The 60,948-nt window shown below is 44.3% G+C and overlaps 1 protein-coding gene across 1 annotated transcript; it reads right to left on the bottom strand.

Moving 5' to 3' along the window:
• Positions 1-31,134: 31,134 nt before the first annotated feature.
• LOC118356709 (storkhead-box protein 1-like) lies at positions 31,135-44,578 on the bottom strand. The gene is made up of 2 exons (XM_035726074.1): positions 43,787-44,578; positions 31,135-31,281 (listed from the first exon to the last, which is right to left on the bottom strand). Exons 1-2 carry the CDS (start codon positions 44,136-44,138, stop codon positions 31,250-31,252), a joined length of 384 nt encoding a protein of 127 aa, XP_035581967.1. The 5' UTR covers positions 44,139-44,578; the 3' UTR covers positions 31,135-31,249.
• Positions 44,579-60,948: the final 16,370 nt, after the last annotated feature.

Genomic DNA, 60,948 nt, shown 5'->3' on the forward strand with positions numbered 1-60,948 from the left:
TAAAACTCCAAATAAAACATTGGGTGATTAATCATCTTCTTTTTAATACTGGTGCTTTTCTATTTAAGGAAAGGACTATAAGTTGAGGTTGCATTTTTTTAATATCCCTCTCTAAGAAGCAACTGCTTTTTATATATACAAGAGAAACATGTGTACTGATGATTTTAACATGTTTATTTGGTTTTCAGGTAGACAATCGTCACTAAATGTCTTTCCCCTCATTTGCTTATGTGTTTCTCCTCCCTCACTATCCTCAAGAAATCATGAAAGTGAGAGTGATTTAGCCCCTGGACCACATTAATGCCCTATAATGTTTCTTTGTGTCACTTAACGTTTAGTGATTTAAGATACATCTTTACTCTAACAGCTAAACATAAAAGAAATGGCTAAAGTTTTCACATACATTTTACAGATACATTTGTGTTTTGTTTTTTTTTACTGTGAAAATCACTCAAGACCTTCCTGGTCAATGGATGACACATTTCCACATCACTGATATTTACATACTTTGTCCATGTATATACTTAGCTATGGCTATTGGCTGTCAAATTCTATTTATTTTCCACATGAAATGAAGTATTTAAAAATATCTGTTAGTAATTTTGAAAGAATTCTGGAATACTAAGACGGAGAAAGAAAGTTCTACAATGCTACTAACTAGTGGACATCAAAAGGGTATTAACATGTTGAATTGGAATTCATCTTTACATCTACTTTTTTCTTAAAATCTTCACCTTCCCCAAATTTTACATACTTGAAAATCCACTGAGACTTCAGCCAAATGAGTTGCTTATGCTTTCTTAAGCAATAATTTCACCTTGTTGATGAGACTGTAGAAAAACATTAGAAATACCACACAATAATACAAGTTCCATGAAAGCAAGAACTTCGGCAATTCTGTTCATTACTATGTCTCACAGTACCACGCCTGGAATACAGTTGACACTCAGTAAATGTCTGTCACGTATTTGTTGAATTTGTAGAACTAAATCACAAAAAAAGACTGAATTTAGTGGTCCAAGAATTGCAAATGGAAATGTAATCAATTTTGCTATCGACAACCACAAAAATTATTTTTCATGACTACTTTCTAAAGTTGAATCTCTTAAATTCTGAGCCTCTTATAGACCCAGATAGGGCATTATTTTAATCAATGTGGGCTAGCTCACCTTTGCTGACATTACAGGGGTTGCTACAAAGCACAACTCAGGTAGCAGGACCCATTTCGTAAACTGTCATTTAACTACACTTAATGACAATCTATTCACCTGTAGGAATGCAGGCCACTCCAACAGGCAAACAATAGCTCACTCCACCTTGGTCGACACAGACTCGGTACATTTGAGCCTTTTAACAGCTTTTCTATGTATAATTAGGAGCACTCACACTGCCTCAGTGTCATTAGATTTTATAAATATAAATGCACCTCCCGTGCCTTTCTTTTTAGTCTCTGCACTCATTATTTGCAACTCCCATTTTAAAGTCCTAAGACTTTTCCTCAGTCCTGAAAGTCTTCAGATGGCTCAAGGAAACGGTATTACCCGGCACTGTAGAGTCCCTGCCCCTGACCCCAGCAGACCACAGACAGAACTCACTCACCTTCCTTCCCCTGAAGTTATTCTCTGGGGTTGATCTGGCTATCTAAAGAAAAATAACGGATGTCTATCTGGAGTAAAATTTAAACAAAATGCACGAGGAAATCTAATGTAATGTTGGGTAGAATAACTCTTCATCACCCTCACCCTTCTGCACCACCTGCAGCTACTGTCACTCCTTGGTCCTCACTAACCCCTGCCCGGCACCCTCCCGAGGGACCCACCTCAAAGGGGCTCCCTCCATGACATGGATTCAGACCGCAGACTCCTTTTCCACACACGTCTCCCAGGCTGGGAGGCCACTTTCCCCTCCTCCAGCTGCCTTGAGCTTCCCACCCCCAGAGTATAAATCTTTCATCTCCAGTACCAGGGTCTCCCCTATCTGCTCCAGCCGCAGGAATCCTCGGCTTTGAACTCCCACAGCACTTACTCCTGGGCGAGGAGGGGCTCCTTACTCCAGCTTCAACCTAAACATCCCTCTGCTTGTTTGTTTTCTCTGTTGGGCTCCAGGTAGGTGTTAATTTGAAGAAGGGATTCTGTCATTAAAAAAATAAATACAAGCATAAAATCCAGAAACCATTGGTCTACAGTGCTAAGTTTGGTAAACATCAAGTTACTGGATTATTTCATGTTTAGTCCTGTCTTTCAAACCAAATAAGGAGGCTTCTGAAGGGCAGAATGTACCTTATTTTTGGTAGGTATCCCTTGGAATGTAGCATAATGCTATGTACGTGGTAAGTGTTCTAGAAAATAAAGCTGAGTAAATGAATTTTACTGTTAGAATATATAACACAGACACCTCCCTCTAAAAATGAACCTTAGGGAATGCCAGGAATTTCTACATCTTCTCAATTTGATTGGCTGTTCCATGGTATGTGTGTGCGTGTATATATGCATATATATATATATATATATATATATATAGTGAGTGTGTGTATATATAAAATCATTGAGCTGTATACTTAAGGTTAATGCACCTTATGTGTTTCACCATATTATGTTAGCCCTCAATTTTTAAGTAAAGAAACACAACTTCAAAGTAAGAAAAAAACATTTACTCTACAGGCGTTAATCGAATCCATACTGTATTCTGTTCAAGGCACAATGTTCCACACTCATCCCCCAGTCAGTCACTCTTACGACTACATACAAGGCACTGAACATGCATGACTGAGATGAACGCAGTCGTTACCCTCACCAGGTTTATAGTCACATAAGGAGGATAAACTATTAAATACGAAATTGTAGTCAGGAATGATGAACATGCACTAAACCGACAATGCCCAGACAGAAGCAACAGAAACATCTGATTTTATAACTGGGAGATATCTGGGGCACCTGGGTGGCTCAGTCAGTTAAGCGTCTGCCTTTGGCTCAGGTCATGATCCCGGGGTCCTGCGTCGGGCTCCCTACTCAGCAGGCAGCCTGCTTCTCCCTCTGCCTGCGGCTCCCCCGGCTTGTGCTCTCACTCACTCTCTCTCTCTCTCTCTCTGACAAATAAAGAAATAAAATCTTAAAAAAAAAAAAATAACCGGGAGTCATTGAAAAGCCAGTTTCTGCAAGGTCAATGGAGAAGCCCAGATCCGGATCCAGCCAGTCACGTAGTTCTGTGGCAGGTTTCCTGCCTGTCTGGTGACATCACAGGTCCCTCCATTCAGAAAGTTTAAGCAACTCTTGGGGACCCATGTCAACACTTTTTTTAGGAGCCTAGAAGACTGAGGAGGCTGCTCCCAGACTAGTCTCTCAGCTCATGAAAATCAAGGAGACCAGCATTTCCCTGTGTCTTTTCCCATAATAAACTGAGTCGCAGGGGCGCCTGGGTGGCTCAGTCAGTTAAGTGTCTGCCTTTGGTTCAGATCATGATCCCAGCTGGGGTCCTGGGATCAAGCCCCATGTTGGACTCCCTGCTCAGTGGGGAGTCTGCCTCTCTCTCCGCCCCTTCCCCTCTCCCTGCTTGTGTGCACTCTCTCTTTCTCTCTCTTTCTCTCTCAAATAAATAAATAAAATCTTAAAAAAAAAAAAACTGAGTTGCAAGGCCAAGTGGCCACCCCAGGGTCCAGGCAGCTATATTCCAAGCTTTGATGAGATAAACATACTTGAACTGAAGAATGTAGTTCTACAAAAGCAATTCCCAAACTCTAAACACTGTAAGAAGCTGCAGCCTAGAAAAATAATGTCATTTCATAAATGGGAAGATACTCTCGAGATGCAAGCCTCAAAAGAGAACTGAATACTTATCCTGATATTTGCAAGGATCAGAAAATGACTTCTTTATGTCTTGCTTTTTTAAAAAATTGTTTTCTATCGGCCATTCTTTCTTTACTCTCCTACACAAGTCTCTGCCTCAAACAGCATCTCAAGAAAGCAAAATTTAAATTTTAAAATGCATTGGCCAGTGCACTGAAGAATTAGTTTTAATTTCCTATCCAGTATAAGCTTGTCCCTAACATCCTACGGAATTCAGCATTGAATGACGGGCAAAGAATGGTGACACTTCCCTAGAGGAAGGAAAAAGAGTTTACCCCCTAAAATTTCCCCAGCACTTAAACTGAGACACAAAATGGCTAGATCAAATATGACAGAGCTGGCGGGACATGGGAAGCTGAAACAGGAAACTCTTATCCAGCCTCAAAGATAAGGTTTAGACAAGTGCTTTTCAACTATCCAGGGGGTTGTAGGAAGTAGCAAGATGTGACAATTCCACAGGACTTGAGTATCCGGCCTGGTTCAATCTCAGCTCTGTCACTAACTTGTGATGTGATCTTGAGCAAGTCTGCCCAACTGCCCACACTTCTGGTCCTGATCACTATGGGGGGTGGGGCAGCATCATATCATAACACTAGCCAACACCGAACAGCAAAGAACATAGCAGTTATCTCACACACACACACACACACACACACACACACACACTATTACCACCAAATATCATTACCATCATGGGAATATAGCTGTGCTTGGGCTGGCTGAATAGGACGAATAGATGACAAGCCATAAGATGCAAATTTCTGCGTGGGTATTTACCGACAGAAGTAAATTTTAACCTGCGTATCAACTGGTTGAGCTATTCCCTTTGTCTTCTCCTTTTCAATCCTTCTTCCTGTCTTTAAAACCTGCTGCTCAGCTCAGAGAGAAACTCTGGTTGGGATTTGCCTTTTTGGTGACAACAATGTGGGATCCTAACAAGAGCAAATACAGGAACTCACTAAACCTCTGAGAGTATTAATTTCCATTTTGCTCTTCTATAAAAATGGACACAAAGAAATTAGAGAGTGCTGTGGCCTGAAGGTTTGTGTCTCCCCCCGCCAAAAAAATTCCTGTGTTGAAGATCTAACTCCCAATGTAATGGTATTTGGAGATGATTAGGTGTAGATGGGGTCATGAGGGTGGGGCCCCCATGAGGGGATGAGTGTCCTTATAACAACAGGAAGAGAGACCAGAGCTGGCTCTTTGTCCTCCATATGAAGACACAGCAAGAGGGCAGACATTCGCAAGCCAGCGCGAGAGCCCTCACCCAGAACCAACTCTGCCCACAGCTTGATCTTGGCCTTCCCAGCCTCCAGAACAGCGGGAAATACATTCCTTTTGTTTTTAAGCCACACAGTCAATGGTATTTTGCTATGCAGCCCATGCAGACTAATACACAGATGATGCAAAAAAAAAAAAAAAAAACAGTGATAAAAATGATTTAAGTAGCCATGGTTAACAGGAAAGATTCAAAGGGGAGGGGTCTGGCATTTACAGATGGCCAAGGACAGGCCACGTGCAGCTCCTCCTCTCTACCTGCCACTCGGGGAGCACTTACAAAGGGCATTGCCAATATCCTCTCATTTAATCCTCCCAGCTGTTCTATGCAACGCTGTTCCTGCCCCCACACGACCGGTGAAGGACCCGAGGAGCTGGGTCCCAACAGAGAGCTCAGGGTCTTGCCAGAGCTGAGCTGCAGGGATCTGGGCCCACCTCTGCCTGGGGGAGGAAAGGGGGCAATGTCTAGCCTATGCCACCATCTTTGCAAACCTCACAAAGCTTAGGAGACGGGTACCCGCCCTGCTACCGCTTTATGGGTAAGGCATGGAGACACAAAGAGGAGACTCACACGGAAGTTGAGCCTGCCTGTCTGGTGACAGTCTTCCTCTCCACCCCACACCCACCTTCTGGCTCCTTCTTTCTCTGCACCTCCACAGCCACCAGCTCACTTAGAATGGCCACCAACTCTTGGCGGACATCGTAACTGCTGCCTCGCTGGTCTCTCCATCTGCTCTCGAGCCCGTCGCTTTCTCAGACAATACAACCAGAGCCATCTTTATAAAATGCACACAAATGGAGGTGTTGGCCCTGACGTAGAAGTTCTTAACCGTTCCCCAGAGCCATGAAGAGAAGATTCAGATGCGTTGCAACGCAAGACACAAGGCCATGTTCACCAACCTGGCATCCTCCTGATCCTTTATGAGTCATCACATCGATTTCATTGGTTGGCATGGGTGATGAGAAAAAAAAGAAGGAGGAAGGAAATGGAATATCAAATATCAGGGTAGCCTGCAAGTACTAAGAGCATTATTCTTGTTTTCATCTGTAAAGGTCCTGGCGCATGTGTGCACGGGGTCACAGAGCCTGTGTGTGTGTGTGTGTGTGTGTGTGTGTGTGTATCCACGGTGCATGGTGTTTTTCCTTCTCTTCTTGCACTTTTCCAACTCTTCCACACTCAGGTTGTGATTGGAACAGGTGCAGCCCAGGTGAGAAACTTAGGAGACCAACCATACATTTCTCTAGCCTGAGTTTGAAATCTATTCCCGAGAAAATGTCTATTAAGAAGGAAAGAGAAGACACTGGGAAGAAAGCAAATACTAAATCGAAAATAAGAGCTTTTTAATTTTAACACCTAGCAGCTTAGCTATTTCGTAACCCAAGTTGATGGCCTACCACCCCGGCCTAAATTTAACTGCCTCTTAGCCACGTATGCAAGAGAACATTTGTATCAGGAATTAGTAGCCTCTGAGACACAAAGCAGACATCTACAGTAGTCTCAGAACAGAGGAAGGAGGCTGTCAGAAAAGCTGAAATAAACTACAAACGCCTTTATCTGAACTTCAGCTAAACACATATAACTTCCTCTTTTTTTTTTCTCCCAAAAATATCTATAGAATGACTAAAGCAAGAACCAGTGAACTATGACCCACACACCAAATCCAGCTCCGTGGCCCATGATCCAAGACTTGTTTGTCCATCTCCAAATGGTTGGAAAAAATCGAAACCATAATATTTCATCACATGTAAAAATCACCTGGAATTCAAATTTTGGTGTCCATAAGTAGAGCCTTCCCGGACAGCCACGCTCACCGATCATGTAGGTCTGTGGCGGCTGTGGAATTACAGTGGCAGGACTGAGAAGCTGTGACACAGACCATATGGCCCCCAAAGCTGAAAATATTTACTCTCTGGCCCTTTATAGAACAAGTTTGCCAATCCCTGAACTAACATTCATGCCCACGAAGGCCCAGAAATGCTTCTGTACACATACGTGACTGAGCAATACTCAGCACTTAGAGGCAAAAACAACTTAATCTTCTATCTCAGTGTTTTTCATGCTGGGTTCTGAGGACTCCTCTAGGTCAGGGTGCATTGCCTCTTTGGGAGACATGTGGACAAGCTTCTGAAGCTTCTGAGACTTTTATTGCTCTTCCCTAAAAGAGTGCTTTTGCTCTCATCCTTATATATTGGGATACCACGTGTCATTCTATTTGAAAAGGGGTTTTCTTGGGGGGAAAAGAAAAGGAGTTTGGAACTCACTCTGACCTATTTTGTCTCTGAGAAATGACTGCAAACTGAGGCTAGTTGCAAAGGCCATGAATGAAAAAAACCATCATGCATCGAAAACCCCACAAACCAGGACAGCAAGCCAATTAGCCTTCTCTGCTGCGCACAGGTCATGTGCCACAGTGTGGGCAGCCAACACGGTGTGTTACAGGAAGCCGTGATTTGTGTCCTAAAGCACTTTCTTCCACCTCAGCTTAACCCCATGGGTTTATACTACGGCCCTGTAGTATACTTTATTAAATATATAAAATTACAAAGCAATTTGGTTCACATGTCCGTATTTTTGCCACTCGCCCATTTTCCAAAACTTTAAAGAAACTACAAACAGGGCTGCAGAGTACCTATAATTTGTTTTTATAAGTAATGAATCATTAACAGGTACTTCAGGAGGTAATTAAAGGTAAATTGATCGTAGTTAACTGTAAGGCTTGGAGTTTTCGTGTTTGCTTTTGTAGGAAACGAACAGTCTTCCACACGCCATTCAAAGCATCTGAAAAATTAGTTTAGTCATGTAGTAGGGAACCAGTAAACTGATATGGGCTAGGTTCCATCTAAAAAAGCAGTTCTAGTATATTCTTACAAAGACAGAGTCTCGAAAAAGGCCGAGGGGCCGTCAAATCCAAGGTAGGCTTCTTAAACACTCCAATCACTGAAGGCAGTAAGAACTACTAGGGAAACGGGGAATTACCTGTGTGTTATATTTTAATGACTATATGTTGTAATGAGTATGAAAAGATCAGGTGACTTCGTTACCCATCTAGTTGTTGTTATTGTTTTGTGTTTGTTTTTTACAGGGATTATAGGAGGAAATTAATTACAGAAGCCACACACTGGCAAGAACGGAGCATTGGTGGAAAGCGATGCCAGTATTCATAGTTCCACGGTTACATTTTTTTCCATATGAAGGACTCTCTGAAATTGTTATGCCTTCGTGGGAAACTAGATGGCCCGACAGACATGTTTATCTTGCCCACGATTTTTCAAAATCTTGATTAATGCAAGATCAACTCAAGTATTTGTTTTCACTGCTCATCCAGTAATAACTTCTTAAAACAGAGTTGTTCTCCACCAGCCTCTGGTATATAGTTCGGAACGCCTTAATGAGTTGTTTATTTTTCTTGCTCCTGTTTTCGAAACCTCTTACCTGTTCTAAAAAGCTGTGGTACGCTTCGCACCATGTGTATCGTCAAATCGTTATGCTGCACTCCAACTTGCGCGGGGCTGTATGTCAACGGTATCTCCCTAAAACTGGAGCTAAATAAATACATGAATAAAACGTTGTTCCAACTGTTCCAAAATAGTGAGGGAAGCAACTTCCAAGTGAACCTTAACTTTGAAATAAGAAACAGGGAGCGCCTGGGTGGCTCAGTTGGTTGAGCGTCTGCCTTCGGCTCAGGTCATGATCTCAGGGTCCTGGGATCGAGTCCCGCATCGGGCTCCCTGCTCAGCGGGGAGTCTGCTTCTCCCTCTGCCCCTCCCCTCCCCGCTCTTGCTTGCGCTCCCTCTCTCTCTCACACACACTAAATAAATAAAATCTTTTTTAAAAAAATAAAATAAAATAAACTGAGAAACACGTTGGGCAGTTAGAGAGGCTGGGGAGGGACCAGTGAGCAATAGGGCGTTCTGATGATTCGTGACGTTGCATTAAAAACTCTCTCCCAGGGCGCGCCTGGGTGGCTCAGTTGGTTAAGCGACTGCCTTCGGTTCAGGTCATGATCCTGGAGTCCCGGGATCGAGTCCCGCATCGGGCTCCCTGCTCAGCAGGGAGTCTGCTTCTCCCTCTGACCCTCTTCCCTCTCGTGCTTTCTATCTCTTATTCTCTCTCTCTCTCAAATAAATAAATAAAATCTTTAAAAAAAAAACTCTCTCCCACAGATCTACCGTATGCAATGCCTCTAAGAACATACTGCAGTCACATTCCTAAGCATTTCTTGTAGCCAGATGAATAGATTAAGACCAAATCTCAGGGCACGGAAGCAGGGTTCTGGCAAGGTTGAAATATGCAGATTAGACAAGCCCCACAGTTCTAGAATTTCCACCGAAACTGCTATCTGTATTATAATCATTTTTTAAAAATTTGTTTAAGTTTTATTTAAGTAATCTCTACACCCAGCATGGGGCTCAAACTCACAGCACTGAGATCAAGAGTCGCACACACTCTTCCGACTGAGCCAGCCAGACATCCCTACATTACAATCATTTTTAAAGGACTTCTAAGAAGCAAAAAACTGAGGCAATTTTATACAGTCAAAATACAGTAAATAACGCCCCCCCCCCACCTGCCACCCCCACATTCACACATAAAACTTCACACCTGGGCTAGGAAAGCATCTCTGCAGGGCCTGCGCAGGGTCAGACTGACTGCTTTTCTTCGCTTGCCCCCTGGTGGGGAAACCAAACATGAGCCTGCCCGCTGAAGGGGAAACAAAAATAGCCAAGAAAATCCATCCTTCAGATAACAAGAGTTGGCTCCTACAAGGACAAGGACAGAGCAAAGATATTTGAGACAAACACAGAGTTTTCCCAATAGGGTAGGAATCACTATTTTCTCAAAATAATAATAATCCGTTCTCAAAAACTTCCACCTTTCATATTCAATGAAATGCCTACCTCTAACAAGAAAGATATTAGAACATTCCAATCTAGGTACCAAGGATTTGATTCCGAAAAGTAAAATTATTTTTTGGCATCCTCCCTCCCCTAAACTCCCCCACCCCTAAGACAGACAGACAGACAGACACACACACACACACACACACACACACACACACACACCCCAGGAAAAAAAAGGAATCTTTGTGTGTTGAGTCTTCCTGTACCACAAACCCCCTCTGTTCCTTGGAAAGTATTATTTTTTAAAAAAGAAAAATAAGCAAAACCCTTAGAGTATTCACCCAAACTAGCTATGGACTCAATACCAACACAATCGGGGTATCCGGAAAGCTTATCATTTCATAATTCATACCAAAAAGTTATATGGATTCAATACTCATATAATCTGCATAATATATATGTGCCATTTCATCATATGTAACATATTTATATTTCAAATTATTTCCACTTAATTATCATTAATTATCCATTTATATTCATTATTAGGCAATTAATAGAAATTTTTAGAATGGCATGAGATGTAAAGTCAAAAAGCGACAGTTCTATCTCTAGCCGCCATCACTAATTGACTCCGTAACCTAGCAGTGAAACTTTCAGGCAGTGAAAGTAACTTTCTCAGCTGTAAAGGTAGGGAAAAGTAGAGAAGAAAAGTAAGGAAAAAGTAGAGAAATCCCCTAGGGCTTCCTGCAGTGCCCAAGTTGGTTGTTGTAAGAGAAAACAGCAGATGAGCCACATCTTCCGTTTCCCTAGTTCACAGTGCCCTCCAGTGGCTCCAGGGGAAAAATCAAGTAATGTTTTAAATATATTTTTTGCATCTTCGTCGAAGACCATTGAATTCAGTGGTACCCAAACGTTTCAGATCAGCGTGATGGTGCCCACTTGGCCAGGGGATGGCCAAACACCAGTCTGGATGTCCCTGTGATGGCACTTTTGAGATGAGATTGCTGGCACTCACTAACCTCGGGTCTCAGGGAAGGCTACACTCCGTAGATCCCACCCCACTGGACGCAGCCAGGAGTCGGGGCTCACCAATGGCTTGTGAACAGAGCAGACGTCTATTGCTTCTGGGCTGAGGCCATGAACAGTGCTTGAACAACTTCCTAGTCGTTCTCCTTCATGGAAAGCTGAGTAGAGCCCTAAGATTGGGTCGTGGACTTTGTATGAGAATGACGTAAGGCTTAAGACTTTAAAGCCCCTGAGACGTCGGGATTGTTTGTCACATCATCTAAAATAGCCAACTGACCGACACAGACACTCTGCCTATGCTGATTTCTGCCTCCGCTGACCTCAGGTACCACTGCTGCTGGGGGCCCCTATATCACCACCATATTCACCACCTTAAAGAACAGAACCTGCCACGCAGCCTCAGAGGATAAAAGCCAGTCCCAACAACAAATATTAAAAGTCACTGGATCTCAAAACAGACAAAAGATCTGAACCGACATTTGTCCAAAGATGGCATATAACTGACCAGTAAGCCCACGGAAAGATGCTCAGCATCATTAGCTGCCAGGGAAACACAAATCAAAATCACCATGAGATGCCGTTTCACACCCTCTAGGATGGTTAAAACAAGAAGGATGCACGATAACAAGTGTCGGTGAGAATGCAGAGAGAGGAGAACACATAAGCCCCGCTGGGGGGACTGTGAGATGGAAAACAATCTGGCAGCCCCTCAAAATGTTCAACATGGAGCCACCGTACGAGCCAGCGCTTCCTCTCCTCAGCATCTACCCATGAGCCACGAAGACCTACGTCCACACAAACACCCGTCCCTAAATGTTCATGGCAGCACTACTCATTCCAGCCGGAGAGTGGAAAGAGCCCGCATCCGCTCTTCTCCCCCGGCTCCCGTACAGGGTCTGCGGGCGGGCGCGACCAGATCACACCCCAGGAGTTGCACCGTGGCAAAGGGATGGCAGCTTGCTGGGCAAAGCCAGGACCTCCGATCCACCGACTGCAGTGCTCTTCCTACCACAGTAATGTTCCCCCACTAACAACATGAAGGGCAGTAAGAGGAAAGAAGTGGGAACAAAGGGACACTAACCAATTAATTTTCTTTCTTTTTTTTTTAAGATTTTATTTATTTATTTGACAGAGAGAGAGAGAGCACGAGCAGAGGGAACAGCAGAGGGAGAGGGAGAAGCAGGCTCCCTGCCGAGCAGGGAGCCCGATGAGGAACTCGATCCCGTCATGGCCTGAGCCAAAGGCAGATGCTTAACTGACTGAGCCACCCAGGCGCCCCTGACCAATTATTTTTCAATTAATACATTAAAAACCTATTGGCGGCCCAACACCATGCTATGGTCTTTAGACATTATCATCTTTTTTGCCTATTTTCAGATGAAAAGGCTGAGGTTCAAGGAAGGAAAGGAAAAAGGGAGGGAGGGAGGGAGACTTGCCTGAGAGGCACACAGTTGTTACAAGGAGCTGAATTTCAAAGTCAGCCATGCTCTGCTTTAAGACACATCTCCTCTCCACGCCACAGTGTTGCAGCCAACTCTAAAGATCATTTGCTCTGTACCTGCTTCCCATCCACCCCCAGCCCTTGTCACGAGAAGATTCGTGGTTCATCCACTGCTTCTTCCACCAGAAACTTAAAGCTCCTTGGGGCGGAGCGCTCAGGCCCTCGCACAGTGCCCGACACAGGCAAGTGCTTACATGGATTTGTTGAATGACCAAACGAACGTCTCCCACTGAAATTCAAAGCAAGCAGCTAATGCTCAAGAGCTTGTGTGTTCTCCTTGCCTTAGAGTAGCATAATCGGGAGACAAAAACAAATGAGAGATAGAGGCAGGATCTTCCTGACTATTCTGAGACACAGTGGAAGACTGTAAGGGATTCTAGAGCCCCCCGGCCTTCATTCCCGAGTGCACGGCAGAGACCCCAGCTCCAATACCTCCCTCGGCTCTGCGCTGCCTCGTGCCCCTGCAGACGGCAGGAAGTGTGCCAGACCCTCAGCTCAGGGATTCCCCGCTGACCAGCTGTACCGGGTCCAGAGGGAATAAACTGCCAACCAACACAGGCCCGGGATGGCCAACAGCTCAACAGCTTTCACCGTGTCAAACCTCAGAGATCCAAACTGGTTCAGATGTAACAGGTGAAGCCTTCAGAAACCCACGGAATTCGATACTACAGTAGTTCGGGATCCTTCGAGGCTGTGACAAGGAACTAACACGAAGGCTGGTGAACGCTTTCCTGCTTAGGAGGTGCTCCTCTCCCGGGGAGCAAATAACACTCTTGTACCCATTCTATAGACAGGAAAGTTGAGACTGGACCAGATCAAATGGCTTGTGTGAGGAGGCTCCGCTGGTCCTAAAGTGGAGGATCTTGTGATGACACATTCTCCCATCCTTCCGACCTGCTAGGGTGAAACTGTTGTATGCCTGGGGTGGGGGAAAAAAAAATCCAGCAGAAAATACAAAGGTCCTCTTCTGCCTACGGCACTTTGCCGTGTTCTGTCTCCACCCCTGAGCTCCTGCTCCTCTGGTGGGGTGACCTAGGACAACTGTTCCGGGGCTAGCATGGTCTGTGCTTGGATGTCTTCAGGATATTCTCTCCGTGACCTGATGGCGTTAAAGGACGGACCGCTTGACAAACAATCTTCTTCTGCTGCACTTACCTGGGGAAACCACTTTGTGAGAGTGATTCAACAACTCCCCACCAGCGGCATCATCATGAAATACAGTCGGAGAGTGTTGGATGATTCTGGACCTGAGTGTTCTGCTGAGGAACCCTGAACAGAGTCCTGACACGTCACACAAACATGGATCCGGCTGCAAAGCACAAAAGCTCCCATAAAATCGGAAAGACATTTTGAACCTTTAGTCCGGACCTGATGTTTTGTAGGCGGTTATTAGGTGCAGCAAAATGAACTTTGGCTAAATTTTAAAAGATTTATTAAGAACTAAACACATCAATGCTAAAGCCTACTGAACCATATCCACCACAGGGGAGAAATTTTAGGGACACAGTCACCCTGGATAATCTAAATCTGGCAACAAATTAGCAAAATAGTCTTAATGATGGACTGATCTTCCAAAGCCATTTCAGATGAAAAAGAGACAGTATGGCATAGCAGAAAGTTTTAAAGTAACAAAAACTATAGTGTCTGCTCTTGCAGAGTGTCAAGTAAAAGGAGATATTATTATCCCTTAAGTGTAAGTACTGGTATTAGGCATAAAGTTGACCTTGTCTTCATTTTCATTAAGGGAAGATTCAGGGGGGGGAAATGTAATGACAATAAAGGTAAGAATCAAATAATGGCCTGGTAAAGACCTGCAGAATCTAGTTTTCTGGAGTTTTAAAAAATTGCCTGAATTCTTACACCCCTTAGATTGTTTCAATAGGGTATTCTCCGGCAGGTGATGAAAGAGGATTAAATGTCAGAATGGATGATAGGAATAGGTAAAGCCATTGTTCTCGAAAGCAAACAGAAATCAACAAGCTCCAGAAGTGCTAGAGTTGGCTCTGAGAGAGGACTGGGGGGCCGGGGTATATGTGGGCAGAGTAATAAGGAAACGGGCAGAGCACAGACTCAGAGGTGGGGACAGAGTGCTCTACATCAAAAACTAATGATGTAATGTATGGTGATTAACATAACATAATAAAAGAAAAAAAAAGTGACAAAGAGCTGGGTTAACAAAATCCATTCAACGTTCCTCTGTTTTGCCACACAGTACAGTTTTCACAGGATAGTAGATTCATTCTTCACTGTACCACCAGATTCCAACAATATGACAATATACCTAACAATATATTTCTAGACCACCCTTTTCCCCGTGATTTAAGTCTGATATTCACAAAACATTCACCCATTTCTAAATTTTCCATCAGGGCCCTCAAACGCTAACACTCATGATCCACACAATTATTGGCATTTTCAGGAACCACATGTGACCACCTGTTTCCTGACAGGGGCTGGAATTTGGCAACGCAAGCAAAGTGAGGTTCCAAGTTCAAGGCAGGACGGGGGGTGGCAGAAATGAGTGCCGGCAAAGGAGCCGAGCTTCGGTCCTGTCAAATTTTTCCTTACATTTTACAATTGTGGGTGTGTTTTTCACAGGACAACCTTCTTAACCTTCTATATCCTGCCTCTCCTGGAGACCTCGGGCAGCAAACAACTCCCACTAAATTCCTCCACTGCCCACCCCTCCCCCCAGAAAGAAGCCAAAACCCTCCAACCCAGCTGCTCAGGCCGAAAGTTCAGCCCAGCGTTTGGGCATCTTCACTCAGAGCTCCTGACCCAGAATCCCACGACCCTCCTAAGGCCGGCCTAAGTGTGATGGAAACAGGAGAAAGTACAGTTTTTAAACTGAGAATAATGTAATTACATGCAGCTGACAACAACAACAAACTAGTATTTTCTAAAACCACAGACCTGCTTGTGACAAGAACCTTCTAAAACATTCTGCACAGCTTATTCAATAGCCCCCTATTACCACGACTTTCCCAAATGTGTTCATGGTGGATCAGATGACACTGAAACCATGACAAATTTCTTATGCTTGGAAGCAGACCCTTAATGATTGCTTTTCAGGTGTGAGTGAAGCTCATGACTAATTTCTTTTCATTGAGCCACTGGCCTGTGAGGAAAGCTATATGCTCTCCACTCCAGCTAATTTCAACCAACAGGGAAGCCCTACATCACCTGCAAACATCCTCATCTAACCTCTGCAGGAGGAATGACAAAGGGCCAGGACAGACCAGCCCTGCACATATGGAGAGAGCAGGGTTTAAAATGAAGCCAATGCCAAGGTCAGAATACAAGGTCACTGCTTCTGTCAAGCCTATCGCTTAGATCTCCACTAGACAACTTCCTTTCTCCCAAAGGACGAAGTCTACCACTCTAGCCCTGGGGAATTTAGGAAACAATGTCATCACCCATCTAGTCATCCTCTCTTGGTGCATCTAGAATGTACTCCAGCCAACGGAGAATTTAATAAACCACATCTGCTTGGGGGGCGGGGGATGTGTTAGCCTGGTGATGGGTATTAAAGAGGGCACGTTCTACATGGAGCACTGGGTGTTATGCACAAACAATGAATCATGGAACACTACATCAAAAAGTAACGATGTAATGTATGGTGATTAACATAACAATAAAAAAATTTAAAGAAAAAAAAAAACCCACATCTGCTTGCCTTTGGCCAATGGGAGGAAAGCCTTTTTTTTAATTCAAGTCAGAACATGAAGTTTTATTTGGCCCAATTTTCTACCATGTGCAACAAAAACAAGTTGGCCTTAAAGCAAACAAGAAAGCGCCAGGTGACCCAACATGCCTGATATTAGAATAGAAGTGAGATGAGTTCTCACACAGACACTGGGAAGAGTACCGCCTCCTTGAGGCACGGTGCCCAGAATCAGGTAAAAATCCATCACTCCAGCAACAATGGGAAAAGCAGTAAAAAGGACTTTACCAATCCCATCCACATCACTCATAACTGCATGAACAAATGGACATTTAACTGTACAGGTAAACAAGCACAATCATGCCCATCTCTAGGATTAACTAAGAAAATATGAAAACACCTCACACCATGCTGACACACAGCAGGTGCTCAATAATTGTTCACTTGTCTTCTTACTCTTTGGGAGTATGAAATCCTTGGCCCACAGAGGAAAACAGCTCTGTTTCATTTTCAACAGGACACAGAAGATCTGCTTATAAAGTTCATTACAATTAGAATTAGTTAGGTGTTTTTGGCTGCAAGTAACGAAACCCCAAATCAAGATGCCTTAAAATTAACACGCAATTTATTGGCTCAAATTACGCAAACTCCGGGGGTAGGGTTGGAATCAGGGGGAGCACAGCCCGGTTGGCTCAGAGACCAATGTCCATATGAAATTTAAAATGTATACTGCTACTTATCCTTGTGACTCATACTATAACCCAAAAACACAAGAAAATGAGGAACAATAAATAATCTGTTCGCTTGCAGAAACTTTCTCGCTATAAATAATTTCTAGTTATGTGTAGTACTGGTGGGTTCTTGAGGTTGGAAAGGTCTACACAGTGAGGAAGGCAATAAGATGATAATGGACTAAAAGTTTTCACAAGAAGGGAACAGGCTGCTTCCATGTTTCCTTCTCTTTCCTCTCTGCTACTGTCACAAGTCACAATCCCGCGGCAGACCGAAAGCATATCGAATATAAAGATTAGTATTTGTAATATTTCAAAAATAAGAAGCTGTATGCATGAAGTTAAATTCAAAGCAAAGCAGATAAACTACTCACCAAAAAAAAAAAAAAAAATCCAGTAGTTTCATGATGCACTTTGGAAAATAACTTTTAACAAGTATGAAAAATGATTGACACGCATCAAATAGAGTATCTCTAACCATAGAAAAAGATAATAGATTTTAAAAGACTGAATGCCACCTCTTTAGACAGGAAAAAAAGTATAATAAAAGTTTATTTCTAAAATCTCTTATTTCTCAGTGCTAGCTGGCAAAATATCTGGGGAGGAAATTAGTCAACCTTATAAATGCTATTTGAAACAGCCGAAATAAGCAAATTGCTGTTCTAATCTCCTGGTTGGCACCAAAGTCAAACTGCTTTCTCTCGTTTGCCTGTTTCAACTTAAATCTACTTGATGAAACTCGTATGGTTTCAGCAGTAGATTTTTATAGCATGCATATGACTCGGCGTCGAGTTTTTAAAGTGTGCTCTTGGTCAAATAACAGAAAAAAATTCCTGTCAAACTCGAGGTAAATCAAGTTAGCAAGGTCCCCAACACAAAAAGATGAGTAATTTCAAAGCAAACAGAAATATTTCACAGACTTTCATCTTTCCCGTTCTCTGAATGCTTGCTCATTTGACAAGGCACTTTCCAGGATGTTAGAGCCAGAACGAACAATGAAGGCATATATCTAGAAACTTAAATCTGTCACCACTGGGATTATGCCACTGACGTGTATCGATTGACCCCACCACGTCTATTAATTTTATGAAAAGATCCTGTTGTTTAGCACATCCCCCAAATTTCTATCAATTTTTTAAAGGGGAAGGAAAAAAAAGCCAACATAATTACTTCCCAATTGCCAGTAAAAGAAGGATCAAGTGTAAAGGGAGAGATGAAGAGTGGAATGCAGAAACTACCCATGTAGGACAGAATTTGACTTTAGATTCTAAATACTAACCACAAGCCAAACCCATCGTATTTTCCTGGGGCTGTTTCTTCCTTCCACCTTCCCTATCTCTGTCAAGAGTTCTACTCTAGCGTTACTCATCCAAGCTTATAACCTTGGGGGCAAAATGAGCCAGTACCGCCAGCCATTTTCTGAATCCAGTCAGTTACCACGCCAGCTGACAGTTCCTTGGAAATATCTTTCATCATCCTCAGACGGAGCCTTGCAAAATGCAGACACGCGATAAATATGTGCTGAATGAAGTCCAAGAAGGACAAGTTTTCAGGTACTCCACTTTAAAAATCATTACTAAAAACAAGCTCTTTGTGTGGATCCTCATTGAACAAATGAACTGTAAAGAAGGTTTATGTGGGGCGCCTGGGTGGCTCAGTCGGTTAAGCTCTTGGTTTCCGCTCAGGTCATGATCTCAGGGTCGTGAGATGGAGTCCCACATCGGGCTCCTCGTTGGGCGTGGAGCCTGCTTAAGATTCTCTCTCTCCCTCTCCTTCTGCCTCTCCCCCTCTCTCCTTCTAACCCCCACTTTCTCTAAAAAAAAAAAAAAAAGAATGTTAATGCAACCAATTGCAGACATTTAAACACAAGCTGGATAGTTGATATTGAGGAACTGATAATATTTTTAAGTGTGATAATGGCATTGCAATTATACTAAAAAAAGGCATCTTTTAGAGCCATATGTATGTATGTATTTACAATGAAATCAGATGATGTCTGGGATTTGCTTCAAGATAATTTAAAGTGGAGACAGAGGGGTAGGTGGTGGTACAGACGAAACAGGACGGGCCATGTGCTGATTATCACGGAGGCTGCATAAATGGGAATTCAGTATAACGTTCCCTCTATTTCTGTAGTATATGATTAACAGTTTTCCCATTAATAAAATGGGCTTTTTTCTTATTCGAGTGCTGTAAGAATATAGAGGTGGCAGCCAAACGTTCCGAGTTCACACGCTGGCTCTGCTACATAGCAACTGGGTGACCTCGAGCAGGTTACTTACTCACTCCGTGTCGCTGCTTCCTCATCTGGTGTTAATATTAGCACCTACCTCGAAGCTTTGTTGAGAAGATTAAAAAGAGTAACGCTGTATGTAATGCCTGGCAGAGCATAAGTACTCTATAAATTTGCTCTTGCTATGACTACCACTCTCACTACTATTACTACCGTTTGCATTACTATTACCTACTGAGTAGTCAGCTCAACGCTGAGACTAGAGAGGAAGGTAAGGCACAATCTTTTTCTTTTGAGAGTCTTTTGGTCCAGCTGGGGATTCAGGATGCTTCCGGAAAAGCAGGCGAAAGAACACTTACCTAACATACACTAAGTACTAAGCACTGAGCGAAGTCCCTTCCCCGGCAGCATCTCGTTTACACCCGGCCCCCAAAATGGGTGGGGTCGGGTGGTGCAGCCAGGAAATGTGGACTTGAGGGGGGTGAAGTGACCTGCTCGGGGTCACAGGGCGGCCTGATTCAAAGCACTTGCTCTTTGGACAAGCTGGTCGTTTACCCTTCATCATAATTACATAGCGTAAATAACAGAGGCCACAGAAGTGGAAGGGAGGCCCCCATCACTCAGCTGGGGAGCCAGGACAGAAGGTCTCGCAGGAAGAGTGAAGAGCTGTGCCCCCCCAAGGCCGCTGATGGGGACAGGGAGGCGTCAGAGCCTGAGGGATGAGACGGACAGCGAGGCCTGCCCTGGGCTAAGTGAGCAAGCCCTTCCGAGGGCACCAGCTCCCTGAGCAGAACAGTGAGGGGCAAGGCCAGAGGAAGCAGCCGAGGGCCTGAATGCAAAAGCAGAATAAGAACGAAAACTGAGAACCTAATATCGACCAACTGGGTCAGTTTTCTCAAAGGTGGTCTTTGGTTCCACCACACTAGAATCGTCTGGGATGGGGGGAAGAAAAAATGCAGATTCCCAGGCCCGCTCCTGGAGTCCTCAGGGGGTCGGGGAGCCCAGGAATATGCATTTCTAATATGCTCCCTGAGTGAGTCCACTGTGTACTAAAAATGGAGAACTTCCAGGTTAGACAAACAGGGAACAGAAGAGGAGGAAGCCAAAGATTACCCAAAGGGTTCAGTGACTGAGAAATGATGTCCATTTTCAGCTCCCACCCAACCGACCTGTTGCTGCGTCTACCCTCTCCCCAGCATTACCCCCTCCTGTGGCCACACGAATCATCCCCAAACACTGCTCTTCTCACACCCAGAGCAGTTTGCCATCGCTAACGGCGTCAAATCTAAACTCCTCTGCTTGCTTCCCTCTCCACCAAAGGCAGACCCAAAATCCCTCCCAATTTTCCAAACTCCTTAACGGGCCCCTAGGTTCAGACCTCAAGCCCCCCTTGGAGAACAGCAATGGAATCAAGCGCTCTGGGCTCTACAGGCCTGGGACAGGGGGTGGACTCCTCCAACCCACGCACTTGCAAACGAAGGTGGTGACCTGCGCCAACTTCCCTCTAAGGCGTACAGACTCCCCTCCGTTCTAAGGTGGCCTCGATGTCCAGTGCAAGCATATTTCACTGATACACGGATGCCAGGAGATGCTGGGGGCTGACCTCTGCCAGTCCCAGCACAAGCTTCACACGGGTAGAGAGGGATGAATCGGCTTTTGGGTGCCCGCGAAGCCTGCCCTACTCCCTACCAGTCTGGAGGCCTTAGACGAGCTGCTTCTCACACCTTAGATTTTCTTTCTCACCCGCAGCCTCTCCACCTCCTCCATGAATCATTAGCTCAAGATCTTCGAAGCATACTAAGTAGCAAAGAATGTCCCGGCTACCGCGGACTATCCACCACGGACCTGCTGACACCTTGGAGGGATCCCAGACCGTCCCGTTCAACTTGGATGGCAGCCTCCTTAGTCTCTAAGAGCCAAGGATAATGCACCACGTTTCTCCCTCTGTCCACAGGCCCAAGGCCGTATGAGGACTGATGGGACATGGAAGGCATCCTGGACGTACAGGCCAGGGAGAAAGCCAACTTGGGATCCCACACGTAGTAGTCCAAGGTAAGGACCACAATCTAGCTCTGCTGATCCATGGCCCTTCCATGAGCCTATGGAGCTTGCCTGGCAACAAATGCTTGGCTCTTCACCACGGGCCAGTCGACGATTCCACATTCTCCCGGTGAAGCCAGGAGCCCCTACGAGCTGGGGCCAAACGCACGGTGCCTTCTTTTCTCCTACAGTGTCTCGTATCTGCGTATTGCCTAATATGCATGAAATAAATGCTCAGTTGGTTAAAATACTGTTATTTTTAAAATATGTACATTTTGCTCTCTTTGCTTCCCTCCAAAGTTTATCCCACAAGACAAACATATAGAGTTTTTGTTAACTAGTTGGTCAAGAAGAATTTCTTTCCTTTTTTTTTTTTTTTACAATCACACAGGATAATATTTCTGTGGTTGTTTATTTAAGCTGTTGAAGATTAACAGGATGGCTGACGGTTCCATTTAACTCTCTCCCATCCAAGTACTAACCAGGTCCAACCCTGCTTAGCTTCTGAGATCAGATGAGATCAGGCGTGTTCAGGGTGGTATGGCCATAGACTCAGTTAACTCTCCTGGGGGTGGTTTTCATATTAGATGTAACTGAAATGTATCTAAAGAAACTACCCAAGGCCCCCCCGCCTAGGAAAATAAAGTAGTCTAAATGAAAGTAGAACATAGGTGAGAAATAATTTATGTTAAAATATGGGAAATATTGGGAATAATAAAAAAAATATTAGCTTTATGATGCAGAAAAAAAAAACGTAGTTTATTATGACAGTATGCCTGTTTAAATTCTCCTATTCTGGGGGCGCCGAGGTGGCTCAGTCAATTAAGCATCTGCCTTCAGCTCAGGTCATCTCCCAGGGTCTTGGGATTAAGCCAGAACTGGGCTCCCCGCTCAGCGGGGGGCTTGCTTCTCCCTCTCCCTCTCCCCGCTCCCCCTGCTCCCCCGCTCATGCTTGCTCTCTCTCTCTCTCCCCCAAATAAATAAACTCTTAAAAATTAAAAAAAAAGAAATAAATTCTCCTCTTCTGGCAAGTCTAAATTTATCATAAGATTGTTTTAATCTCAAAATTATATTCAAGTAGGTAACAGTTTAGGGGATGAACTAAACAAAACCATTACATAAAACTGTCAAACTACTTTAACACTTCATGACTTCTCAAGTTCGCAAGAACACAGCAAAATGTATCTTGTTAAAAACCACTTCTCATGGAAAGCATGGTAGCCGATTTTACAAGGTACACGGCTATACATGTCTGCCTATCTGGGAAAAAGATCGAGACCAGAGGCTGCGTTTAAAGGACAAGGTTGTATTGTTGTTACATCTCTTTTAATGTAGGGTGTACATCACCCTTTACGATTGTTAAAATGTGCCAAAGACCAAAATCTTTGCCCTGGAGCGTTTACAGTCTAGAGGCACTGATGGGGAAAACCCCAGCAAAGCTATGGAAGTCACTGGAATTGAAAGGCCTGCTCATCAAGCAAGTTTTCATTCCTGCTGAAGCAGGATACACTTGAGGGGCAGTAAATGTTTTAGGCCCTGCTGTCTCTGGTTTGAGAACTATGAGTACATGCTTTGTGCATCTACTTCTGGCTAGCCACAGCCTCCTGATAATAGAATTTTAAAAAAGAAAGAGGGCAGGGGCGCCCAGGTGGCTCAGTCGGTTAAGCGTCTACCTTCGGCTCAGGTCATGATCCTGGGGTCCTGGGATCGAGCCCCTCATCGGGCTCCCTGCTCCGCGGGAAGCCTGCTTCCCCCTCTGCCCCTCACCCCGCTTGTGCACACACACTCTCTCTCTCTCTCTAATAAATAAATAAAACCTTAAAAGAAAAAGAAGACCCTTATTAGATTATTATGGTGAAATTTATATTGGAAGGAAAAATTGATTGAATAAGCTTTGAAGACCATCTGAAGATTCCAGGCGAACCAAAGAGACCAGGTCAGAAGCAGGGGAGTGTGGGGGCAGAGATGCCCCCTGGGAGGTGGAGGCCCCAGGGGGAGATCTGGGCTGTGGAGTCGAGCAGGTCAGAGCCTCAGCCTTGCCACTGTGTCCGTGTGACAGTGGGTTACACACTCACCCTCTCTGAATTTCAGCCTCTTGGCAAGTGGAGGGAAGAAGCAGCTCATTGGGTTCCCATGCAGATTAAACACAACAACATATATAAACGGGCTACTTCTGAGTCTAACATACAGCAGGTATGCAATAAATAACAGCTTTTTTCAACCTCGTTCTGAGCCACGGTGGCATCTGCCATTTCCACAAGGGCACAGGGACGGACCCTCCCGGGGCCACGTTGGAAAAGCCATTTCACTGTCAGCAGGGGGGTGGCAAAAGCACCTTCGTCCAGAGCCTGAAAGCCTGACAGGGAGGGAAGGGAGTCTGAGGAGCATCCTGTCCTGGAGGGCAAAGCTGAGAGCCCCAGGACACCCTGGCTGTGAGACGCTAACACAAATCAGATCTCTCTACACTTCTGTTTCCTGTTGAGCGAAGGGCAGGCCGAGACACAATGAATCCTGAGGTCCCGTCTGGATCCAATATCCTAAGCTCCAACTCTGTGACCCAGACCCCCAGCCTACTCACTAACACAGCCCTGAGACAAGGTGGCATCAAGCCTGACAGGGACAGCAGTGCGGGTGCTTTGGCAGCTGGGGAGGGGAAGGCAGCCTGAGAAAGCAAGAGGCCCCCTTCCCTCTAGTCAGAGCCTGGACAGGGGTCTGCCAGGAGCCCCGGGGGGCTGGGGGGCAGGTACAGTCCAGCAGCTAGGAGTGAGCACTGCCAGACCTCGCCATCTTGACCTCCTTGCCTATCAGCCTCCCTCAGCTGCCCCCACCCCACCCCGGCCCAACACCTGTGACATCACAGCAAGGAACACGGAAAGGGCTGAAGCTGGGACCCCTGGCCCTGAAAGCAAGGTCACGCTCAACTCTCTTCAGAGTCCTGCGTGAGATGTCCAGTAAGAAGAGAAGTACAATTTCTGGACAGATTAAGTCTGCTGTGGTCCGGCATGAACAATACTGCGCAATGCTTTCATTTGTACTTTGTATAAAAGCTCTCCTACCTGCTCGCACAGGCTCCTACCTATTGTAACACAGACGAAAATGAAGCCATTATCCGCATTCCCGTGAAGTACCATATGGTTGCACACGGGCACCCAGCCAAGGGAGGGCTCTAATCAAGCTTCTGTGTACAATTCAAAAGCAAAATAAAGTCGTTACACTATATTGGATTAGCATCAGGAAAGAAGGGCCAGGGAATCAGCAGAACCCGGAGCAAGAAAAAAAAAAAATCCTTAGTTTCATTTTCTTTCTTTCTTTCTTTCTTTCTTTCTTTTTTTTTTTTGTAACTTCTAGTTTTGTAGTTACCTTGAGCTTCTCAAAAACCACAACTGGAATTGGCCAAATTTTACTATACCGATAGCTTGTTATTTAATCCGCATTCTCTGAAACCAAGGATGAAAAATTCAACCCTTTGCAAGATCCAGAACCCAGTGAGACACTGTTAGGTATAAATATGCAGACAGACCAAAAAAGTAAGTAAACCAACAGGAAAGGCCTGGGTGGCTCAGATGGTTGAGCACCTGCCTTCGGCTCGGGTCATGATCCCGGGGTCCTGGGATCGAGCCCTGCGTCGGGCTCCCTGCTCCTTGGGAACCTGCTTCTCCCTCTGCCTCTCTCTCTCTGTCTCTCATGAATAAATAAATAAAATCTTTAAAAAAAAAAAAAAGAGGAAGGGATAAAAGAACAGATGGCTACACTTGTATTTTTTTTACTTCCTTTAATACTCCAATAGAACAGGGACTCGTCCAAGACCCCACAGCTGGCAAATTCAAAGCAGGGATGAGAACCCCCACCTACCTAGGGTTCTTGACGCACACTCCGGTGTATCACCCGACAAAGCCTTGTGTCCACCCAACCCAGACAGCAATGGGGATGGCTCGCTGTACCCCCAAAGCCTCTCCACACAGGGCAGGAAAAGGTGTTAAGGGACCGTAATCTACCTCCTTCCCAGATAGGACCCTAATAATAGGGACTAAGGTAAAAAACAGAAAGTGAGGGACATCATAAGGACAGGCAGGTGTCAGTCTCCTGGACACTGTTTTAGTAACGAAATAAAAATAACCTGGAGTTTTCAGACTTTATTAACTGTGCACCTGGAACACACCTCAAAGACTCCCCGCTGAGCCGGGAGCCCGATGCGGGGCTCGATCCCAGGACCCCGGGATCATGACCTGAGCCGAAGGCAGACGCTTCACCAACTGAGCCGCCCACTCAACTATATTGTAAAGCTGTTTCTAGACTATTTGTACCCTGTTTAAGAGCATAACCCTCACATCTTCTCTTCCAGAGGCAGTTCACACAGGAACGAAACCATAACCCTAAAGCTAGCGAGTGAAATGGAGAAAGAAGCTGACCTTCCCACTTGCGACTGACCATGGCAAGATTTCACAGCCATCCTCCTTCAGGTAAACATAAAAATCTCCCGCTCTCTTTTAATTGTACTGGGTGTTTCAAAATTAAACATATCAATGCAAAATGTCACAGCAATGGTATTTTCAAAGAAAGATATTTATAATAACCTTGAAATAACACATATTTTTCTTCATCACGGGATGTTTTTAAAGACTGTTGAGGATGTTGCTCCCTGCAAGGACAATGACAGTCACGTCGTCATCCAAGTGTCCTGCCTGTTCTCATACTCCAAAGTGAAGGAGAAAACCAGCCCAGCTAATGTATGTAATTGAGAGAAACAAGCTCATGCCTGGGAAAGCCTGTTTTAATACAAATAAGGAGACCACCACAGTAATCTGTAAAGTCCGTCTGACACCTGAATCAGCTCCCTTTTCCAAGGGATCTTCGTCCTCTTAGAGCTCTTCTCAAGAACTTCAGGAAAGGTCTCCCCTCAAAAGCTCACAGGTGTGACTTACCACCAAGAGTACATTACCTGGATTCACCCAGCAGACGGACTAGATGTGATCGAACTTCTTAAAAATCACTTACAGGAAGCCTGGAGGATGTCCTCAAATTTTAAAAAAATTAAAAGGTGAGGGACGCCTGGGTGGCTCAGTCGGTTGAGCGTCTGACTCTTGGTTGCAGGTTGGGTCGTGACCTTGGGGTCCTGGGATCCTGCCCCTCACTGCTCTTCCTCTCCCTCTGCCCCGCCCCCTGCTCGCTCTCCCTCTCTCTCAAATAAATGAATAATTTTTTAAATAAAAAGAAATAAAAAGGTGCCTTTAATTTTTAAAATCAGCTCTAAAGGCATGAACTATAATGTTGGGGCTTTATCCCTCGAAGTATCCATTTCTGTGTATTCAGAGCTTTTCCCCAAATAGAGCTACTATGTCTTTTTACTCACAAATCCGGCGAGCACATTTCCCTCTGACAACCCAGCAGAGGACAGGCCCCGGGTTCAGCATTCAAGGGCTTACAAAGCAAGGTGCACCATCCGGTGTTGAGCACGTGCGTTTGGAGGCGAATAACCCCCCTAATCAGTGGATTGAGGTCTCCTGGATTACTGAGCAGCTTTGGAGGCCGCTGTTTCCTAATTCAGCCCCCAAAATAGGATTTTTCTTCTGGTTCAGTTCACTACCTTTCAAAGCGCTAGTGGTGGTCTCCTCCCTTGAAAATACAGGACAGACTTCATTTTCTTCTCTCATGGCTTCAGGGATCCCTGGCACCCAGAGCAGGTGAACACGATTCCAACGACCACAGCAGACAGCAAAAGCCATGCTGGACCTCTGGCGACACTGGAGATTCAGTAGCTTCCCCTGAGCCATCATCAAGTCAGCCCATCCGGCATTTGCCTTCATATTGGACAAGGACATCATCTGGAATTCCTTCTCCCCTTCCTCTCCAACAAAGTTGGGACCGACGTAAAAATCTGGTTTACATGAGACTATCTTTAACGGGGACTTTTTTTCTTTTCAGTTAAGGGGTGACTTAATATAAAACTTTCGCAGTCTTGGTGGATTTCTGGTTATCTGTCCCAGTTCCATCCCGTCTCTTGTGTAGAAGTCAGTGCTCCAAAGGGGGGAAAAAAAACTGCCATTTTTTTAAATAAGGTTTTCATGATTAAGGCTAAATAACATCATTACTCAGCTTTTAAAAATATATACAATATTTGGGGCGCCAGGGTGGCTCAGGCGGTCAAGTACCTGACTCTTGATTTTGGCTCAGGCCACGATCTCAGGTTGCTGAGATGGAGCCCCACGTTGGGCTCCACACTTAGTGGGGAGTCTGCTTCTCTCTCTCGCTGCTCCCCCCACCCCCACTCCTGTGCTCACGCATGCACTCTCTCTCTAAGATAAAATATTTATAAATATATATATACAATATGCACCTTATTCTTTACAATATACATTTATGAATCCATACATGACTTATAACTCATGCAATTATTTATGATCTTCCGAATGTACCCCAGGAATTCTGAAGACTGGCCAGGCCTGCAAAGTGAAGAAGACCTTGAACTTACACCCTGGAGGCTGAGGCTACTCGGGGGCCCCCTTCATGTAAGCAAACGTTTTGATCATTTCATGTCTTCTAATAAATACGAAAATATCAACATCACTTTTTGAATACTCTTTAGGATATGCACAAAGGACTTGTCTCATTCTGACATCTTCCTCTGTCCTCCTAAACAACAGAAACTTGTCAGCATTGCTTTCCTCTTATTTAAGGTTCCTTGTTGTTATTCCTGCCTCAGGGTGACCCAACGTGGCAGTTCTCAGTGTCACAGGGACCGATGAAAAAGGCCCTGTGTTGACCTCCCCAACGCGACTGTCACGTGTTTGCACATTAACAATAAAGTCCATTATTTCCTGTGAAATTATGATCTCATTTCACACCCCTTCCTCCCAACTATAAAAAAAAGAACTCTTTCCCTTTGCTTGACAACAAAAATACTCCGTGATCACAGTCTTCTCTCTTGCTTGTCAAAATGCTAAACAGACCAGTTTCTCTGGGGCTTTGTCTAATTATCCAATTTACTTATTTTCTTTTCTAGTTAAACCATAATTAACATACCACCTAACTTATTTTTTTAAATCTATAGTCCAGCTCGTATTTTCTAAGGCACTCTTACAATGCAAACAAATTTAATATGTGCTGTTATAACTGTAATCATCATATATTTTGTAGTATCTTGCTAAAATTATGCCTCTTTTGGACAGCATTCCATTTTTCTCACTTATGCACTCTTGGAATGGACTTTTAAAAAGAAGCACCATATAATATCCTCTCTCCAAAAAGGGACTATTTAAATGGAGTATTTTATTCAACACTGTCCTCATTAAGTGTTTATACTCAAAGTAACATCATTTCTCCCTGAAGAAAATCTGAAAAATGGAGGGAAAAAAAACAAAAGCACCCTTAATCCTATTACCTAAATTCAACCACTATTAATATTCACAAATTAATATTCAGTGTGTTTTTTTACACAGCAACCGGAATTTGCAGAGGGTCCTAAATGCTGGCCACGGACTGGCCATGGTACCTGCCTTGTGTGTTAGAAATACAGGCTCCTGGCTGTCTGGCTGGTAATCCTGATCCAGCAGATCTGAGGTTAAGCCATACAGTATTTATTCATTTATTAATTCATTTAGTTATTTAAAGTTCCATGATGCACAGTCAACTTTGTGAGTCACCAGTTTCAAGCACAAATTTTGGGTCCCACAGACCTGGGCCCAGACCTGGTCCCATCACTTAACATGGCTGAGCAAAGTTATCCAATCTCTCAAAGCTCAGTTCCCTCATCCATAAAATGGGTGCATCAAAGACCATGTATAAAAATTCAGGGAGAAAATGTACTTGGCACTGTGCCCAAAACATAGTTATTATTCAGTACCTGGCATTTATTGTTATTTTTCCCATTTTTTCTTATGCACCTGGTTTGAGATTTTTGTTCTGATTTGTATTGCTATGAAATATCACACACACTTTCACATAAACTATGTAGCATAGACATTTTCCATGTGGTTCCATTACCACCACAGCCATGTGAACAGTTATATAGTATTCATCCAGTATGCAGAACTATGACTTGCTTTCTACTCATGATATTTAGGTTACTTACAATCTTTCCTTCTTTTTTTTTTTTTTTAAGATTTTATTGATTTAAAGAGAGGGAGAGCGCGTGCACTCCAAGCAGGGGGAGGGGCGGAGAGGGAGAGAGAGAATCTCAAGCAGACTCCAAATCGAGCTCAGAGCCTCACGGGGTGGGGGGCGGGTTGGCCTTGACCTCAGGACCCTAAGATCACAAGCTGAACTAAAATCAAGAGTAGGATGCTCGACCAACTGAGCCACCCAAGTGCCCCACAATCAATCTTTCTTAAAAATTGTATAATGAGGACAGCTGGGTGGCTCAGTCGGTTAAGTGTCTGCCCTCGGCTCAGGTCATGGTCCCAGGGTCCTGGGATGGAGTCCCCTGCTCAGAGGGGAGTCTGCTTCTCCCTCTCCCTCTGCCCCTCCCCCCTACTCGCGCGCTCTCTCTCAACTAAATAAAATCTTTAAAAAAATTGTATAACGAACAGCTTCCTACATATAGCTCTCTATAGTTTGGATTACTACCTTAGACATAGTCCTCAAGGTAGAATCACCACGTCAAACTATGTGAATATTTAGATGTCTTTTCAATACATACTGACAAGATGCTTTCCAAAAAAAATTCTTTTTCACTACCACTGGCAATATATTAAGATTATCAGATTTATCTTGCCCTTACCAGACCTGAGTCATCTTTTCCCCAATGTTAAAATGTATAAAAAGATAAATCGAGACACATTACATTTTTAAAAATTTATTTGAGCAAACAATTCCAGGTGGGCACTACCAAAACCAAAAAGGGGTTGGGGGTGTCCTGGTAGAGCAGAAGTATTTATAGAGAAGACTTGGAAGCAAAGCAAAGAAATTACTTAATTAGTTATAATTTAAATTTTTGCCTTACTTGGGGAAATTTATTCAGCTGTTACGATAGTTGTTCTTGAGTTCCATTTTCTCAGATTTAAGAAAATCTAGTTGACTCCGGATTTAATCTGTTTACATAGGCTACCAAAGGCCTATTACATAGGCTATTTAATGGCCTCCTTGCTTAACTATTTTATCAAATGGGACTTTAAGAAATTGCCACCAGCAGCCGGTTAGCATTAACTATACCTATAAGTATACTTATGTTGTACTTCTAAATCCACATTACATGGAGAATTAGACTGGGACATAAAAACTGAAGTTTAGCGTCTCCACAAAGAAGTTACAATCTAATGGGAAAGACACATTCACAGTGAAACTGTTAATATAAGCAAGTAGAATACAAATGCCAATTCTTTTAAACTGATTGTATAAACGGTGATCATGTCAACTTTTGTGACTTGAGAAGGCAGTATCTTAACTGAAATGCCTGAATAATCTTTTTGGCATGAGGACAAACTTGGCACAATGACCCACCTACTCAGGAAATTAAATATGTTAGTAATGTTACAGAAGACTTCATTCACTCATTTGAGTGCACATGCTCAAATCCTCAGAACTTTGGAGTACCCAGGGTCAGGGCTTAGAGAAAGGGACTCACAGTCTCTCTGACAATTGCACGTACTCTAAATCCCTCTCCTTGGAAGTAGAAGCATTTTCTGAATAGGTCATACTCTTGACCCTCAGAATGGCCAACACAGATTGACATCCTAACAGAGGAGGCAAACTTCCAGTCACTGAAATTATGTGAACTCACCAATTCACATCAAACTGCTCTTTAGAAATAACTTCAATTCACATTCTGTTAGGATGTCATTTACATGATCCCTCCCTCTTCTACTAATAAATTTCCAGAAATTTTAAAGGAAGTGGGGGGGGAATCATTGACAGCAATGTAATGCTTATTTCAACAAAGCTTCCTTTTTTTTCAGATCTAAAGTCGTTTAAAAAGTGTAGACACATTAAAAGGTATTATGCACGATGTGACTTTATCAACTAATCATCAGTTTCAGTCCATATAAATTTTAAAACAGTTTATTCAAATTACATGTAAATTAGCTGGCTAAATTTGCTTTTCCATTTTCAGTACAAGTGAAGCGACACAGAGCCGGACTTGAAGGAATCCAGGCTTTCTTACTTCGGGCCACTTCGGAAGGAGTGGTCACCTACCTCAGAACAAAAGAAACTGGTATTATTTTAAGAACACAAAGACATTTGGGGTAACGGGGTGGCTCAGTTGGTTAAGCGTCTGCCTTCGGCTCAGGTCATGACCCCGGGGTCCCGGGATCAAGCCCCGCATCGGGCTCCTTGCTCAGTGGGGGAGCCTGCTTCTCCCTCTGCCCTTCCCCCTGCTTGTGCTCTCTCTCTCTCTCTCTCTCTCAAATAAACAAATAAAATCTTAAAAAAAAGAAAAGAAAGACATTTTGGAGTTTTCTGAGCCTCGTTTCTTCCGTTTATATATATAAATGCTCATTTTTTTAAAGAAAGAAGGGGAAAAAAATCATCAGATTAAACCTTTTCTGTACAGGAAACCTTTTATCATTAGTCACACAGACGGAGTTAACGCCACCAGCCAATTCCATCTGATCTTGTCTTTGTGGGCTCCCCCAAGCTGAAGACTTGCTTCCATGACAAGAAGCTTCCAGTCTCTTTCTTGTCTTTATTCCTTGGTTTGGCATAAGTAGTTTCAAACATAAATCAATCTCTTCCACATGAAAAACATGGAAGCTTTACAATAGCAGAGGAGAGTGACAACCACCAAAACTGTGCCCCAGGAGAATAGCAGGACGCTCCACACACGCTGGGCCTGGGCCAGAGAGTGGGTGCTTGCTTGTAACATCTGGAAACCTCTTGGCAGAAAATGCCAGAGAGCAATGCCTGCTGTGTGAGCCAGTTGAACTCAGAACAATGCCAACGTCCCTCACTTTTCTGCCTTTGAATACTGGATACAAGATACTTGCACAGTATAAACAAAAAAACAAAACAAAATATCTAGTTTCCAAATGACACTGACGTAGCCTCTTTAGGATAAATTGGGGCCACTGCCCATGCACCCTCCACCCCCTTCCCTGCTCTGAGGCCTGGTCAAGCGGGAGCATCACCAACTGCCTCTAGTCCCAGTCAGCACTGTCTTACCAACTCGCATCTACACTGGCTCCCTCCCGGGAAATGCAAGGTAGCAGCTGTGGTTTTCTTTCACTCTGTGATGGTGGAGAATTCCGGGCTCACTAATCTATAGAATAATCAGGTTTGCAAACCGTTGTTCTAGTTACAAGGTCAAAAAGAAAACACCAAAGAAGGGACTTAATTGTTCATTTGAAAAACTGGCGAGTGAGGACTTGAGGGTCACATTGTACCACTCCAGCACAAAGCAAATGATTTATAAAAAGCTGATATTGTAGGGCCTTCCAGATAATCGGAAAAGTTCCAAACAAGAACAAACGTTATCAGTGCAATATGGTTAATGGTTCAATATACCTAAAAGACAAATACTCTTCACCTTGAGTTAAGATTCAAACGTTAACTCTATCTTGCTTATAAAACACACGCTAAAGCAGAAGGATACAAAAGATTAAAATGCTGGGCATGGAGCCTACATTAAAAAAAAAAAAAAAAGAATTCACAAGAGGACTTGGCGTGCCTGGGTGGCTCAGTCGGTTAAGTGTCTGACTCTTGGTTTCGACCGAGATCACGGTCTCAGGATCGTGAGATCGAGCCCCGCATCGGGCTCCGCACTCAGCGTGGAGTCGGCTTCAAATTCCTAGACATATATGGATAAATATATAATTATGTGTGTATTTATATGCATATAAAAGGCAAAAGTTGACAATAAAGGTATGTGTTGGCTATCCCCTGACCCTGCATTTTAAATATCAAGACCACACCACTGTCGTTAGGCCTCTGCTTCAACCTATTTGGTGAGGTACTGTTGTATGGTTTAAGGACGTTTCGCAAATCATAATCCAGACGAGACTACTTTGTTTCACATTCAAGTACGAGAGAAGTAAAATTCTCAGTGATAGTGAACGAAGCCAAAACCTGCATCCAGCAGAAATGACCATCAGTTTTGCTGTATGACTCCACTCATACGAAGTTCAAAACAGGAATGAACACATAGCTGGTGAACTTACAAAAGAAAACCAAGGGAAGGAGTAACAGAAATTTCAGGATAATTCTCATCTCTTGCAGAGAGAGAAGAAGACGCCATGGAAGAAAAGCGCAAAGATGCTACAAGCTGTTCTTACAACACGTAATTCTTAAATTGGATCATGGTTGCACATACTTTGTTTTAATCTTATTATATATGTGTGTGCATATGTATGTATCCATTTTGTACGTGGAAATTTTTTATGTATAACAGTTTGTATTTGGAAACGTTTACAAACTACATGTACTTATCAGTTGGGGGTCACTGTGCTGATGGCTGTACGGATATACTACAATAAGACCAGACCCAGATGTGGAGCTGGGGTATTAGTCACTATTTCATTAAGCTTACGATGCTCTGTCATTCTGCGCCTGTCATACTTCAGAGTTAAATGGGGATGAGACAGAAATTTCCATCCTGAATCTTTCAAGTCTCTGAGAGTAATCTAAATCTCTGTGAGTCTCTTCTCCAAGGACACAAAAGATTTTCTGACTGTTGCACCGGAAGTGGAGAGACCCGGGGCTGCCACGAGGCTCTCTCCATCGAAACGGTCCCTACTTACTCGGGAGTCAGGAAGCCAATCTGGAGATTCTCCCAGTTGCTGCGGACATCAATTCCGACTCCACACTCATGAGCTAGGAAATAATTGCAGGGTAATCTGACATTCTGCTAAGGTGGACTTGGTTATGAGCTCCGCTGATCCCCGGACAAAGCCAAGGTTCAATAAATTAAAATGGTCTGATTAAAAAGAAGAAGAAGAAAGAAAGAAATGACAACCAGTTTTAAAAAGGTTGATAGCTCAGACTTCGGGATCAGTTTACTTAGTTGAATTTGAGATTGTTTGTTCACACAAGGTTACTCTCTGAACCTCAGTTTTCTCTTCCACGAAACAGAAATAACGTGAGCACTACCTCTATAAGGATTAAATGAGACAACGTATCAAAGAGCTTGGAACAATTCCCAACTCAGTTACCAACTCTTGAAGTAGAACCAGTAAACATTTAATAAAATGAAGGAGCATATGGCATAAAGATTGTGTTCTAGAATGCTCTTTCTGCAGCGTAAGAGGAAACGGTAAAGATACAGGAAAGAGTAGAAGATGCTAATGTAGCCCTCACTGTCTGGGAGCATTCAGAGACCTGGTTTCTGAAGTACTGATTCCTTTCCTCCACATTAGCACTTCACGGTTACTAACTTAAAGCCTCTTTCTTATTTTTCTAAACAAATAAATAACCAGACTCTGAAGAAAGGAAAGTGATCAGCCCAGACAAATTGTGCTGGTCACAAAGTCTCCCACTGACCACCAATCGTTCATCTCTCCGGAGATTCTGTGTTAACCCCAGAGCTAAGCAGCCTTTCCAAGTTTCCCCACGCTGGGCAAGACCAAAGGAGAAGGACCGATGGGGAAAGGAGAGGCCATCAGAAGCTAGGGGGCCAGAGGGCATTTTGGAGGGAGCAGGTTTGAGGATCCGGGTGAATACGGGGAATATGAGATTGCAACATACATAATCAATGAGCTGAAGAGTTGGGATTCCTTTCCAGAAGGATGGCAGTGCTCATGGAGCCGTATCATCCTTTTCTGCCTCAGGAGGAGTCCAGAAGTGTCTGGCTGGTTGACCAGAAGCAGAGATTTAAGGGAAAGGGCCAAGGTGAATTGTTCAGCCTGGACAGTGCTCTTCCCACAGCACGGGGGGAAAGCCCTCTCCCACAGGCCCGCACATTTCAGCCCATGAGCAACTTCAGGCCTGGGCGAGACTGGCAAAGAGAATGCACAGAGCTCGGGCCCCATCCCGCCCTCTCCGACAGGGACAAGACGACTTCCAAGAGGTGGACCCGCTTCACAGCAACGCCGTCCAATGTGAAACCGTCCTGCACCTCCCCTGCACCAGACGGTCTTCAGTGCCTCCCTGTGATCCCTGTGCCCTGGCTTCCCCTCTTCGTTGGCCTGCCCCCTAGCACTGTGCACGTGTCAGCCGTGGACCCGTGCCTTCCTCCACGCTCCCAGCCTCTCCCTCACACACACGCTCCATCCCACGCTGCTCGGGAGCAGCTCTTCCCGGCTCCATCCTCCCACCATGGGCCACCGCCAAGCAAGCAGGAAGGACTAGGAAACTGAGCTGGGAGCCTGGCGGGTCTGTGACTTGATGAATAAAGCACAGCTGCACCAGTTTGAAGTCAAAGAGGGAAGGAACTGAGAATTGGTGTGGGAGTAGCTGCAAACGCTGACAGCTTGGGGTGGACATGCAGCCCCCTCCGCTGATAGGGGGCTTGGAGCCGCACGCCCCTCCCCTGCATAGAACGCAGCCGAAACCGGCAAGAGCCAAAGGCATAAATTTTGTCTTGAGAATCCTATCAACCCTCCAAGGGGTCAAATATGTAGACAGTTCTCCCCCTCTTTCCCAGCATGAAGGAGTCAGAAAACTCTCTAGGACTCATGAAGGTCACTTTCAAGGGTGGCATGGTGGGGATGGGGCGGTGGGGGCGGGGGGGGGGCAGAGCCTGGAATTTCTGAAGATAAAGTTCCTTAGAAGAGCAGGCCCTGAGCTCTATTGTCCTATAGATGGAGACCTAAGGGGAACTTTAGTTTCCAGAAAAAATCTGGGGGAGAGAAAACTATTTAGAAAGGCAGAGATGGAATCATAATCTTTTGCTGCAAAGGTGTGAAAGGAAAACTTGCCTTACACCCTGGAGGGAAAGTCAGCGGCGGGGGTGGTTCCTGACACAGCTTCGGAGGAAGCCTGGCAGCCACAGAAGAATGCTAAGAGACAGCAACCTCCCCCAGGAAGGAACAAAGCAGAAGCCTGGCAGCTTCCTATCCTTCCAGCCAGCACCTCAGCGCTCCAGGCTGACTGTGAGGACACAGGCTGCAGTCATCTCAGGTGGTAAGAAGATGAAATCCCACCAGACTGCACTGCACCCCTTGAAGACATCAGTAAGCCTTTAGGGACCTCCAGTGACCCCTAGATTCTTGAGAAGATGATTACTTTGGACAGACGACTAGTCAGCCCACATTCAGCAAACTGAGGGTCTTTATATGCTCCCCACGTGTTTGGTACTGGGAAAGGAGCAGGTGACATCCTGGTTTCAGAGACAAGTCACTTTGCATCAACAGAGGGGCCCTCACTTTAGAAAATTATATTTTAGGGCCTTCGCAAGACATTGAAAAAAGAGAGGAATTTTATTGTGTTTACTTGTGTCTTAAGAGTAAAACTGACAGCACAGAGGTATGCTTTCATATTGTTAACATCATAAAAACGTCGTAAGACCCGCTAAGACCCGCTCTGTTCCACGTGGTGTCCACCACCACCCTGGGGACCTTCTCATTAGCTGGCTCTGCCCTCCTACGAGGGTTTACCTTCATCTCTACCCCAAAACGACTCTGAGGGATCCTCTTTACCTAAATCACTTATCAAATTCTTCAGAGATGCTTCTAGTTCTGGTCCTTGACAACGTCCTAATTAACTGTTCTCTATTAAGAGAGATTGACTGTGGGGCGCCTGGGTGGCTCGGTTAGGCATCCGACTCCTGATTTCGGATGATCTCAGGGTTGTGAGATCAAGTCCCGCACTGGGCTCTGCACTGGGCATGGAGCCTGCTTGGGAATCTCTCTCTCCCTCTGCCCCTACCCCCACCCTGCTCACACTTGCTTTCTCTCTCTCCCTCTCTCTCTCTCTCAAAAAAAAAAGACCTATTGATATCAAAATATCAAAAGCTGCTTTAAACACCCTCTGATGCCAATGTGATTAAAGTTTATTAAAAAGTCCTTGGCACAGGATCTTCTTAAAGATCAATTTGTTTCTATGTATGCATATATCTAATACTTATATATTAATAGATTATATTCACAGCTTATACCTTATCAATACATCTATTTAACCTCCTCATTCAGATAAACCAGATCATTCATTTAAAAAGTAAAAAACAGGGATGCCTGCGTGGCTCAGTTGGTTAAGCGTCTGCCTTCCGCTCGGGTCATGATCCCAGGGTCCTGGGATCGAGTCCCGCATCAGGCTCCTTGCTCAGCAGGGAGTCTGCCTCTCTCTCTGCCTGCCACTTCCCCCTGCTTATGCCTTCACTCTCTCTCTCTCTCTCTCTGACAAATGAATAAATAAAATCTAAAAAAAAAAAGTAAAATACAAGTCTGCGATTATATTATGTTTACAACTATAATACAGAATGGAAGGGTTCAAAACTTCACAAATGCATGAACTGAGCAGAATAATGACTCAAGTACATCTCCAAACTTCAAGGGACTATGGTAAAGCCCCCCTCATACACATCACTGTGTGAGATACTTTAAGCAGGATGAAACCTTTAAAATGATTTGTAGCAAGTAGTTTGTATACAACAGACCTCTCTGGATTTTTACCCCAAAGCACCTGAGTGCTTTCACTCCGGAACAAGAGACACAGACACACACCTTTCAGTTTTATGCTCCTTTAAAAAGAACTTGGGGATAACTGGCAAATTTACCTCTTAATGCAGGAGGGAGATAAACATGTGCTCAGGGTAAAATTTACAAATCTCCACCAAGTCCCCCAGTTATCACAGTGAGCCTGTGAGTCTCAGAAGTTCATTCTAAATGCTTTATCACAATGAAACTGACACATCTCTACTGAAAATATCTCTGAGCCAGAGTGAGGTCATTCATAAAAATATTTTTTATGACCAGCCAGAAATTAATAAAACCAGAAATGCATCACCATTCGCCATTTTAGCCTTCATCCTGAGATTTTTAATATGAAAGGTAAGGTTCTCTAAGCGTGAGGCCCGTCTCTGAAACTTCTCTGGATATTCTGCAGACCCCCAACCCAGTGCTCTAGACTTACTGGATGTTCAATGCCTCGTGCGCACAGAATAAAATCCCAGGAGGCCCCACGTGGCCTGGAGGCCACCAGCCCGTCTGACCTCACCTTCCGTCCCGCCTTCTATTTCCACTCTTCTGCTGGTTCAACCAGCCCCAGCCTCGCTGGCTCTTTCCCGTTCCTCTAACACGTCAAGCTGCTTTCCATGGGCTCTTCCATTGTTGGCGGACTGATGGCCAGTCAAGTGCTACACGAAGGAGATGTTATTACAGAGCAGTCCCTCCACACACGGGGGTGGGGGGATGGCACTAGCTTCGAGGCAGAAAGGGAGGCAGCCGCTCTCCTCTGCCTAAGCCCTTCGGAAAGATCATTAACCACACAAAGTAATGAACCGACCCGTTTGGCCCAAAAGAAGCTCAAACATGAGCGTCTTGGGCGACATTGGTTTCTCTTTTCCGTTGTGTTGTTGAAGAGAAAAGGAGGACGTAGCCCCTTCTGGCCAACCCAGTTGTCGCTGGGCCGCCTGGTCCCCTAAATTGTTGGGAGGGTGTGTGTGTGTCTTGGAAGGAAATTTTGGTGAGGACAATGTGACCAAAGGGAAAGGAAGGGAAGGGAAAAAGAGAAAAGGAGAAGACAAGGCAAGACAAAACCCACCGTCTGGATCCAGATTCTAGCTCTTTCTCTTACTGAACTAGGTGTCCTTGGAGAAGTACTTGTTTTCTCTGTGCCTCAGTTTCCTCATTTGTAAAACGGGTAAAATAATGATACCTAAATGGGATAGCTGTCTTAAGGATTAATTAACAAGACAGAGAAAGCAAAATCCTATATGATTTCACTTATACGTGGAATCAAAACAAACAAATTAGCAAACAAGCAAAAAGCAGAAACAGACCCATGAATACCAAGAACAAACTGGTGGTTGCCAAAGAGGAGGGGGTGGGGGGAAGGGCAAAATGGGTGGAGGGGGATGGGAGGTTCAGGCTTCCAGTTAGGGGCGCAATATGGGATGAGAGGCACAGCCCAGGGAATGCAGTCCATGGCCGGGGACTCGTGTTGGATGGGGACAGATTATAGCTACGTTTGTGATGAGCAGGGCAAAGCATACTGACTTGTTGAATCACTCTGTCGCACACCTGAAACTAATGTAACACCGTGTGCCTACTATCTTTCAATTAAAAAAAAAAGATGACTTAATAAAAATAAAGCACTTAGACAATAACAAATGACCGATAAATGGCGATTATTACCCCGCCTCTCCTCATCACTCTTTAGCCCATCACGTGCAGAAATTTTACAGCACTTGGAACTCCGTGAACTTCTTTCTTTGTCAAGTTTTTGAAATGTCTGCTGCCCCACTAGAATGGAACCTCCGAAAGTACAAGGACTTTTGTCCTTGTCTGACCCATGCCCCACCTCCATTCCCAGAACAGACCCTAGAAAGTGGGAGGTGTTCCAGTTGTTGAATGAATCAGCATCTCTCCTTCAAAAAGCTTCATAACACTCACGAATCAATCCCAACCATCCGTCGATGAATACTATTCAATTTTAAGTTGACTTAAATAAACACAATAAACTTCTGGGGGAGTCTATGCAAACTTTTTTGGAGAATATGTTTTTTGTTCGGTTTTGGTTTTGTTGTTGTTTAAAGATTTTATTTATTCATTTATTTGAAAGCGAGCGTGAGAGCAGGGTGAAGCAGAGGGAGAGGGAGGTGCAGACTCCACACTGAGCCTGGAGCTGGATGCAGGGGCTCCATCCCACAACCCAGATCACAACCTGAGCCAAAATCAAGAGGCGGTCACTTAACCGACTGAGCCACCCAGGTGCCCCTGTAGTTTTTTTAAATAAACTCTCCCCTCAACATGGGGCTCAAACTCATGACCCCAAGATTAAGAGTCACATGCTCTACCAACTGAGCCAGCCAGGTGCCCCAGGAGAATATACGAAAAACAAAACAAAAAAATAAAAATAAACTATTCTGGGAGTGCCTGGGTGGCTCAGTCAGTTGAGCGTCTGACTCTTCATTTCGGCTCAGGTGATGATGTCAGGGTGGTAAGATCAAGCCCCCACAACGGGCTCCACACTCAGCATGGAGCCTGCTTAAGATTCTTTCTCTCCCTCTGCCTCTGCCCCTCCCGACCTCCCTCTCTAAAAAAAAAAGAAAAAGAAAAAAGAAAAAACACAATTCTGTCCTAAAATTTTACTACTTGGAGAAACCACCTTAAGAGAGCAACTCCTTTTGAGAGAACCGATAAAGATTTTGAAATATAATAAAATCTTGATGCCCATAAGTTCTAAACAACTTTGTAATATAAAATACAAGTTCTGATTTAAAGTCTAAAAAGCATTATCACATATTTGGAGCTAAGTATTTGACTATCAAAGGTTAAACTGGGAAAATACAAAGAGCCACAGGCAGGGACAGAGAACTAACCCATGCCCCCTGACATACGAAGTCAGGAGGCCCTATGGCATTGACCGCAGGATCTGAGGCTGGGGGTAGGAAAACCCCATGAGCCCCAGGAGGAGGAGCATTTGGGCTCCACACAAAGGCCAAAGGCTGGTGGGTTAGGAGATGGGGCTGGAAAGCCCTCCAGACACAACCCAGCTAAGATGGTATCTTCTTTAAGGAATAACCCTTGACCATGGGATGCACCTTAGAGAGTGACCACCTAATACAGCTCTCATCACCTCTCCCCACAACTGTGTCCAAGGACTGAGCTGGCGCTCCTGTGTCTAATCCCCTCCCAGTGCCATCCACCACTCCCACTGGCCCCAGAATTCTCCTTATACAACAATCAAATATGTCACCCCTCTCCCTGCTCAAAAGCCACCAGCAGCTTCTACATCGTTACATCTGGGCCTAGCCGCCTTTCGAATTATTGGATCACACCCTTTTCCCCAGCCACCCAAACCAGCCAGTTTCCAAACATGTCATGAGCTCCCCAACCTGGTAACTCTGCTCATGCTCTTGCCCGCGTAGGAAAGTTGTCGTGTTCTAATGAACCCCTTGCGCCCGACATTTGCACATGGTCTAGCTCAAGCCTCATCTCTGGGAAACCTCTCACAAGGCAGAAGGAGCCCCTCCTTGCTCCCTTCAAAGCACTGCCCAGTTTTGTGGGAGTCTCCCCCCAAAAAGACTGCACACCCCGCTAGTCTTTATAATCTCGGGAGAGACATAGAGAATGCAATTAGTACACACTCAATAAACACGTATGGGATTTAACTTACCATGATTTACTCAAAATATACAGCACAATTTTGAAACAACCCTACTTTCCTGAGCACACATGTCCCTTTGAAGGGTCCTGGAAATCCAAAGTCTGAACTTTTTTCCTACGTGCCCAGAGCAGGTCACTTCTAAGGAGAGAATGTGACTATTCCAAATCAAAACTTCTCCTTTGACTTGCTTATTTCCCCCGCTTCTTGTTGAATCCGTAATCACCTTCTCATTGTCCAACTGCCACCTGAAATTTTACAGTTGGTTAGAACCACATGCTTTTGGACTTAACAGGCAAAACTCATTTGGAATTGCTTGCACCTTCGATCCTGCAACAGACACCCAGGCTCCCACAGAGAATTGTTAGAGCAGATAAACTCTCTCCCAACAATTCAGCATTTTACAGTCATTACTGAAATGCAATTGGAATTCCAGCAGAAATTCTGAAGCCCCAAAGCAGCTCAAAAGAAAGTGACCACTTGGATCCCAGCAGACCTCACTCTGCTCCTTTACCTGATGCTCCCCATCATGGTACTGTGTGCCCCAGCGGAGCTGAGCAATGCAGCGCCTAACCCCCACCCCCCACCCCCCAGTCAGCTTAAGACCGCTCAGGCTACCCAGCCAGGTCAGGACAAAGGTCAATCAACGACAGCAATTTGGAAGCTTTCAAATTGCCAAAATATTTCTCTTTGGTTAATAGAACGGATCCCCAATTCCTATGAGTTTACAAATTCTGCTGAAAAAAAAAAAACTGTGAACTGAAATATTTACCAGTCAGATGCTATTGATACAATGTCTGGGATTTCAAAATGGCATTAGGTAGGGAACAAGGGTGGAGGCAAAATACGATTGGCCATGTCCTAATATATTTCAAAGTTGGATGATGGGTACATGGGAATTCAATATAAGATTTTTGAAGTATGTTACCTTTATATGTTTGAGATTTTTGAAAATGAAAAGGGAAAACTAAGAATGAAGTCGAGTTTAAAAGAGAACTATTAAAATGCTGTCATCTATACAGGGCATAAAAATAACTGCATATATCCCTGCTTCCTGATGTGTTGCAGCCCTACATACAAGAGCAGATCAAGTTTCAGAGGCATTAACCTTGGCCGCTTTACTAAGGCAGCTTAATTACAGGTAGTCCACTACGGTTTTTTGCTAAAGAAAAAAAAAAAAAGCACCTTTTGAAATTTGGCACGGGTTACAAAACACACACGATGCAAGCCTTCCTGGATTTTTTGTCCACTCAATTGAAAGGAAGCTTTGTCAAGATTTCTGCTATACAAAAACAGACAAAATACCACTAAATAAAAAATGCTATAGATTTGCGATAGGCATACAGGAAGACCCATGAGCAGGTATAAACTAATCCGTCAGAGGAAAGCAGTATAGCAACAGTGGGCAACGAAAAAGGCGGCTTTTACAGTCTTTTAGCATTTGAACTTTTGACCTCCTCCCAAAACGTCATGAAAGAATTTCTAAACCGTGGTACTAGAAAGACTGCTTTCTTTCTTAAAATCATTGCATTAAGCACTACTATTTACCATTTACGTTTTTAACCACTGGGCCCAAGGTGCAAAACTAAAAAGTATATTCTAAAAGAGATGCAATCTGGAGTTAGACTATAGGAGTGCAATTAAAAAAGAAAAAAAAACAACAACACAGCAAGTCAGGCAACATTGGAAGCGCACAGCGACTATCACCTATCCAGCTCTCTTCCCCCGTACACTGTTCTTTTGTTGAGAATCAGACTTCCCCCTGATTTCCTCGTGTCCCTTCTTCCCTTCAAACACACAAAACTAAAGAAAGATGTACCGGGAGGCAAGACATTTAAAACGAAATCCACAGCTCGGTCTGGCCCAGAAAAGCCGGCGCACGACACCCACCGTGTCCCAGCGCCGCGGGACGCGCCCCCCCCCCCCCACGCAAACGGCGGCGGGGAGCCGCGCGGAGGGGCAGGGTCGTCGCCCGCCGAAAGGACGTCGGGGGACGGAGCGGGGGCGGCCGCGCACCTGAACTGCCCGCGCGGCGGAGCCCGTCGCTACCTGATGCTACCAGAATCCTCTCCTGACTTCTCTCGCGATCGCACGCCACCCCGGCCCGATCGGGGCAGCGCGGAAAGCGTGAGCCGGGCAGACCCGTGAGCGGCCGCGGACCGCCGAGCCTCCCGCGCCGCCGCCGCGCCGCCGCCTACCTGGCCGGCCCCAGGCACCGCCCCACTGGAGCGCGCGGCCCGCGCTGCCAGGGAGGCTCCGGCGGGCGGGCGGGCCGGGGTGGGGGGTGGGGGGTGGGGGGGTGGAAGGTACGAATCCCGGTTTTAGATGCCAGAAAGTTCCCCCAATCCCGCGCTGGCGGACGCCCGCCGGCCCCTCCCCCGGCCGGGGCTCGGAGGCGGAGGAAGGCGCGGGGCGCCCGGGGAAGCCGGCCGTCCCCGTCGCGGGGCCGGGCGCGGGCTCGGGGGGGGACGGGACGGGGCGGACGGCGGCCGGACTCACCGAGGCAGCGGATGTGGAAGCCCGAGGGCGGCCGCAGCGCCCGGCGCGTCCAGCCCTCGCGCAGCGCCTCCAGATGCTCCTCCTTGCCCTGGATCAGCAGGATCTGCTCGTCGATCCAGCCCAGGAAGAAGGTCTCAGCCACGGCGGCCGTGACCTTCTTGTTCCAGAAGTGCTGCATGTTCTCGGCTTTGAAGTCGGCGAAGATCTCGTAGCCGATGTGGTGCCGGGCGAGCTGGCGGGGCTGGGCCGGGGGCGGGGGCTGGGCGGCCCCGGACCTCTCCGCCGTTGGCCCCTCGGCCGGGCCCAGGACGATGGCCAGAGAGTGAGGCGCGATCTGCAGAAACTTCTCCATCTTCTGAAGCAGCCGGCACCGCCGCCGCGCGGCCCCGGCTCCCCGCCGCCGCCGCCTCCCGCCGCTCCCGGGAACAGCCGCCGGAACGTCGCTGCGCGACAGGCGGGGAGCGCTAGTGCCCCCACCCGCGCCGGGGCTGGCCGCGCCCCAGCCGCCCGGGACGCCCCGTGCGGCCCCAGGGTCGCCGCGCCGGGAAGGGGACCGTGCGCGGAGCCCGCTCGCGCCCGAGCTCCGGCGCGCTTACCTGCAGCTCCGGGCCACCCTCCGGGCACCACTCATTTTCTAGCGGCGGCACCCTCGCCTCCCTCGGCCCCCGGCGGCCCCGACAGGGGGCGGAGACGCGGGAGGAGGAGGGCAGTTCGCGCCGCGTCTCGGGAACCCTCTTGGCTGGACTGAGCCGGAGAAATCTCCAGGAGTCCGAAGTGGAAGGTGTTCGAGGTGGCCCGGAAGGCCGGGGGGGGGGGGGGTGTGCGTTGAGGTGGCAGGGCTCAGAGGAGACCTGGAGGCCGGGGGGGGGCACGCAGGGCGACACTTGGAAGCAAGGATTCCCGAGCGGGGTGTCGCTCCTCCCCACGCTCCACCCCCCACCCACCTCCAACCTCCTACCTCCTGCTGGAACAAGTGGACGAGCTGACTGGTTGATGGGCCCTTGGAAGTGGCTTTTTTAAAAAACTGAGTCAAACCACGAAAACGTGTCATCAGTCCCTCCTCCCAAACTCTTGTGGAACTCTCCTGTCATATGTCCATCATGTACTGTGGGCCTGCTACGGAAGAAACCCAGGAATTCGCCGTGGTATCTACACAACACTCCCTTGATGAAGAGGATAGGGATATGACCAGGAAAGGTAACAATCATGCTTTAAGAGAAAAGAAAAAACTTCGTTAAGGTTGTTTCTGTGCAAAACTGTGTTTTGCTTATTTTTCATTGAGAAAAACTATATATAGTTGTCATATATCTAAAGAGATGACTATAAGAAGAAGCATTCGGGGTTAATGCTCAATGTGAATGATTTTCCCAGAACAAAGAATGTTTCCTTAGAATACACAAAGGCACAGTATATTCAGAAAGCTACCTCTGGAAAGATTGCTTGAAGCTTTGAAACAACAGGCTTTCCATCTTCAGCTACACTTATTTAGGCTCAAAGGTCTTAGGGCCATGTTTTAGTCAAGAGTAAGACTCAAGTTTCCCCTCTCCTTGCATCTGCAAAAGGAAAGCCCCTTTTCCCAAATGCAAGCCTTAGGAGTTCAGTCCTGAGATGTCTGCAGGAGCCCTGTGGGCATACTCTTCCCACGTGTAGCTCCAGGGGTCACTGTCTTCCTTGGGCAGCAATCTCCCTTGATGATAATAATAGTGTAAAATTTATTCAGTGCTCATGGTATGCAAAGGTCTTTAATCCTTACAACAGTCCTTTGAGATAGATATTACCACCCCCATTTTATGGAAGAGGAAACTAAGGCAAAAGAACGTAAGTAATTGGGACGCCCGGGTGGCTCAGTAGGTTAAGCGTCTGCCTTCAGCTCAGGTCATGATCCCAGGGTCCTGGGATCGAGTCCCGCATCGGGCTCCTTGCTCAGCGGGGATCCTGCTTCTCCCTCTGCCTGCTGCTCCCCCTGCTTGTGCACTCGCTCGCTCTCTCTGACAAATAAATAAACTAAATTTAAAATAATGTAAGTAATTTTTCTACCTAGTTCCCCAGTCATGAAGTGGTAGAACTGTAATCTAAACCTAGACAGTTTGTCTCCAAGGCTCAACCCCTGTGCTTTCACATCTGTTCCATTTAACCAACCATCAACTGGCAGATAAAATTTTCAAAAGAAGTCCTTCAACGGTGCCTCTTGAATAAATGATATTTGACATTTGTAGTAGGTATCTGTTGTGGCGTAACAAATCACCCCCAAACTTAGCACCTTAAAACAACAAACACTGATCATCTCACACTTTCTGTGAGTCAGGAATCCACGCACAGTCCAACCGGATGCCTCTAGCTCAAAGTCTCTAGTAAAGTTGCAGTCAAGCCAGGGCTATGGTCTCATCTGAAGGCTCAGCTCGGTGTGGATCCTCTGCCAAGCTCCCTCACGTCGTTGTTGGCAGGATTCAGTTCCTTGAGCGTGGTTGGATTGGGCCTTAGTTCCTCCCTCTCCGAAGACCCAGTCTGTTCCTGACAATATGAACATCTACGTAAGGTAGCTCACAACGTGCTAGATGGCTTCCCTCAGATCACCCAGTTCGGAAATCACAATCTAATCTTGGAGGTGCCATCCTATCACCTCTGCTGCACTGTTTGCTAGAAGTGATTCACTAAAGCCAAACCCAAACTCAAAGGGAGACGTGCTCGCTTCGGCAGCACATATACCAAACTCAAAGGGAGAGAATTACACAAAGCTATGAGGACCAGGAGGTAGGGATCATGTGAGGTCATCCTAGAAGCTATCTACCACAACATTTAAAATGAACCAATGAAGGGCGCCTGGGTGGCTCAGTCGGTTAAGCGACTGCCTTCGGCTCAGGTCATGATCCTGGAGTCCCGGGATCGAGTCCCGCATCGGGCTCCCTGCTCAGCAAGGAGCCTGCTTCTCCCTCTAACCCTCCCCCCTCTCATGTACTCTCTCTCTCTCTCTCTCATTCTCACTCTCTCAAAATAAATCTTTTAAAAAAAATAAAATGAACCAATGAAAAGGTTCCATTTTTACGATGTTTGCGATAATGTGACAAATTAAAAGGGCACCTTCTAATATAAATGCTCCCTCTCACATACAGATAGCAAGCTCTTCACACACTCACACACACACACACAAAACGCTACTGATCCTCTGAACAGGTAGGGCCACGTGAGAGTCTATACCATCAGAACTCAGTGCAATTAATATGAGGAGCTACTTAATCGATTCTTACCATTGTCATCACCTGCATGATCAACCTCATTAGCATCATTAGGGCTGTTTATGATTACTCATGAAATGCCAGGCAATGTGCTAAGAACTTTTTATATATGGTGATATTATTGTGATTTTTTTTCCAGAGGATAAACATAATGGCAATAATACCTTTGAGATAAGTAGCCCAACACATTTTCATTTTCAATAATCCTCAGTTCCCAGTTATCCATGAACTCAGTTGTTTCTGCTTCATGTCAGTTTGCCAAAATCTGTCCACGAATATAGCTTTCTTTTCTTCCTCTGTCTTCCTCTCTCTTTGCCCCCTTCCCCAGCCCCGATTGAAGGTGCAAACATTACTCGGCAAGGAACTACTGCCTTCCCCAGATTCAGTATTCCCAGACCTTTATGTTGACCCAAATAGCATGAAGATTTCCTGGTTATTTTCCAAGGAAGGGTGTTCAACATTTATCAAATGCTCGTTCTTGCAAAATTCAATAAGGAGGAACAATTATTATTTCAATTTTCCCATTGAGAAAACTGAAGTTCACAGAAGTTAAGTAATTTGCCCAAGGTCAAACAACTAATAGCCAATCAACCCAAAATTTCAACCGGACCTATGACTCCAAAACCCATGCTTATGCTTGTTCAGCATTCACTGCAGCCTCCAAGGGAACTAAGAACCCACAAGATAGACTTAATGTTACTTCATTCAGAAGAAATGCTTGCACCAATTTCCTTGAAAACACTCAGAAAAAACAATGAAGAACTATTTGAGTGTTAATCAAATAAGGAACCCCCAAACCCAACTCCAACACCCTGGGGAGAACACTTGCCTCAGTTGTCTCAATCCTGAAGTTCAAGATCGAGTGGGATTTGGTGCAGGATGAAAAAGTACTGTAATGAACCTCTTTGTCAGCATTTCTCCCCATTGCCTGCAGTCAACTGCCTGCCATTCTTGTGGGAAAGAGGGTGTTGCTAAACTTTCTCTTGCCCAGGCTTATCAATTGCTGATTGTCCACTGGGATATAACAGAAGCTCAGACAATCATCACTCAGGGCCGTGCGTTCCAGCCTAAGGGCCTTCACTTTGGAATTTCTGTTGGTGGCCAACAGTGTTTTCTAAACACTGCTTTGCCACTCCCTCATCAAGAGGTAGTCTCTCTCTCTCTCTCTCTCTCTCTCTCTCTCTCTCTCTCTCTCTCTCTCTCCACCTCCTCGACTCTGGCCAGGCCCTGTTATTGCTTGGCCCAAGAGAACAGAGCTGAATCGATGCTGTACCCGCTCTGGGCATAGACCTTATTGGCTTCATATGGCTTCATAGGTCTCACTTCCACCTCTTGGAAGCCAGCCAGACACCATGTAACAAGTGCAACTTCTCTGAGATCGTCATGCTGTGAGGATGCTTGAGCTAGCCACATGAAGAGGGTACAGAGGGAGAGGGGGCAGTGCCAGCCAACTCCCAGTCATGCTTGCCATCCCAGCCCCAGGAACCAGACACTTTACTCGTGTGAGTAAAGGAGACATTCTAGCCCCAGCTGACACCAAATATAGAAGAACCGGGTCCCCAGACTGAACTCCAATCAGGATGTCTCTGGGTCCTTAAGTCACTTCAGCCGAAGCTTCCAACTTAGTGTAGCAGAGGTGAGCCATCCCCGCTGAGCCCTACCTGAATGCCTGACCCACAGAATGGTGAGCATAATAAAGTGGCAGCCAGGGACGCCTGGGTGGCTCAGTCAGCTAAGCGTCTGCCTTGGGCTCAGGTCATGATCCCAGGGTCCTGGGATTGAGCCCCGCATCGGACTCCCTGCTCAGTGGGGAGCCTGCTCCCCCTGCTTGTGCTCTCTCTCTCTCTCACAAATAAATAAAATCTTTAAAAAAATTTACAAAAATTAAAAAAATAAAATGAAGTGGCAGCCATTTTTCATCACAGAGTTTTGGGGTGATTGGTTACAAAGCAATAGATAAGTGGACCACTGTTGGCTCTCGCAGTATCTGCATGCTTCTTATGAATTCCAACGTATAAGAATCCAGGCAGGAAACCGTATTTCAGTGACGTCCTGAGTGTGGTACCAATGGAAAGTCAACTCATATAGAGAAAAAGGAAGTGATGCTATGTTATTTTTATATCACCAGTGTTGTAGTTGGATTTAGACTAATAAATTGAAGGCACCAATTAATGTATCAGGAACAATGGCATCTGCACAAACCACTTAATAAAATCTTGCTACAGTAGGAGTCCAGAATTTCCACCGAACGTCTATAACCATGGAGTGACCACTGGGTCTAATTAAAAGCCTCATAATGAAACAAACAAACAAACAAACAAACTTTAAAAAGGGGGGGCACCTGGTTGGTTCAATCGGTAGAGCATGTGACTCTTGATCTTGGGGTCATGAGTTCAAGCCTCATGTTAGGTGTAGAGATTACTAAAAATAAATAAATAAATAAACTTTTTTTAAAAAGCCTCTTAAAAAGTTATTTCAAGGATAATCCATACCCTTAATTGGGTCACACCACTTATGCAGTATTAATGATTTTGTTTGACCCTTACAACTACATGCTTACCTAGTATCTGAAAAGAATTGATTACTGATGACCTGAATTACTTGTCTGTAACTGCTTATCCTAGATTAATAATAAAAATAACTAACATTTATATGGTGCTTCCTATGTATTTCATCCCATGCTAAGTACCTTATGTATAGTCATTCATTTATTCCACATGACAACCCTATGGGGTAGATACTGTTATTATTCTATATTTACGGATGAGAAACTGATCCACAGAGATGTTAAGCAACATGCTCAGGGGCTCAGCTGTTAAGTCACCAAGGCAGGATTCAAATCCACACAGTCTGTGCTGTTGACAACTATACTATAAGACCCCTCTGCTCTTCTTCAAAGAGTCAGTGATCATCTTATTATCATAGCCAACATGTGTGAATCATTTGCTTTGAGGATATTAGCTATATTTTGTGGTTTAGAATTAATTTGATATTGATACTGATATTGATATTGAAAAGACTGCAAAAGTATATCACATGCTTCACCTCTCCCAACAACCTACCGAAGAGTCTTACCTTAGTCAAGACCTATATTGATCTTCCTTACGTGGAAGACTTTTTTATTACCTGAAACACTTTTCAAAGTGGCTCAGAGTTCTCCTAGATGCTACTCTGATTCCTCACTCAGTTTTCCCCCAAAGAATTAATCTTTTCTAGGACAAAATTTAAGATGGCCACCATAACTGAGAGATTCGTAGAACCTAAATATTAAGATGGTTCATCTAGGTGTTTCTTGAGATGCTTCTGAATAATGTCTTTGCTGACAATCACCCAGGCATGACCCCTCCCCTTTACTCTGGCTGGCATATGGTACCAGTCTTGGCATCTCAATTACAGTGGCTGAAGCCCAGCCCAGTCAAAACCAGTTTTCAAAGAGCAGGGTACAAAATATATTCTTCTTTGCCTTATATTTCTATTCGTGGTTCATTCATGTTCAATTCCTATAGTTGTGCCTAGCAGCAGTTAAGGGTAGAAACCAGTCTAGAGTAATACTTTCTCCCCCATTAAAATATTTAACAACTTTCCTGCCTATTATTGTAAACCCTTATACACCCTAAATTTCATGCTAAAATCATTTTTATTTGAACAAAAATTCCATCAGCCACACCAAATGAGTGTGGGGTTTTTTTTTTCATGAAATGTTTTATAATACTGGATGTCCACAACATTAGCATGCAGGCCTCAGGCTTTAACTCGGAGTGATCGAGAGTTACTAAATCTTGTTCCCATTCATTAATAATCATATGGCAGGCACTTATTGTATTCTAGGCAGTGTGCTGAATTCTAGACACAGAAAAATAAATATGACCTAGTCTTTATTTGGGGGAACTCACAGCTTGTAAGAGGAGATAGACAAATAATCTCCCTGAAATGAAATTATGCCTTTTGGTGCAATGGTAGAAGCATGTATGTATCACACGGGAGCAGAAAAGAGGGCGGGGGATAAAATGAAGGAGTAGTTCATTAATTGGGTGACATGGAGAATGAGATAAGACTTCAGACCGTCAGTAGGTAATATTGAACTAACACTTGAAAGGCACATATTTATTGTATGATATTCATGTATTCCATACAGCTCTTTCCAAACTAAAGGATATGATCCACGAGCAAGTATCCATCACTGGGAAGTGTGTCAAAGAAACTGATTATTAACAATAGAGTATCAGTTTGGGATTGATTCCATTCTATTTATTTTTAAATTAGGGTAGATTCAAAGTTCCTCCAACAATAAGTTTACTCTCATTCCTCTGCAAACTACAAGGCTTTTTAGATAAGGAAAGAAAAGGGTGGAGTTAAAACTACTTTGCTGGGATTTATGCATTTCACTAGCATTCCCAAGGGGCCGTATCCCTCATGTAAATGGTATTCCCCATAAAAGCTCTGGTGTGGGAGGAAACAAACAAACAAAAAAAAATGGCAAAGTGCTGCTCTAATACATACTATACGTTATTAATTTTATAAGTATATAGTTGAACATATATAACAGCTTGTCGCTATTGCATTGAAATAAAAATGGCCGATATTAATAACAAGGTAACATGATAAGGCAAACACAATTTTTGTATATTTTCTCCTACTCACTGGAATGGAACTAGTTCCTTATCTGTTGGGTTTGTTTTTTTTTTTTAATATAATTGCCAAGTTCTAGCCTTGATTATGTGTCCTCCAAATAAGGAAGTGAGTGCTCAGTGTCTGAGATCTCCAACAGTGGAAATTACAACCTGTCAGGACCCTGCCATCTTGCCCAAAGTGCGTGTTCTCCAGTAAACAGCCCCCTCCCCCCCCCACCGATATCACTGCATATGGCAGATCTCCAAAGGCAAGAGAAGGGCCAGCTAAAAATAGACAGTTTTAGGAAAATGCTATGGTTAATCAGATAACTGCTATCTGAAACATGCAGATATCAAAACATTTTAAAAGGCAGAAACACAGTCATTCACAAGAGAAAGCTTAATGATCTAATTCATGTTGTATTTGTCCAAAAGTGGAACTCCAAAATCATCTGTTTTGGGCATTCAATTATAAATGGAATTAGTGTAATTATTTATATATAATTAAGTGTAAAATGCCATTTTACACTTAATTATGTTAGGAATGTGACTAACAAAAGCATTTAGAAAAATGTTAAATGTAGTTGGCTACTCTTAATGATTCAAGATAAAGTTATTAACTTCTTAACATTTACCCATTTATTGTAGATGAAAAAAATATAGATAGCTTCTCTTGCAAAAAAATTGTAGTTTTATTTGCAATTTGTTCACATTTCTTTTATACTCTCAATGGGGATTGTTTTGATAACTTAGAAGGGCAAAATAAGTGGCACACTGACAAGAATTGTCTACCATCTGTGACAATTATTGCAAATCCTGGTGTCTTTTCAGCTCATCACTTTCAATTTGTTCTATTTATCGTACTTGATTATTTTAAAAAGGTATAAATATAATTTGGAAAAGTAATTAGATAAGTGCTCCATGTTTAAATGTTGTATTTCATATCAGAATTAAATATATACATACAACAAAGACAACATGTTTTAATAGAAAACATATCAATTATCAAGAAAAAAGTACATTTAGGCCTTCCATTTCTGGCAACAGAGCACACTACAGACCCTAAAAATTTCTCAGTACAAGCATTTAAAATGATGTATATCAAAAATATCTCCTCCAGCACTGACATTATGCTTCTAAGTAGGATGGAGTTGTTAACGTCAGACCAGTGATTTTGCCAGGAACCTAGAAAAGCTATGTAAAATATAAATATTGTCCGCTTAAAGGCATCACGTAGTTGCTGAAGCAAGAAGGAATGAAAGTAATAAAATTTCAGAGGGAAGACCCATGAAGCAGTGAGCTGAACTTCTGCAGCCTAACTTTCCCCAAAGGAGATTGGTTAACCCAATTCCTGGGTATGAGCAGAAGCTGAAAATCCAGTCTTTGCCTGATGAGAGAACTGTTCCTGGTTGATGGAGAAACCAACAGACTTTTTTCAGCTCGAGTGACATACTTGGAAGGCCTCAAATGGGGAAATTTTCTCTTCGAGACAGCTGCAAAGGATGGGAGGAAGAAAGGATGGGCTGAAACCCTCAGAAAAGTAAAGTAAAGACTTTGGCAACCTCAGTATAACGATTAGACAAGGATTGGAGTTCGTGATTTGCCCAGGGGGAGGAGCCCCAGCACACACATCAAGCTCTCAGCTGAGAGCCCTAGGGGACATCAGCATGTGAAGAGGGTGAACCAAATGTAAACTAAGCTATGCCAAAACTTCAATCCAGACTACAGTCTGCTTCAGCCCCTTAGTGAACTAACGTGACCAGCCCCGCCCCCCCCATCTGTACCTACTTAGCAAGGAAAAGGGTGAATTCTCTCTGGAAGAAGATAATGTTTTAAACACATACACACTCCACCATTCATTTAAAAATTACAAGGCATGCCAAGGAAAAGAACTCTATGGAATCCTTAAGGAAGAAATATATGTACTAGCAACAGACCTATAGCAGACAAGAATTTTAAAATAACTATAATATGTTCAAGAAAATAGAGGAAAAGATGGAGGAAAAGAAACTAATAGAGGATTTTACCACAGAAGAGAAATCTTAAAAAAAAAAAATTCAAATGAAACTCTAAAATGGGAAGTACAATCTCCAAAATTAAAACTCAGTCCATGGGTTTATGAACAATATGTAGTATAAGAAAGAATTGGTGAACTGAAAAATAGGTCAACAGGAAATATGCAAATTTTATTTTATTTTTTTTAAAGATCTTATTCATTTATTTGAGAGAGAGAATGAGAGATAGAGAGCACGAGAGGGAAGAGGGTCAGAGGGAGAAGCAGACTCCCTGCTGAGCAGGGAGCCTGATGTGGGACTCGATCCTGGGACTCCAGGATTATGACCTGAGCCGAAGGCAGTCGCTTAACCAACTGAGCCACCCAGGCGCCCAGAAATATGCAAATTTTAAAGCACAAGGGAAAACAAGAATGGGGAGGACACAGAAACATGTAGGATATATTGGAAAAGTTTAATATGTGTGTAATTCAAATTCCATAAGAGGAAAGTGAGAATGGTAAGGAAGAAATATTTGAGGAGTTAACAAAAGAGAATTTTCCAAAACTAATATGTAACATCATCTCACAGATTTCAGAAGCCAAAGCAGAATAAACACAAAGAAAATCACACACAGGCATATCAAAATAAAACTGCTGGAAACTAAAGACAAAAAGAATACTAAAAAAGAAGCCAATGGAAAAGAAAGCACCTTGTCTTCAAAAGTGTAACAATGAGATTAACAGCTGACTTCTCAGCAGAAATGATGGAAGCTAGCCGACAATGGAATGAAACCTCTCTGAATACAAAACGAAAATAACTGTTGACCTAGAGTTCTATATCCAGTGACAATAATCTTCAAAAGTGAAGGTGAACTAAACATATTTTCAGACAATCAAAAACCACAGCATTAACTTAATAATTCTAATCCCAATGTGGTAGACTGAATAATGGCCTTCCAAAGATGTCCACCTCCTAATCACCAGAAGCTGTCAATATGTTACATTACATAGAAAAAGGGACTTTGAGGATGTAATTAAGGTTACTAGTCAGCTGACCTCAAAATGGGAGGATTATCCTAGATTATTTGGGTGAACCATGTGTGATCATATGAGCCCTTCCAAGCAGAGCTTTCTTCCAGCTGAAGGTGAAGAGAAAGGCAAAAGAAAGGGCAGAAAGGAAGGTCAGAGAGATTTCAGTGCATCACAGTGGGCTCTAAGATGTGCAAGCCCATGTGGGAGAACTAGAGAGCGCCCTGTAGGAGCTGAGGGTGTTCCCCAGCTGACAGGCAGCACAGAAACAGAACCCCAGTACTATGTCTGAGGATTGGGGCATCTGAACATGTGTACAGGAGACTTCTAGCACTAAGAAACAGAGCTGGGAGTGCAAAGAGAGGGGGGAAGGGACAGGCTGGGAGCAAGAATGCCCTGGAATCAATGCCCTGGAATCAAAAAGTTCTAAATGAGAACCTGAATTTATAGGAGATTGTAACTGTGTAGTTACCAAAATAAAAAGATATACTAAGGTAATCAAGATGGTATGGTACTAGCATATGGACAGACATGTGGATCAATGAAAAAGAATTGAGAGCCCAGAAATAAATGCTTACATTTATGGTCAACTGGTTTTCAATAAGCGTGCCAACAAAATGCTGTAAGAAAGAAATAACCTTTCCAACTTTCCAAATAGTGCTGGGACAATTGGATATTCACAAATAAAAAACACCTCACACCCTACAAAAAACATTTACTCAAAATTATCATAGAACAACATGTAAGAGCTAAAACTATAAAAATCCTTTTAGAAAGGGGGTGCCTACGAGCCTCTGTCATTAAGCATCTGCCTTCAGCTCAGGTCGTGATCCCAGGGTCCTGGGATCGAGCCCCGCATCGGGCTCCCTGCTCGGCGGGAAGCCTGCTTCTCCCTCTCCCACTCCCCCTGCTTGTGTTCCCTCTCTCGCTCTCTCTCTGTCAAATAAATAAATAAAATCTTAAAAATAAATAAATAAAAATCCTAGAAGGAATGGGAATAAATCTTCATGATCTTGGGTTAAGCAATGATTTCTTACATATGACACCAGAAACACATGCAATTTAAAAAAATTGATAAATTTGACTTGATCAAAATTAAAACCTTTTGTACATCAAAAGATACTATCGAGAAAATGAAAAGACACCCCATATACTGGGAGAAAATATTTGCAAATCATGTAACTGATAAGGAACTTGTATCCAGAGTATATAAATAATCTTCAAAACTTAATGGCAAAAAGATAAGTAGCCCAATTAGAAAATCAGCAAAAGACATGAAGTGAATTATTTTTTAAGATTTTATTTATTTATTTGACAGAGAGAGTCACAGCGAGAGAGAGAACACAAGCAGGGGGAGTGCGAGAGGGAGAAGCAGGCTTCCCACAGAACAGGGAGCCCGATGCACGGCTCGATCCCAGGACCCTGGGATCTTGGTCTGAGCTGAAGGGCGCTTAACGACTGAGCCACACAGGCGCCCCTGAAAGTGATATTTCATTGAAGAGGATATACAGGATATACAGGTTTCAAGAAAAGATGTTCAACATCATTAACTATCAGGAAAATGCAAATTAAAACCGCAATGAGCTATCATTTTAAACCTATCAGAATGGCTAAAATTAAAAATAGTGACAACACCAAATGCTGGTGAAGATGCAGAGAAATCGTAGCACTCCTACATTGCTGGTGGGAATAAAATGGTACAGCCACCCTGGGAAAGAGTTTAGCAGTTTCTTCTAAAAGTAAATATGCAGTTACCAATGGCCCAGCAACTGCACTCTTGGGTATTTATGTTGGAGCAATGAAAACTCAAGTCACACAAATATCTGTACTTCAGTGTTCATAGAGGCTTTCTTCACAACAGTCAAAGACAAAACAGCTCAATGCCCTTCACCAGGAGAATGGCTAAACTGACTATAGTACATCTGTACCACGGACTACTAATCAGGAATAAAAACACATGAACCATTGATCCATGCAGCAGCTTGGATGATTTTCCAGAGAATTACATTAAGTGAAAAAAGGCCAATTTCCAAAGGTCACACACTCCGTGATTCCATTATGTAACACTCTTGAAATAACAAAAGTATGGAAATGGAATATTTAAACATGTGGTAAGTAGGTCTCAATTTGTGTTAGTCACACTAGTGAGACGAGGCACCCAGTGCTGTGTTCACATTAGGAACCAAGCCCCAAGAAGTGGATGACTAGCTTGAGGACCATGCCAAAGAGAGTGGGGAAAATCCGTGGGGATTTAGAAAGTTCTAATCGTGCTGACAGAAGCTGCCTTATACCTTACTCCTTCAAAGTGCTTAAGGTTCTCTTTCACTCTGCGGTTCTGCTAGTCACTGTGCAGGGGAAAGTACAGACTCTGAGCTAAGAACGAATTATAATTTGCTCCCCAGTTTCCTCCAGAAGGCTCCCATCGTTGTTCAGTGAAGCTCACGGACACATGTTCCTCTAGTCACAGCTCCTAACTCCTACAACTCAACTTATGGTCTGTTTTATATATCCTTAAGCCCTTTAAGTCTCTTCTAATCAATTCCATGGGTAAATTAAAGAACAATATATTGAAAATAAAAATAAACTTACTTAGTCATAATTTTGATATAATTCGGCATCTATACAGAATTGCCTGCCATCTACTATCATACCAGAGTGCAAGCCAGGGAACATACTGCCGCTAAATAAAAGCAATGATGCTGTGGTCAGACCAGCCCCAGCGTTGTATTCCCAGAAAGGGAAAATGCTTCTATGCTTTGTCATGCATTAATTAAGAGCTAAGTGCTCTTTCATAAATCTTTGCTCGGTGGCCCAAGGATCTAAGTGATTACCACCTGGATTTGATGAGTCAGACTCTAAATATTAAAACATCACCGTTTGGGAGGCTCTGGTCCCCAGGCTCTTACCCATCCCAACAGCCCTCCTCTCTAAGAGATCATCCTCCACAGAGGTTGCCTTGGCCCCAAGGGGAAACCCAGGGAAATCTGCATTCACGGGCTGTGGAGAGACTTTTAGGGACTGGGAGTCACTGAGGCTGTGGGCAAGCTACCTGCTGGATTTTTTCCATTTCCCCTTCAGACTCCTTCTCCGTCTTCCTCTCTCCTGCTCTCCACCAGGAGACATGGGCTGCCATGGATTGCACCAACGGGGCTCGCTTGCCCTCTTACTTCCAGTTAGATCTGGCCAATGAACAGAAATTGGCAAGACGTGGGGGACCAGGGGGAGAGAGACAAGGGGGTATTTATTTCCCAGCTGTCCCTGGTCAGACACCCGGGTTGGCCATAGGTGGTCCTCTACCCAAGACTAATAGTTCCTCTCCAGGGCCCTGTTCTATAATGGCGGGTCTTGCTGGGCTGGCAACCACGTCCTTAGCTTGTTCCTCAGGCCTAGGAGAGTAGCAAAGAGTCCCTGCTGCAGCTAGCCCAAGGATGCTTCACTACCCCTTGTTAGATTCCCATAACCCTACCCACTCCTTTGTTAATATTCCCTTCATAAAACTTTCTTCAATTCCCGCTTTTGAGAGTGTTGTCTGTTTCCTGCCACAATCCAAGCAGTTAATAAGAGTTACCATTGGTAAGTAGAATTAGGAGGAACTGATAAACCATTTAACATTTTATTTTATCCTGCTCTGTAATATTTTATATATTTAAAAATGAGTAGGTGTTACTTTGGTAATTAAATATAAGTGGGTGCATGCACAGAAGGGTACCTCTTTTTTGTAACATGCTTTCCATTCAAACATTTGCAGAAGCACCATTTATATCTTTTAAGTACCTCGCCTGCCTGCCCCAGTGGAGGAAACTCTAAATCAGCATCTCTTCCCCATTGACATGTTAACATCAAGCCCGAGATGTGCTTTCTTACCGTGCTTACAATGCCCACGCACCTTTCCAACACAAGGCACCTTATTAATCCAAGACCTTATTTCACACCAAGGTTGGTGTGTTGTAAACAGCAAGCTCGTCTGCTCACCAATTCTAAAGACATAAAATTGCTTTATTATTGCTTTTGCTTTGTCTAGCCAACTATTTGTGCTTTGATCAGAAGTACAGGAATAAGTCAACTTCCCAGCCTCAGATTTCAGCTAACAACTTAACTTGAAGCTATTATGACTCTGGCCCCATTTAACTCAATTTGAAGGCCCACTGATGAAATGGATTTAAATCTGAGAACCTTAGACTCCCATCCTGTGCTTAGTTGGAGGCCCCTCTGGGCTGCTATGTGATGGTCCAATGAACTTGAGCTGACCTATTGCTTCTTTCTGGTTCCCCTACAGGGAGAAATTCTCACAATTACCTTCATTCTCGTTAGGACTTTTCTACCTTCTCCAATTTCCAGTTTTAATTTGCTTTTGCTTTCTAAGTTCTTTTTTCCTTAGTGAAAATGCTTACTTCCCAACACTCATGAGAGATTTTGTGCTTCCAAAATGAGATAAAAAAAAAAAGGCATAAATCAATCAAATCGAATGGTGGAAATATTGGTTGAGTTGTTTGGAATCAAGATGGTTCTTCCTCATAGACCACAGTTGCCATAACCACACACACACGGACACACAACACAGACACACACACTTGTTCCAGAAACACAAGTATGCCAACACTAAATGTAAAGCAGACACAATCCCCATTTTCAGACCTTATATTTAGAGGAGCAAGAATAATATGTTCTATATGCTTGTGGCTCATCTATGTCTCAGTATATTTTTTCTTGCACCCCAGATGTGTAAGAATTATAGCTCCATTTTTCTTTAACTCATACCATTTTATCTTTCAAGCCACCAGTACACCGTTACCATTTCATCAGAGTGGTAGAAACTAAATCTCATCCAACCCTTTACTGAGGTTGTATCTAGGTTTTGGGTGGTGGTAGCAGGGGTCGTATGTCATGCCAAGGTGTCCAGAAGGGGAGAAGAGTCAGCCAGGCCCTCACTGTCCTCAGTCCACATTGGCATCCACTTGGACATGCATTATGTGCCTGGTCCTTGGTATTTGGTCTACAGATGTGATCACAGAGATAGATGCCTTTCAAGCCACTTGCTCCTTCAAGTTTTAGGGTCCTCTCCCTGAATCCTGGGGTCCTGCTGTTTCTGGGACGTGAGGAGGGGCAGGGTGTCTAACCCATCCCATAGCCACCTCTTTTCCAGGATCCGGTGGCCTCCCGGGGCCCGAGGAGGGCGGAGAACACACACTTTGTCCGCTCTCGGACACACAAACCTGTCCGTGGTTTTGCGGCTGCCCCAAACCATGATCGGAGAAGCAGATGCTGGGCTCGTCCTCCTGGAACCCACCAACATTGCCACTCTTACTGCCTTCTATCACTTTCACTCTACTCTTACCAAGAAAAAACTTGTGGAGGTCAAATGGCAATGCTGAGAGGAACAGGTGGTTTGCACACATGCGGGATGCCCCAGGACCTGGTCAGCACAGAAAGAGCCTCTGGAGGAAATACTGCACCACCCCTGGATCCGTTGAAAAGAGAAATACAATAATTGTATTTTAAACTATTAGTTTTATAAGACTCTGGAAATTAAATCTCATTTAAATGTATTTCAACTTATGATTTTAAAAATTGGGAGTATCACCAAACTGATCATCTACAAGGGTTAAGTGATCTTCCAAAATCTTTTTAGGGGGTGTTGACCAAAAAGTTTGAAGGCCAACTACTCCAGAAACTAGAAGACTTGCATTTGAAATGGACCTTGAAAAGCGAGTTGAACATTGCAGGGTGGACGTGTTGGGGAAGGGAGGTCAGGGTAGAGGACTGCCCTCCAGAATCTTGGAGAAATGAAAATGCAGGCATATTTGGAAATCTATGGGGAGCTGGTGTAACTGGAGTGTGCATGGAGGGCCTAATCTCTCCCTCTGATGAGCCTAGACTTGTCCTTAGGCAAAAAGCAGAAATGAGTACATCTGATCAAGATCAACCCTTGGCCAATTCTAAGAGGACACTGGTTAAAACTTTTGTAAACTTAACATAGAGAATATAAAGAACTCCTACAATTAAACAATAACAACAAAACCTGATTTGAAAATGAGTAGATTTAGGGGCGCCTGGGTGGCTCAGTTGGTTAAGCATCCAACTCGTGATTTCAGCGCAGGCCCTGATCTCAGGGTCCTGGGATCGAGTCCCATATCGGGCTCCTTGCTCGCAGAGTCTGCTTCTCCCTCTGCCTCTGCCCCTGAGCCCCCCTCGTGCTCTCTCTCTCTCTCACAAATAAATAAATAAGATCTTTTTTAAAAAATAAAATAAAATATACATAATATAAAATGTATTATTTTAACACTGTAAAACATGTTT

This window comes from Zalophus californianus, chromosome 2 (genome assembly GCF_009762305.2).
Source record: "Zalophus californianus isolate mZalCal1 chromosome 2, mZalCal1.pri.v2, whole genome shotgun sequence".
NCBI lineage: Eukaryota > Metazoa > Chordata > Mammalia > Carnivora > Otariidae > Zalophus > Zalophus californianus.

Coding starts and splice junctions, on each gene's coding strand:
- LOC118356709 (XM_035726074.1), bottom strand. CDS start 44,138: ATGGAGAAGTTTCTGCAGATCGCGCCTCACTCTCTGGCCATCGTCCTG. Junction 31,282..43,786: donor CTTCCACATCCGCTGCCTCG/GTGAGTCCGGCC, acceptor GTTCTGAGGTAG/GTGACCACTCCTTCCGAAGT.